This window comes from Micropterus dolomieu, linkage group LG08 (assembly GCF_021292245.1).
Source record: "Micropterus dolomieu isolate WLL.071019.BEF.003 ecotype Adirondacks linkage group LG08, ASM2129224v1, whole genome shotgun sequence".
Lineage (NCBI taxonomy): Eukaryota > Metazoa > Chordata > Actinopteri > Centrarchiformes > Centrarchidae > Micropterus > Micropterus dolomieu.
The window spans coordinates 15465019-15525966 of record NC_060157.1 but is presented as its reverse complement, the minus strand read 5'-3'; the positions used below and the strand labels follow the sequence as shown (position 1 = coordinate 15525966).

General features: G+C 39.4%; 3 protein-coding genes across 3 annotated transcripts; all 3 read left to right on the top strand.

Moving 5' to 3' along the window:
- Positions 1-6588: 6588 nt before the first annotated feature.
- Positions 6589-14373, top strand: LOC123974717 (kelch repeat and BTB domain-containing protein 12-like). Its single transcript, XM_046055562.1, has 9 exons — positions 6589-6759; positions 6894-7075; positions 7295-7427; positions 10321-10554; positions 10660-11018; positions 11108-11381; positions 12835-12982; positions 13076-13273; positions 13521-14373. The coding sequence occupies exons 1-9, from the start codon at positions 6589-6591 to the stop codon at positions 13667-13669; spliced, it is 1848 nt and encodes a 615-aa protein (XP_045911518.1). The 3' UTR covers positions 13670-14373.
- Positions 14374-15641: 1268 nt separating this feature from the next.
- Positions 15642-29552, top strand: LOC123975789 (NUAK family SNF1-like kinase 1). The gene is made up of 8 exons (XM_046057536.1): positions 15642-16162; positions 20065-20185; positions 21256-21407; positions 22988-23053; positions 25827-25946; positions 26462-26594; positions 26752-27051; positions 27082-29552. The coding sequence occupies exons 1-8, from the start codon at positions 15833-15835 to the stop codon at positions 27975-27977; spliced, it is 2118 nt and encodes a 705-aa protein (XP_045913492.1). The 5' UTR covers positions 15642-15832; the 3' UTR covers positions 27978-29552.
- Positions 29553-44192: 14640 nt separating this feature from the next.
- LOC123974716 (deoxynucleoside triphosphate triphosphohydrolase SAMHD1-like) lies at positions 44193-52191 on the top strand. The gene is made up of 13 exons (XM_046055561.1): positions 44193-44222; positions 44349-44509; positions 44613-44728; positions 45593-45663; positions 47640-47771; positions 47853-47992; positions 48538-48646; positions 48747-48838; positions 48995-49110; positions 50332-50468; positions 51576-51662; positions 51812-51907; positions 52033-52191. Exons 1-13 carry the CDS (start codon positions 44193-44195, stop codon positions 52189-52191), a joined length of 1446 nt encoding a protein of 481 aa, XP_045911517.1.
- Positions 52192-60948: the final 8757 nt, after the last annotated feature.

Genomic DNA, 60948 nt, shown 5'->3' with positions numbered 1-60948 from the left:
ACACTGAAAATGAGAACGAGTTCATGTGAGGCTGGTTAACATTTAATAAGGTCTTTGTCACCATGAATTTTATTATTGATTGAGGTTTATCTTGTTATTCAGTGTGAAAAAGAAAAGCATACACTCAGATGTGGACAGAGAGGTGATAAATGTTTGAGACAAGCAGGTCTTAAACAGGATAGACTAATGAAGAAAAAGTCCAAATCTGATGAAAGCCAGGAAGCTGTTGGTACCACAATCTATTTTTCCTATGAACAATTTAAAAATCAAATTATTTGGAGATAGAGTGGTTAACATAGCTGGGAAACTGAATTAAAAAATCTTTAAAAACAGCACACACTCAAGTTGTTTGCTTCCCTTTGGGGTTACGTTTACAGAAGTACATTTTACCACTCCAGTTGTTTTTTCAAAGCTGAAATAGTTTTGTTCTTTAAATTTCTAGTATTAGGCTACTGATTGCACCCTGCACTCAGCATGTCGGTGAGACGCAGACTGCAAATGTTGTATTTGTTAGGATAAACACCTTGAGATGCACCATCTGATGTATCACAATCCCTACATAACAACAGAGGATTGACAAAATCAGGTAGAAACATCAGGTACAGTATATACACAAGGTGACAGCTTCATTGATAACAGTAAAAATACATAAAGTTGAGCACAGCAGTTATTGAAAATGTGATGGTAAATTGTTTACATAAATAAAAATGTTGAACCCTGAAAAATTGTTGAACCCTGAGATGTAGCGGATCAGGGGGGCAGAGTGTGGGCCCATGGTTCAAAGGGACCCATTTTGGATTCAGTCTGCCTGAGTGAAAATGCATTTTTGTTGTTTAATTGAATATTTTGAATAAAATGTGTTGTGTGTGTTGATTGCGGCAAAAAAGTAAGACTCACTCGTCTGTGTACTCTGCAGAGAGGAGCACCCACCGCTGCCAGGAGGTTCTGGACTCGTGCAGTAAACAGCACCAGCATGGATACTGTGGCATTGTATTATTGTTGATTCCACCCCTTTTGTACCCCCTTAATATGGACCATGCCACTCTTGCCCAGTTAGTCTGGTTTGTTTGCACTGATGTGAAAGCTGCCAATCAAACTCTTGTACAGACCAAATCACCGCAGCGAGCGCAGTTTGCTTGTGAACATGAACTGGACCAGAACTAAAATGCAACAATATATAATTTTTGCCCTTGGTCTAGACCAGATGAACCGAAATACAGGTGTGAAAGCAACTTGCAGCTAGTCTGCTGTATTTTGTTTTCCTTCACTGTTTTTCCCAAAAATAAAAGTGTGAAAAAGTGTCCACTGTGGAAGGGCCCACTAGAAATCCTCACTCCCTTTGCAATGAGCAATGAGTTCCGCACCTGACACTGGGACACACCTCTTTGTTGAATCAGCAGATCAGATTTATTCCCATGTAGGACAACACATTGTTTCCTATTGTGAAGGTATGAATTGAACCAAAACTGCATTTTCAAAAAGGCTCATAACATGGAGTTTATAAATCAGCAGATAGTGATCAACAAAGTCAAAAGCTTTCAAATTAACAAAGATTGCACCAGTGACTTCAGAATTATCTGCAGCAACACATGAATGTTGAATTTAAGTAGGGCAGTAGCTGTGGAGTGCTTAGACCTGAAGCCAGATTGAAATAGTGAAAAGATATTGTTGGTACTGAGATGGAGTGATACGTGCACATTTTCATATAGCTGGTAACTCACATGTAGACGATGAAAGGTTGAATACATCAGTAAGTGGATACATAAGAATATGCGGTGATAGTTTAATAAACCTGTTTTCTAATCCATCAAGTACAGCAGTCCAGCATAAAGAGTCTTGGCAACCCTTATTTGATTAATAAAATGTTTATCGGTTTATTAATAATGGTTTTCATTTAGGGATCTTAAAACCACAAGTGAGACACTGTTTATAGTAGTTTGATTGTACATTACAGGTTTTTGTCTTGCTCATATTTCTCAGCTGCCTGTATACTTCCCTATAACCCATATCTGAGAGAATGTTGACAAGGCTTTGTCCCTCTGCCTGAAAGAGACTACTATGTTCTGGGCTGACCCAAGGGAGAGTTTTACTCTTCACATGAGCATGTTTGTTCACAACATCAATGAACTGTGTAGAGAAAATCCCAGGCATCTTGTACATTAGGTATTAGTGGGTATCTGGCCAAGCACACAGCTCACTCGGTTGTGGAACAGACAGCAAGTATGCTGGTTAGGTTTGTGTGTATGCGCTAGATTGACTGAATATCTTATCTTTATGGCTGACTAACATTCCTCATTCAGGAGCTAAGTAACAATATTTTCGTCATCAGCAGGAAAGTCGTGACACATTCTGCTGTGCTACTGACATTGCCCAATATGATCGAATTTTGCAGTCCAAAAAAAAAAAAGGAAATCCAGAAACAATGTGTCTTACCAAAAGTTGAAAATCAGAAACAGGAAACATTTAGGTTGAGCTGGTTAACATTTAATAGGGTCTTTGCCAGCATGACTTTCATTATTGATTGAGGTTTATCTGGTTTAAGCAGGATAGACTAATGAAGAAAAAGTCCAAATCTGATGAGGGTCACTATGCTGTAGATGCCACTATCTGTGTTTCCTATGAACAATTTAAAAATGAAATGACTAAGTATTTCCACAATACAATTTCTAGCATTAGTAGATTGTACCCTGCACTCAGCATGTCAGTGAGACCTAGATGTCAGGACATTTTGTTGTCTTCAGAGCTTTATGTTTCTATCATGTTCTTGCTGACGAGGAGAGGTTGAGGTCGAAGACAAAATGTCCATGTTGTATATAATTTAATTTTAGCCTTGGAAATAGCAGCTGGGAGTATACACTGTTTCTCTAAAGGTACCATTAGTTTTAGACACTATTACAAAAGCCAGTATCAGAAACTGAAGTGACTTGCTTCACAACATGCAGCTCCCCTGTTCAAAATGTCTTCCTTTTTGCTTTAATTATATACATGAAACGTATAGAATTAAAGTCTGAGCCTCTCCTGGCTTTTATGTTTTCTTATGACAAACTGGCAATTTTACGTAAAGGAACAACAATGCTCACAGGAGATGATTTCACTGTTGTAGCTGAGATGACTAACAGCAATAGATGAGACATTAGACACAATAGGAAACACTTGCGCAAATGTTTGTGTCCTGTAAAAACATGTTAAGGACCGTGCACTGCTGAAAGGATAACTTGTATGAACTGAGAGAACATGCTACAATCTCACTCACATCTCACCTCATTTACAAATCATACAAAATGAGATGTTTAATTTTCATAATCACTGAAACTACTGAAAAGTGTTGACAGGGGTAAGCATATGTCGCTGCAGGACTATAATGTTTAAATGGCACCAGGATATTTGGAGCTGTTTGAAATCAGAGACCAGAATAAGTATTCTTTAACATACATTTTAGACAGTAATAATGCATGTTGTTCTTTTGGATCCAAATACATTTAATGTGTATGTTTTATATGTTTACCTTTGATGTTATTTAACGCTATTTATTTATATAAAATTGGATATTGTTAGAAGACTATTTTCATATAAGACATAGTGATCCTGGAATTGTAAGTAAGCTTGGTCAAGTTTGTATTTGTGCTACTACTCCCACACAAAAGCTGTATTTACCCTTTTGCTTGCTTTTTGTGTATTCTTAATTACACCATGAGAAGTGTTTAATCTGACTGTTTAATCAGATTGTTGATTATTGTAACAATAAATATACTGAAGCCTTAAACCAACATTTTTGGTGAGCCTTTTTAAAAACATATTGTCCACTAATCAGAAGATTGGTGGTTCGATCCCCAGTTCCAGTCGGCTTGTTGAAGTGTCCTTGGGCAAGACACTAAACCCCAAATTGCTCTCCATAGCTGTGTGTGAATGATTAGTTTCTTGTTCTGATGGGCAGGTTGGCACCCTTCATGGTAGCCTCTGCCATTAGGTAGGTAGGTAGGTTTATTGTCACAACATAACATGTTATAGAGTGAAATTGAGTTTTGTAACTCCCTTCTGCTACATAGCTGACATTATTACATTAAATATCAATTATGAAAAATGGTAAACAGAAATAAACTATCATCACTGGAGCAGTGTTGAGGATGAATTAGTCTATGAATGTGTGTGAATTATAATGGGGTAAATGTGGCATGTAGTGTAAAGGGCTTCAAGTGGTCGGAAGACTAAAGGTGTCATGCAAGTACTGTCCATTTACCATATTTGTGACCAGATTTTAAAGATTTACATCTTCTGTAGGAAGAAGAGGGCTTGAGGCTGAGTGGTGGAGACTGGGAAAGTCAGAAAGAGAAAGTGAGATACGGGACAATAAAACATTGTTGGTTTTGATATTTTCATAGGATTTGGTGATTATGAATAATCCCATCTTCAACCTTTAAGTCTATCAACAGTCTCTGTTCTTGTCATGGACTTGGACTGGCCAGGGGCACTATGGAAATAAATTATAGTCATTTTTCATCCTGTGTGATGTTTCAGTTTTTTGCCTGGCAGCTTGATTTTTCTTCATGCATTTTCTGTATTATGTCTTTGAATGTCTATAACCAGACTACTATATATATGTCCTTATATATTCTGCATTTTTTCCTCTGTGTTTATTGGATTATGGAGAATAAAACCAAAACCAAACACTAGCATTGTGAAGTAAAAGACATAAAGAGGGACTAAAGGGAAAAGACAGAACATGGTGGGAAACTGTTATTTGCAAAAGCATCATCATTGTCGCTCTCAGAGGGGAGTGGAGTGTCTAAATCTCACAACAGGTTTATTATTGCTAATAACATCCGAAATCTGGTTTGCTGGCTAATGGGAATGTCATTCATGTTGCAGGTCATCAACCAAACTATTGAATAATTTCGATTCTGACCTGATAATGGCGCTAAATGAAGAGCAAAATGTACCCAAAGTATCTAAAGTAAAAGTACTTGTTCTGTAAATGGCCTCTGTGAGTGTTGCAATGCATCAATTTGTAAAGAGCATTTTACCATTGTAGCCAGTAGAGGTTGATATATTTTAACTACTTTATATATATTTAGGTAGTTTAGTCCAGCATTTCCCAAACAAAGGGTTGGACCCCTCCAAAGGGCAACAAGATAAGTCTCTGGGCGGTAAGATGATTAACAGGGTATAAAAGAAGACAAGACAAATTTCTACTAAATATTTTTTTTCTCTTTTTTTTTATTTTTTTTTTTGTAAAATGATTTATCATTTAACCTCTTTTCACTTAAAAAAAAAAAAAAACTAACTACAAAAGACTTGTAGACTGTTTGCCCAGCCACTTCTAGACCAACAGCACCACTAGCACTTGCTGGTCTATTTTAAACCTTTTTACCAGTGAGCACGCTATTGCCCCCACTCACAGGCAGCAAATAGCTCAGAACACAAGACAGACCTGAGAGCAAACAAACAGACAACAACGTGTGAGTAGTTTAGGAAGTTTGAGAAGATGTCATCTCAGTTCAGAGACTTCTGAATCCTGGCGAGTTTCAGGACACCACTGGTATGTTTTTGTTTGTTTGTTTGTTTTTTGCATGAGCTTAGCTAAAGTAATGCTAACATGCAACTTCTCATACCCTGCATTTGCTGTACTGGAGTGAGGTGACCTGTGTATGTTTAGCACACCCACCGACAGTGTCACTACGGTCTGAGTTGGTGGGCCAGCTGCTTAGAGGTGGAACCAGTTTACAGAGGAGTAAGGCAACAAAAATAGCAAGGCCATTCAGTACCTCTCCTAACCAACCAAACACCATCTGAGAGACACACTTCTACATTTTGTCTTTAGTAGTGGCGTTTCACTGTACATCATACATTAGCCTATAATTAAATAATACAAAATACTAGAGACATCTTCCCGGTGCTGCCTTTTTTGTGCACAGTCTACATAGTCTCTTTTGTGATTGGTGTAGGTCATGTAGGAAGTTAATATGTGTGAAATCAAAGAGGGATAGACCCAGTGGAATTTACCTGCATTCTCTCACTTTGGGAAACAACCAAATATTTCTAATGTTTTGTGCGTTCATGGAATTCACAATAAAGCGACCGTAGTGATTCATAACCTCTGTTGGAAAAAGAGGAAGTGGAACCAAATGTGCTCTCTATAAGGATCCAGTTCACTGAACATGATTACATAGTAAATTCAGCCTTCAAACTTCAGATTGCAAACTTTTTTGTTTTCATCCAGCATTTCAATCAGGCCAGTCAATTTACATTTATTTTCAAATAGTTTGAGCTCAAATTACATATCATACAAAGAGCACAAAACATTTTCAAATGGAAACACCCTGTTTAGCTGCATTATATCTTTGAATGTGACCAAATGATAAAACTCAGGCTTTTTAACATCTGAATTTATATGTGAAAATGTGGAACTGATATATTGTATGCTACTGATGTTGCTGTATTCAGACTGAGAACGACACTGAAACCAGTCTCCCCCCTCATTTTCTCTCTTATAATATTCTCCCCTCTCATTTTCTCTTATAATGTACTCTGCCACAAGGTCTTTCTCTCTATCCTGACTAAATTGGTACAGACATCCAAAGCAGTGGTCTTATGGATGTACCTGTGCCGGACTCTGCTGTGGCAGAGCATGGCTCACATCTGCTCAGGCAGCTGGAGAGGATGAGAGCCACCCAGGAGCTCACTGATGTGGTACTGCTGGCAGAAGGGATTCCCTTTTCTTGCCACAAGGTGGTGTTGTCTGCATTCAGCCCTTATTTCCAGGTAAAGTTACTAAAAGTTATGTTGTGCTGATATAAGAAAACAGAAGAAAAAGAACAGTTTTAGGCGAATCTGTTGATGATGTGATGAGAGTGTATCTGTTTCACGTTCAGTTATTTTGAGTCTGTTCTGTCCAGGCCATGTTTACATGTGGTCTGAAGGAGACCCGGGGAGGTGAGGTGCCTCTCAGAGACACTCCTGCTCAGAGCCTGGAGATGCTACTGAACTACATGTACAGAGCTGAACTTCCGCTTTCCAACGACAACATCCAGGGAGTGGCTGCTGCGGCCTTCCTGCTCCATGTAGACGGAGCCTTCAGGTGGGGAAACATGCTTGGAATAGATCATTGTTCCAGTAAATGAACATGTGTGAATTTATGGTATAAAGCTAGGTCATTAGAGGCGTTAGACACATCCTACATGTTATCCTACTTTTTACTGCCTCTGTGAAATGCAGTAGTAAGATGTGCTGGTATTTTGGTTAGAGGTAAATGACTTATGTTTGAAGTTCTGGCAATAACTTGTTGTTGCTGCTTCAGGTTGTGTCAGAGCCACATGGAGGCCTGTATGGACCCCTCCAACTGTGTTGGTCTGTACCACTGGGCCAGAGACCTTGGGGCCACTGGTCTGGCCGACTCTGCCTTTAGATACCTCTGCCAGCACTTTACACAGGTGGGGCGTTCATTATTAGAAGTGTGAAATATTCTCTCAGTTAGAGCCATAGTAAGTATTCTTGGCTCCAACACCAAACCTATTATATCTCATTTATAAAAATAACTTCTTTATAATGTATTTGTTTATAAATGTCTATAGGGGATAGTGGGGTGATTTGAGCCTGTGGGGAAGTTCAGCCACCCCTTGTTTCCCGGCAACAAAGTTGGTCATGTGACCACACATTTTTGAAGAGTCATCCGTTTTACTCACCCTGTGATGAAGAGAGGCCCATGGAATAAGTCATAAACACATTTAAGATCAAAAAACTGTTTTTATGTTCAAGGAGTCCTGATTCTTGTGTCTGAACAATTACAGACAGGTTTGAGAAAATCTTATGCATGTGTTAGTGATTTAGGAAGTTACAATATGAGGCTATACTGTTGCGTGACTTTACCCTTAAACAGCTGGATGACACAATTTTGTTAAAGTGGCAGGGATGGGGGAAGTTGAGTCAGATATTTGACTGTAATTTTACATTGCGTTCTTATGCATCGCCAAAATGATGTGACATTATGCATTTTAGACCAGAAACCATCGTGTCATGCTTCTATAAGACAGAGTAGTGGGAGATGTACAAAAATGGGAAGTCAATTCTTCTGGTGGCACGGGACATGACGATAAACAGCATGACTTTAAGTCGAGACATAGCTGCAGTGTTTCCCTATCTAAGTGCAATGGAATGTTGGGACCTGGCGTTTGAGTTTGCATGATGAAATAACATTGATGTCCCTGAGCCCCATGTGTCTCAACTTATCCTCTCCCTTGGCTCAACTTCTAATACTGTTGTTTTTGTGAACAGTACTATGTAGGGTATTATGTAATACCTAAATGTTTGTGTTGTTATGCTGTGTCTCAGTGTTGTACAAAATGTTGCTGTGGAGACTTGTTTTGCTGTGTTTTCTGTTGTACCTAATGATGTTGATTGGTTTCTTATTGTTGCTTGTTTATCTTTTTGATCCGGCTATCTGACCCTGTCTTGACTAGGTCTCACTTGTAAAAGAAGTTTTAACCTCAATGTGACTTTCCTAGTAAAATAAAGGTTTAATGAGCCAAACGTTTTTTGGGGGGAAGCCATATTTTGAATATTTTAAATTGATTATTCCCAGGGATGCAACAAATCCTAAAATATATGTTCATATTTTAGTTGGAGACCTTACTGTCATGTCCTCACTTTAAAGACACCTCAAGTAAAAACTGGCTCAACTCACCCTGCTCTCCCCTACACAGGCCCCTTATGAAAAACTTACTTTAAGGGCTCGTTAAATTATTTGATTATAGTCTTTGTCACGATAAGGTGCATAACATTTTTTATTTTAAAATGACAAAATAAAACAATATGAAACATAAGACGAAAAGACAATCAAAACCAAAAAAACACTTTGGCCAGCCTTTTCCCATCATCTATCAGCTATTTAATGCTGCCACTAGAGGGCAGAAGTCACTTGCATTGTTGTTGCACAGGTATTGGGATATTTTGCCATGTGAAGATTTGTTCACTTTTTCCTATTGTCATATATATATATATATTCCCCGTGAGAGGGGGATTTTTTTTAATAAAAAATCCCCCTCTCACCCGTTGCGGGGTGGTATGTGTCATCCTCAAGCTCGGGTCCTCTGGGAGTCCTCTGGGAGTTTGAGGGTTCTACACAGTGTCTTAGCTGTTCCTAGGACTGCACTCTTCTGGACAAAGACCTCTGATGTTTTACCTGGAATCTGCCGTAGCTACTCTCCCAGTTTGGGGGTCACAGCCCCCAGTGCTCCGATTACCACTGGCACCACTGTTGCTCTTACTTTCCACATCTTTTCTAGCTCCTCTTTCAGCCCTTGGTATTTCTCAAGCTTCTCGTGTTCCTTCTTCTTGATGTTGCTGTCGCTTGGGATTGCCACATCTATCACTACTGCCTTCTTCTGCTGTTTGTCGATCAACACGATGTCTGGTTGGTTAGCCATCACCAGTTTGTCAGTCTGGATCTTGAAGTCCCACAGGATCTTAGCTCGGTCAATGTCAACTGCCTTAGGAGGTGCCCATACTCATGGCAGATGTTCCCGTACACTATGCCAGCCACCTGGTTGTGTGTCCATGTACGCACTTCCTGCCTGCATCTTACACCCTGCTGTTATGTGCTGTACTGTCTCAGGGGCATCCTTACAGTCTGCACCTGGGGTCCTGCCTGGTGTGGTAGACCCCAGCTTCTATTGATCTTGTACTGAGTGCCTGTTCTAGCGCCGCCATGATAAGTGCTTCTGTGCTGTCCTTTAGTCCAGCCTTTTCCAGCCACTGGTAGGATTTCTTAATATCAGCCACTTCTGATTTGTCTGTGGTACATGCCGTGCAGCGGCTTGTCTCTCCATGAAGGTTCTTCATCTTCCTTGTCCTCACCATCGGGTTTCTGCTGCCTGAGGTATTCACTAAGCCCTTCATTTTTGGGGGACATCTTCCTGATGTACTCCTGGATCTTCGTCGTTTCATCCTGGACAGTGCAGTGGTCTTGACACTCACTAGCCCTCGGCCTCCCTCGCTATGCTTGGCGTAGTCTCAGGGTGCTGGATTTGGGGTGAAACCCTCCATGCATTGTGAGGAGCTTTCTCGTCTTGATGTGAGTATACATATATATATATATATATATATGCCCTGCGATGGACTGGTGACCTATCCAGGGTGTACCCTGCCTTTCGCCCGATGTCAGCTGGGATTGGCTCCAGCCCCCCGCGACCCTGTATGCAGGATAAGCGGTTGACAATGGATGGATGGATGGATGGATATATATATATATATATATATATATATATATATAATATAATAATTTTTCTTGTAATTATTTCCCCCCATTATTTATCTTGCTATCTCGAGGTTTGTGAAGAAGAAGAAGTGCTGGAGCTGGATGCCCAAAGTCTTGGGGCTCTGCTGGGTTCAGATGACCTCAACGTATCGCAGGAGCAGGTTGTGCTGGAGCTGGTGCTGCGCTGGGTGGAGAGGCGAAGGGGCGACTCGCAGAGTGAAGCCCAGGCTGTGGAGTTACTCAGACGTGTCCGCCTGGAACTTGTGGACCCTGGATTCCTCCGTAAAGCCAGGAGGAGAAACCCGGTGAGAGAGGAAAGGGCCATTTCATAAAAGTCTAGACTCCTTATCCACTTATATCAAGAGATTAGTAGACTGACAGATTATCACTCCTATAATATAATCTCCCAGGTATTGCTGCGGGATGCTGAGTGCTTTGGGATGATTGATGCTGCTCTCCAGACCTCGGGTCTGTGTGAGACGTCAGCTCCACCTCGGCCAACCCTTCGTTACGGCATGGAGACCACCGACCTGCTGCTCTGCTTGGGTGGGGTGAATAAAGAGGGAGTGCCTGCCCGCCGTGGAGGACTTGCAGACCTCAGTTTTTGCTTTGCCCCCAATGGTAGAAGGACTTACTACATTCCCTCCCCACTGAGGGGCAGTGGAGGCATGGGACAGGTCACAGGTGGGGCAGTGACACGAGACAACAACATCTTGGTGGCCATAGAGGCAGAAGACCAACACAGGATAAAGAGGGTGGATATCTACAGGTGTTTATGTGTGCTCATACGTAAGAAATCCATATTTTGGAATGGCACAGCATTCACCACCAGATCTAAAATTTCTTTTCATGTTCCAGGTACGATAGTTCTGAGGAGAACAGCTGGGTGGAGCTGTGCTCAGCAAAATACAGGGACATGTATGCTTTAGGGATGCTAGGTGATGCCCTCTACATGATAGGCGGTCAGATGAAAGTGCGCAATCACTACATCATTACAGACAGTGTGGAGAGATGGTCACTGAAGAGAGGAGGCAGCTGGCTCAGCTTCGCCCCTCTGCCTCTCCCCTTAGCCTGCCACTGTGTCGTCAACCTGAAGGAGCACCTCTATGTGCTGGGGGGCTGGACACCACAGGTATCCAGACTTGTCAAAAAATACTTTGCATGCCAATATTAACTGTGCAGTAGATGGGTGTACTGATGTGTCCTTAAACAAGAGGACACTGGTTCATTATCAGATTCAGGTGCTGAGAACTAAAAACAGACTATCCACAGGTGTCAATAAACACTTGAATATCTAAAGGTCCTGAAAACAAATTTTCTTAAACATGTTCTTACTATTAATTGGTGACCCTAAATTGTCTTTAGGCGTGAGTGCGGGTGTGACTGGTTGTTTGTCTATGTGTGGCCCTGCGATGGAATGGCAACCTGTCCAGTGTGTACCCCGCCTTTCGCCCAATGTCAGCTGGGATTGGCTCCAGCCCCCCGTGACCCTGTATGCAGGATATGCGGTTGACGATGGATGGATGGATGGATGTTCTTACTAATACTGATTCCAACATGAACGCACAATTGCTGACAAATTAGGTTACATATTTCTGTACACCAATCAGGATTAAAGGTACAATGTGTAAACTATGGCCAGAATTTTATTTTAAAACATTCAAAAAATTAACTCACATCATCAACAGAAAGTGAATAAGTAACAGTTCTGACCTTATGTCAGAGACATATATGCATTGTGTTGCAGAGATACTGTATCTACTGAAGTTAGCATGCTAAACAGCAAGCCCCAGCCGGTCCTGTGTTGTAATACCACTTTGCCTCGAGATTTGAGAGAGGCGATATCGATTTGGAGCAGGTAATCGCGATTCTGTACCTTTAAGCAAAATTTGGAAGTGTAATGACAATAATGAGGTTGTTGCTTATGTTGCCAGCCCTGTCAATCATTTTTGATCATTCCACACCCGTACAGTCCTGAAAAAGCAGATTCATTTTTAGGTGTTAAACTCAATAAGTAGTAAAAGTAAGTATTTTATGCTACAGAGAAATACTTTCCAAGGCTTGTAAATCCACTGGAATTTTGGCACCCTGAAGCAGGGCCGGAGTGGGATAATTATTCAGGCCAGGAATATAATATCAGTATAGGCCAATTTACACACATTCACAAAAGACCATGTATACTGTAACTCGTTTACTGTTATATTCATATAAACCTTTTTAAGGCTTGAGTTGCACCCTGGATTTCCTCAGTGACTGCCCTGCGTTGTTTTTGCATTGATTTACACATTTCATCTAGCATGTTTAAAACTTGCCTGACACAGCTGGGCAAAAAAGTCACTGTAAGACCATTGCCCAGTTCAGACCCATGAACTGAGATGAATGGGCTCTAACATCTTATCTTAAACAAAAACTTATGCCATCAGAATAATTTGAAATTTCTTTTAATCCTACATGGCGACTTTAAAGCAACTCAATGATTTAAAGGCAGATGGTGAAATATTTACTGTAATATTTGTCTTCTCATTTCTCAGTTCTCACCTCACTTTCTTGTCTTGTCTGTCCAACTCTCTCTTCTCCTCCCTCAGCACCAGCCAGATGATGAGCCTGACAAGCTGAGTAACCGTGTGTTTCAGTTTGACCCTGGCAAGGACGAATGGACAGAGTGTGCCAGCATGAAGTCCTCCAGGTACCGCTGCGGCACAGCTGTCCTTAATGGAGAAATCTACATACTAGGTCAGACTATAAGACCAAATGTAACTGCATTCCCGAGTATCATTCTGTATGAAAATCAAATTGAGCCAGATGATGTGTGTGTGTGTTTTTCAGGTGGTATAGGATGTGATGGAGAGGACCGTGGACAATCACGTCGCTGTCTGAGCTCTGTGGAGATTTATAACCCAGACACAGACACCTGGAGGGTGGGACCGCCCTTGCCCACATCCTTACTCTCCCTTCGAACCAATGCCTCCAATATAGGAGTAGTGGAGGGCAAGATCTACCTCTGTGGATACTACAAGGGCGCTGGTTAGTTAGTGAATTTTAGTGATAGCCTGTCAATAATTTTTTGTTTTGTGTGGTCTCTCAGAAAGGTTCTCCCTAACAAGTTTAACTTCATGGTGAACTGGCTTTTGCTGGCTGAAATGCCTCCTGTTGCACATAAACAAGGCACACATTGGGTCTGCATCAGAGTTAGGGAATGCAAGCTAACTGGTCTCTCTGGAAATTAGATTTTGGTCAGCCTTAACTTACATATTTTCTCTCATGACTGCAGGCCGTCATGAGATCATCACCAAGGAGATTTTGGAATTGGACCCTGCAGACAATGTGTGGATGGTGGTGGAAAGACGAGCAGCCATGCATGAAAGCTATGACGTCTGTCTGGTGGCTAACCTCAATCCTCGAGACCTCTACACACCCTAATTAATCTCCTCCTGACTCTGTGCAACAACGCAAAGAGCCAGATGTGTGGGAAATATCTTTCTGTCCTCTAGACCTCATCCAGCTTTATGCAAGCCTTAAAGGGTAACTTTGGTGTTTTTCAACCTGGATATATCCCTTTTTTTGAAATTAGTCCAGTAGTGAGCAAGCGCACTGCAGTCAGCAGCAGTGAGACAGGGCTCTAATGTAGGGACTTCTTGTTCAATGGAGTCTGGTGGCTGTGACGAGAGCGATATAGTGACCGTTTCTGATGAAATAAAAAAGATCTTACTCTTCAAAAAAGGTCTATCTCTGTAGGCATCCTTTCGTTGTTAGACCAGCCTATCGGTGGCAAAAACAAGCACTTCAGTGGATGTACTTTGACAGGGCGCAATTGCCCGCAAGGATTATGTTGCAGCCCTCTCTTGCCGACTGCAGTGCACTCGCTAAATATTGGACCAATTTCAAAAGATGTCCATGTTGAAAAATACAGAATTTACCCTTTAACTCCTGAACATCACATGTATCAACTTCAAGGTCAAAATACATGTGAAATCTAGATGTGTAGTTGGTTGATGATGAAAGGATGTCAGTCTATTAACTTCCCCCCCCAAAAAGGCAAAAGTCAATGTGTTCTTTTAAACTAATCTTTCTGAAATGTATCCATCAACATACCTAAACAATAAAATTGATTAGTTTCTTATTATCTTCATGTGAATGTTTCCTGTCTTCCACCACAACTGCAAACAGAGGCAAACAGATAGCCTGGCTCTGTTCAAGGGGAAAGATCCACCTCAGCACCTCTAAAGCTCAAAATAAATCTTGGGTTTTTGTACAACCTGTTAATTAGTGAGTTTTACAGATGCTGTTTGGCAGTTTGTTTGGTTTTTATATTGGACAGAGCCAAGCTAACTGTTTCCCCCTATTTCCAGTCTTGTTCTGTGTGTTGTTCTAAGCTAAGCTAGCATCTCCTTGCGCCAGGTTCATATTGAACAGACAAATATAAGATCGATCTTCTCATCTACCTCTCAGCAAGAAAACGAATAAGGAAAATGTCTAACAATTCTTTTAAGGATTTTGAACAAATAACAGATTAGGCTAAATCCTTTTTCTGGTAAGTCTTGTAGCCATGGGAGTGCTTTACAAGTCAGTATAATTGTAAAGATCATCAAATCATTATTAATGTCTTTATTAATGGTTAGTAAATCATGTTAATGCTTTACAGATCAGTACTAAATTGTTAAACAGTATTATTAATGGGACTTTTTGGGTCACAAGATTGTGAGCCCACATTTGAGGTGAAGAATCTCTCAAATTAGCTTGCTTTGTAATTTAAGTTATTAGTTAGGGTTGTTGTTATGAAATTTTTTTACTGTCCTGGTATCTGGGTCATTAACCATTTCAGTGACTTACTAACATTTGTCATGACAGGCTTGATATCTTGGTACAAATGTTTCATCCTTATAAAAGTGTATTACTGACACATTAATGACTCAGTAACTGTCACACTGACATTTAAGCTTTATGGTAAATCTAAGAGGCCCTGTAATCCTATTCTCACTTTCTGCATGGTGTAATATATGGATTAAGTTGCCTTTCCATAGATAAGCAACCTTATATTTTTATTTGTGATTTATGCCGTCTAACAAACGTTTAAACCATTACTCCTGAGTTCAAAGACTCTATATCTTCGAAGTCTATTCAATGATTTGTTTTCTGCGCTCACCGCAGGCAAAGCATCAACAAACACGTCTGACTGAAGTGGTGGATTTAGGGTGAGCGTCTGACCCGCATGACATTCCATACATGCCTTCATCATCACCTCCTTCCTGCTGCTGAGAAGGTCAAACACGAGCCTCTCGGAAAACCCAAAGTGATCCCAAAAGAGTGTGACGCTCCGGGATGTTGCTATGAGAGCTGGGTGGAATGAGGAGACTCCACCCATCGCTCCTGTTGCTGTGTTTGAGGAGAGGGGAGAACACAACTGCTGCTCAGATTGATCATTTTATGCCATTAGACTAGTCTGTGGCTTTGATTACGGCACTATATGGGCGACTTCTTGACTACTAACAAGCGCTTTAGATGCTTTAGTTAGCTCAAAGTTATTTGGGCAAACAGTCCCGGCGAAGGCTGCATCCTGACAGGTGCGCGCAGTGCGCAGACAGGATGGGCAGACGTGAGGCTGACAGTAGAGGCGCAATGAACACCAGCGACCACTCCGAGCTCGGTTGTCTGCAGGACGAGGCATCCAGCGGCCACCATGCCGGCGAGGAGTCCCCGAGACAGGACAGACGCCGTCCCTGCAGCGCGGACAAGCGGCAGAGAAACCCAGGCATGGAGGCGGTGGGCCGTGCACCGACTGCCACAGCGCCGATGGAAGTGAAGAAGCACCAGCACAAACACAACTTGAAACACCGCTATGAGGTGATGGAGACTCTGGGGAAAGGCACCTATGGCAAAGTGAAAAAGGCGGTGGAGAGAGCAAGCCTGAAGACGGTGAGTGTTGGTTAACGCGGTGCGTATTACTTAAAGCTTTCCACAGCTGCGTGCCTGAAGGATGCTTTGTTGTATCATCTTAAAGAATTAACACGTGGAATAAATAAATATAGTTACTGATGATGGGTAAATGTACATAATGATGCACCTCTTGAACTCCTCTGCTGACCCATAGGCCTACAAAAGCTTTATAGAGATAATGTGATATGCTGCTCATGCTTAGGTCTTCCTGGGAGATATTAAGCAGTCTCCCTTTGGCAGAGTGTGTGTCTTGTTTCTGTAGGAATGCTGCCCATTGGTTATTAAATATTAATTTGTAGGTGGAGTTAATCTCTTGGGGGGTTCTATAACGTGTGTGTGTGTGTGTGTGTGTGTGTGTGTGTGTGTGTGTGTATGAGGTTAGGGTTAGGGTAAGTGTTAATGTTAGACATGTAGTTGTGATGGTTAAGATTAGAGTAAGAAACGAGGGAATGCATAATGTCAATGATATGTCCCCACAGGGATAGAGGAACAAACTTGTGTGTGTGTGTGTGTGTGTGTGTGTGTGTGTGTGTGTGTGTGTGTGTGTGTGTGAGCTCATGGGGTGATGCTGAACTCTGTTCTTGCTTCCTGTGCTGCCAGGCTGAGATGCCTTTGGTCTGACTCACTCAGCACTTGAACAAGGGGATAAAATTACTACAATAGGTCTCTTCCAATAGGAGTCTGACCCCCTTTCTACCAGAACACAATCACTCACACACAAATTCTCTCTCACACACACATGAACATACATAGACAGACATAATAATATAATGTGTTTCATTTTAACTTTACATTCTGAATATCCAGGTTAAAAAACAGAATGTGGAGCCAGATTACTTTGAATAATCACGGGTTTATGTCTGCAGTCAGGTTTTAATCCCTCACTCTGCTGTGATCAGAACACAAAGAGACAGATACCCCATCAGCCTCGAATTCCCCTTCTGTTTTTTTAGTCAACAAACACACTGTTATAGGGATAATCTTTTTTTGCAATCGGATTGTGGAAGTGAGACTGGCATCATTCCTCTGGCTGCTTTCACTGTAACCCTGAGACCTACATCTGTGAGAGAGAAAAGGAAGAGAAGGAGTGAAAGACAGAAGACAGGTAGAAGATTGAAGAGTATACAGAATGAGGGGAGCAGAGAGAAAGAGCTATGCAGTGTGTGTGTGTGTGTGTTTGTGTGAGTGGGTTTGGTAGAACAAGGGCAGAAATGGGCTGAATTCTTTGAGCTATAGCCAGCACATACCAAGGATTCTTTGAAACAAAACGGACATTATTTTTGGAAAGAAGACCAGGGGGCTGTTGTTTGACTGCGGGAAGTAGGCAGAGGAGGAGACAGTTTTAGAACAAGAAGGAAGCAGAGGGGGAGGACGAGTGAGACTGTAGCAATGGTTTGAGATTACAGTAAAGAGCTGACTTGTCCCTGTAAAATGTCTGAGGTGCGGGAGGTGACCATGACTAACGTACAAGATGAAATGGAAGGAAAGGATGATGAATTCCGGGTCTTGCATATGCGGGGTCACTCATCTGGACTGTTAGGTCACTTACATTGGTTGAAGTAACATTAAAATATTTTTGTTTGTGCAATGTACAATTCTGATGTTTATAAAACATTACATAACTTCAGCAGAAATGAGAGTGGTACCTTCTCATCTAACTCTGGGCAAAAAAGCAAATTAATTTCCCAAAATGTCAAATTACTGCTTTAACAAGGCTTATTGTCTTTAAGAATAGTCATAAAAAAAGACCATGCTAGTTTTGATTTTCTATAACACATTCAAATAATTTCTGTTGTGCATATTATATTTGAATGTCAGTACCAAAACAGAATATTGTTTTGCCCTGTTCGTGTAGAATTGTTAAACAAGTAGGTTCCCCAAAGTGAAGAGTACCAGAGGGACATCTTTTTCACACCCCGAATAGCAATCCATGCCGACTGTTTTTGTGACTGTATTTGTCCAATTCAGGGCACGGTGCTGTAGTGTGTGCATGTCTGTAGCTGGATGGTAAGAGCTAGGGTCAATTTTAGTAAGGAGTCTACATAATGCTGTTGTTTAATCTTTCACAGATGCAGCTGGAATCTTTCATGATTCTCATGGGACGAAGTGTTTGTGTGTGTGTGTGTGTGTGTGTGTGTGTGTGTGTGTGTGTGTGTGTGTGTGCATGAGGTTGTCTGTGACTGTGAGAATAATAGGACAGGGAGTCAGTGAGTTGCCACCCCCAGCCCCCATCATGACTTCATACACACACTAACTATTTAGATGAACAATAGACATTGTTACATAGAAGGATACTTTAGAGGTCATACGTAGACTTGACGCATACGCATGCATAAGGGTGAGATCATGCACACATAAAGCCACACTTCTTTCCCATTATGCACCCCTTTTTAAAATGCTCTTAGTGCCCTGAAGGCTGAACACTGCCCAGTGTGTGTCTCTTTTCTCTGTGTTCTGCTGATCTTAATGCCAAGTCCACGGGGTACGTCAGACCTTAGATGGACTGTAAAATGTAAGTTATGTTATCCATTCCTTTCACCTGTCCTGTTAGCTGCCGCCTACATCCTCCCTCCTCATCCCTGCAGCTTATTTCATAGTCTTTCCCTTCCTATACCGCTTTCCCAGCCAGCAGGTAATTGGGTCAGAAAACATTCAAAAGCATGCAAGCGTACACATGTTAATAGTCCCCCCAAGCTTGGACATGTGCCATTCAGCTGACAACCATTGAATATGTGTGGCCTAATCTCTGACACAGTACCTCTGGATGGACTTAGATGCCACATCAGTCTGGCGAGTCTGGTGATGTGAGAAAAATCTTTCAGCTCTTATTTAAAGAAAAGACACAAAACTCCAAAATAGAAAGATTCTTCTTCGCTTAAATGAAGGTTCACATCAGTTATGGAAGGTCAAGTCAGTCCAGGGAGTTCCCTGGAGTGTGTTCATGTTGTGTTGCATAACCACTGCGGTTGATGGAGCGTGTGAATTATGTCTTTCAGTGTCTCAGTTTTTTCCGGCAGCTGAGAATGTTGGAGTTGTAACCCTGGGGAGAGGCCTGTTCACCCATAGGGATATTATAGGGGTTGACAGAAATGTACAGGGGTATGATCAGTGCTATGTTAGGATGTAAACCTCACATCGTAGTCCTGTAGCCTCACCACATCGCTCATTCTTTGTTGTCCTGTTTTTAGCTTACAGTATTTCTAAATAAGACATATTTCTGAACAGCATGTCTATTTAGTTGTCTGCTTCTGTATAGTCCTTGCATGGTACCATGTTGGTGACAGATACTCCAAAGAGTTTTAGAGGGCTCATGCAGTGGTGTCTGTTTTTGGTATGTATGTGTCCAGTGGTTGGGGTTAGGGTTGGGGTACAGTAAGCGCCTGGGATTAATGAAGCAGAGTGTGAACAGGGCAGCTGTCAACCTTCTGCCCCATAGCGTGCTCCAGCCCTTGAAACCCACATAATCACCTCTAATACCCAGAGACTATTTGCGTGAGTGTACTTGTATCAACAGTATGTATGCCTTCGTTTCCATGCATGCCTATGTAGGTTATACACGATCTGTGCATTTATCAGCGTTTGTTCACTCTTTTAAATAACTGTTTTGAGTTGCTGTGAACGAGGTGAAGAAATTAGTTAACTGGTGGGTTTGAAGAGGAGTTAATTAAAGAGGAATCTGTGTTTACTGTCACCAGATCTTCTGTGAAAGTGGGCAGCAACAACAACTGTTTCCTTGCTGTAGAAGACGATTTCTAGAATATTATCCTTTTGAAAGTTTTTAACCAGCCACACTTAATCCCCAAGGTTATCAAAATATGTGTTATTCGAACACAAAGGTTCATGTACCATGTACAGACTCAATAATGTGTCTTCCTCCTCAGGTGGCGATCAAGTCGATCCGCAAAGAGCGCATCACTGACGACCTGGACAGAATTCACATTCAGAGAGAGATTGAGATCACCTCCTCGCTCAGGCACCCCAACATCATACGCTTCCACGAGGGTAAGTCTGCAAACACATTGCACATGGACCCAAGTGCCAAAAATCATTGAATTAATGTGCAGTCTCAGACAGCTTTTTATACCCTGAATGTTACATGAGACAAAAGTCATGCACATTCATAGTCAGTCACTTACAGTACAGATAAGTGGTGCTGTGAAATCAAAGTGGGTGTCATACACCTTTACTATATTAGTCTGATAGTGAAGAGTGTTGTGCAGCAATTCCCATAAAGGATTTGTGTTTTTCTTACTATCAAAAAATTCCAATTGAAGACCAAAACCAACAAAATTAACCTGAAATAGACCTCCAGTGATGTCAAAAAGCTATTGAAACACATTAATGACACACAGTTGCACCGTGTGACATATTTCTTCCTTACCCTGAACATGGGCAATGTAGCTTAAACCGTCCTGCTGCTTTAACTTCTCACTAAGTAAACAAGTGCACTACTTACTCCCTTTTGAAAAATGCCTGATAAAAGCTACAGTACCTTCCTGAAATCAATTAGCAGTTTTTTAATGGACTATTTATTTGTGAAACATGAAACCAAGATTCTTGTACTGAGTAACTGAGAGAAGGTCTAACTCATTGTTGGTTTGGGTCTTTTCATGAGATTTGTTTACACAAACAAAAATACAGAATATGGCCAGCCTTATGCTTTAGAAATCTGTAATTTTTAGTATCCATTGATGGACTGTATGAGATACATATGAGTATGTTTCAAATTAATTGAAAGAGTCAACATCAACTTGTTGGTCACATGTACTTCACCTAATTAAGATGTTTCTAATGGTAAACCTTAATCAGGTAAGAATCTTACCGCAGAAGTGTGCACAATTTCTGGTTTGTTCTTGATTTAAATAGTTTCTGGGATAAAGTATGTAGTAATTTGGGGGAAACAAACAGTAAACAACAAGTATTTACTGTACATTGATTGAAAAATAATCAAACTTTCAGCCTTTTAATTATTTGTGTCTCCATTTCTATGTATGCAGTATAATATCTCTTTTTGCTCATGTAAACACATCTACCTAATGCTGAACTGTAAATGTGTCCTGTGTCCTATGCAGTGTTTGAGAGCCGGGATAAAATTGTGATAGTCATGGAGTATGCCAGCAGGGGAGAGCTGTACGATTACATCCACGAGAGGAGGAGACTGCCAGAAACAGAAGCCAGAGGCCTCTTCAGACAAATCACGTCCGCTGTCCACTACTGCCACAAGGTTTACATAAACACACACACGTACTGTATATACACACATACTTTCTGCAAACGCACCACTGGAATTCAGCATAAATTAGGGAACCGCATGTAGACACATGCTCACTTGCATGCTGCAGTATTCAACTGTGCACAAGCAAATACAGTACCGCTAAATCCACTAAATCCTAATCCTAATTCTGAGGGAAAACTTGACTTGAGTTTTCAGATCTCTCTGGGTTAAGAGCGCATTATCGCGTGATTGTTTTTTACAGTCACACACTGACACATTTAACAAACACGTTGTCTAAATGACCTTCCCCACCTCCCTCCACATCAGCTCCTGGTGAACGAACAATTTCTATTTTGTTTCTCAGTTTTTTGTTTAAGTGTACATAAAATCAACAGCTGTGCCAGAAACAGAACAGGAATTATCAAGGAAATACATACATCCTATAGACACAGAAGCACTGTAGAAGTGAGGACCTGTGCTGTACAGTCAGCTGAGTTGGATTTGACAGAAGTGTTTTTGTTTTCATATCATTCTTACTTTGGCAGTTTGGCTTCTTCATGAATCCCTCACATTAAACGCAGAGATTATCATTCAGCCTCTGTAGCTTTGTAGTAGGCAGAGAGGTGGAATTTGTGCTCCTCGTGCCCTCAAATGTTGTCCCAAAATAGACACGAATGTTCTGGCATGAATGAATTATTGAATGTGCCTGTGAGGTATGGCACATGGAGGGATTATCGAGACTTCAAGAGAAGAATGAAAATAATTCTGAGTCATTGCCTGCTTTTCTTTTTTTCTTTTTTCCCTCCCAAATCTGTTCATAGTCATTTAAAAATAGCAGGAATAATAATCTGGTTAACCACATAGATTTCTGATTTTTCTTTTCTCCTCGTCTCTGCCTTGCAGACACACACATACACACTGGCATGCATACTTTACATATAGTGCACTCAACATTGTGGGCCATTTTCTCCACTTAAGTGCTCTGAAGAGAATGTGATTAACAAAAGAAAGGAGGCTTTTCGGGCTCATTAGCCTGTGGCTTTAAGAGAAACTAACGTTTTAAAGTTTCCGTGCATCGCACTGCTTCCTGGGTGGCCACAGTTATCTATAGCAGCATTGTCTCTTCTTATGATTTACTACCTATTCAGTGTCAGGGAAACAGACTTTTCCTGCCATCGAACCTGCAGTGTACTCTACTCTCAGTGTTCTTCCGCAACAGGCTCCACAGCTGTCTACACTCTGTGGCCTCTCGTTGGCTCCGGGGTGCTTAATGCCATCAGGGGATCAAATCGCATCTCATCAGATGAATTAACCCAAACAAAGCACTTCCTCATGCCTGGTGACAATTAAACATTCTCGAGGCTCTCCGATATGTTAGACACATGGCTTTGCAACACGAGGCCCAAGCGGAATGTTAACAATTATAAAGTCATAAATGAGAGACAAACGCCTCGTGCAGCACAGGCTGGATTCATATTGTGAACTTCACTCCCTTCAGTCTTATTGTATTGGATACAGAGAGAAGACATCTGACTGTAAACAGGAGGGAGGAGCAGCACAGGACCTAATGTGTCTCTGCTTTCTTGCAGAATGGCGTTGTGCATCGAGACCTCAAGCTGGAGAACATCCTTTTGGATCGAGATTTGAATGTAAAGGTAAGATGGGTAAAACAGACTGAGCCTTCATATCGTGTTACAAAAAAGAAGTGTGATCATGCATGTTTAGGAATATAAATGAGATAGATAAATATCTTGTTTTTGGAAGGAAACTAAGTAGATAAGTCCTCTGACAAACGTTTGGCCTTGGGCTTTAAAGACATCATGGGTTTATAAAGTGCACGAGTGCACTTTTATTTTTGGACATAAAAGCATACATTATTGTGACACACTACCTGCCACATTTCAGGAAGCCATCTTTTTCCACTGCAGCTGTATTTAGCATGCTGGAATGAAGCGTCACGTAGCACAGCTGGTAATGGATTATTTTGCCAGCTCCAAAATAAAATACAGAGTGCACATTCAGAACCCACACTGGAGCACGCTCTGCCCACAGTCATTTTGATGTGTTGTTAAGCCATGCACACTGAACCAGCACAAATATACTGCCAGGTCTTATAAAAGAACCCGGGGGTCATTTTTTTGCCTTATTTGGGCATTCCTCCCCTTATTTGGGAGCAGTGCACAGCCAAAGGGGAATGCTGGGAATCCAGTGGCAATCGCGCCAATCGGAGGGTTTTAATATAAATATGCTCTGTCTGTCCGTCAAAAGAAAGCACCATGTGCAGACCACTCATCAGCTCTTCATTCATTGAAAACCTCAGGATCACCACGTCGGCCTCTGTGAAAGGCATGTGCGTGTTATGGCTACACAATTGCTGCTTAATGGCAGGCAAAGCCAGACATGTTAGGTAAAATGTTTGGGTCATGGTCAAGTTTGAAGCCGGAGATTGTAATTTAACAATATACTAATATTAAATTCTCTACTAATGGTTGGCTTTGACTGTTTTCAAGTTTCAAGTCTGCTCAGTGGGCAACTTGTTTTGAAGGTGTTCATGAACTATGTCAAACTTCTTATAGACACTAACACCTCACGTTAGTACAATCAGATAAACTCTTTATAGCTTATATGATTAGAAAGGTCACAACATACTCGGCAAAGTAAACAAACAAACAGCAGAGTAGAGATGAGTAAGCACTTAAATCATCCATGAAGAACATGAAAACATTGTGTTCTAAAAACTGCATAGTATGCAGCTATAAAGAAATTTGTCATCTTTTTTTTTAAAGTTCTTATTTATTTTATGCCTTTATTACATAGCGGCAGTAGAGAGAAAAAACAAGGGGGAGAGACATGCAACACGATTTCCAGTAAGACTTGAAGCAGGGATTTTGTGGTTTATGGTTCATGTCTTAGCCGCCTTAACCACAGGGACATTTTTCTCCCTTGCTTTATCTTTAAGCTTAAATCATTGTGCCATTTTAGTGAGCAGACAAATCGGCCAGATCAGCTGATTTATTCACTGGACAAGAGGGAAGTTTGAATGTTTACTTTATAAAGCTAAACACAAGCAATACTTAATAGTAGCTCAGACAAACCAGGTCATTTTGGTGGTCCCATCAAATTTATTTACTTCTCAAATCATCTTACTTAAACTGGCTGCCAGCCACTGTAGAACATTTACCAGCTGTCTGTCTCAGTCCTGCATGCGTATGAGAGGCAGGCAGCTTCTCACAAGAGTCCATGTAATGCCCAGGCATGTGGACAGGAGCCGTCTGTATGTTTAGAAGAAAGCATGCATCTTATACAACTTCAACAAATGTCTTCGCCAAAGAACTTAAATTAGTACAGATGTATCTCTGGTGGCGAAAGACAATTTACACTGCTGGATGCACACACACAAACACAGCAGCTTGTAGAAATCAAAGCTGTATAAACTGCACAACTCACTCAAGTCTACACATTATTATTGCCACTTTATGTGGACTGTATGCACAGTCTCATCTTCGGTCTGTGAGGTCTCTGTTTTCCTGAATGTCTGTTCCATGGAAATAAAGCTGTCATGTAGAATTTTTTTAACACCAGAGAGGCTGATAGTGGGCTGGTGTTCATGTTAATAATCTCTTCAGATAGAGAGAAGCCTCTGTATGTCTGCGTATGGCTCTGGCATGCTCGAGTGAGTGATTGTTCCGTTACGTGAGTGTAAGCAGCCTGATGTTTTTGGCCCTCCTCTTTTTCCCCACTCACACTTACATTGGCAGAAGCTCAGCATACCTATTTTTGGCTCCTTTAAAAGGAATTGCTTTGAGTTGTTACTGTGTTTTCGCCACATGGGTAACTCACTGAAAAAGAATCTGGATTGCGTGAGGATTTGAAGTGACCGAGTGAGTGAAATACATAAAGGGTCCAGTGTTAACAGATTAGTCCATTGTGTTGTAAAGTCAAAGCGTTTCGTGTTGGACATGGGCAGACAGAGGTCTGGACTGAGATGCAGAGTCAAGTGTGACAGCGGTTAGGTAGTTATGTCATCCATGGCTGAGACTCAGTGTCACATAAACCCTTTTTTTGTTTACTTTTTGCACAAACACAGATGCACATGCTTGACTGTCTTGTCTTTTGTGCCCACAGCTGTAAAAACCTTTGAATGCCATATAAAACATGTTTTTGGTTGTTTTTCTTATATTGTTTTTACAATTGTTAATTCTAAGGAATGTCTAGCCTAAGTTTTATATGTATTGCCGGCTTTATTGGTCCCATTTTAGCATCACTTATGGTCACTTATTTTCTTAGTTTCCACTCTAATTAGTTAGTTTAATAGTTAATTAAAGGTTGTCTAGTCTTATACCAGCTCAGAAGCAGGGGTACCCATGGACACAACATTATTATAGTGAAATTTAACATTTTATGTTCTCTCTCTCTCTGCCTCTGCAGCTGGCTGACTTTGGCCTTTCCAATCATTTCCAGAGGGGCACTCTGCTGCAGACCTACTGTGGTAGTCCACTCTATGCTGCCCCAGAGATTGTGAAGGGACTGCCCTACCAGGGGCCAGAGGTGGGTCAACACAACGTTGCTCATGAGAAACAGTTTCCAAACATCATGGTGTTCCATTATGTTACGTACACATCATAGTGTGTCATTCATAGTGAATCACTCTTGATTAATTGCATTATGGTGTATTTAGCAGCGCACCAAAACTTTAAAGCTGTGGGTTGTAAATCCAAAACAATGAGCTGAAAGAAGGTAAAGCGCTCTGCAGAGCTGAGGGGAACTTGAGAGTTGGGTTCGCTACTATGAGCGACACGTTTCGCATTACACATTCATTTCACTAGTGCAGCTTTAAAGCACTGATTGTGTCCTGCATTTGCTGTAGAAAAAAACACAATCAATGGTAAATTTAATTTTCAGAAGCTCCAATATTAGACTTCATAAAGCTGAATGATATAGAAAATCAGAATATAGGGCCACATCCTGTACTTTTTGTCATGCTTAAAATGAAATCAAATTATGCACCACCTCACTCTGTTCAATTGTGCTTGTTCTTCGTTATGTGCGTATTTGCATGCTAGGTGGACTGCTGGGCACTGGGGGTGTTGCTGTATGCCCTGGTGTACAGCAGCATGCCATTTGACGGGTCCAGTCATGCCATGCTCACACAGCAGATCAGCCAAGGTCGCTACCGCAGACCAAACCCCCCCTCAGGTAAACCTTTACAAAGTCCATGTCTCCATCAACATTATATTATTTCTATTCAGTCGGACGTGATTGCTTTGCGTGTTCTTCTTATGAGTATGTTAATAATAACATTGTTTTAGCCACTTTGGCTGCTATAAATAATTGTTGACTCTGTTCCCTCCAGACGCCTGCGCCCTTATCGACTGGCTGTTGACAGTGCGTGTGGACGAGAGGGCTACGATAGAGGACGTGGCCAACCACTGGTGGGTGAACTGGGGTTTTGAAGAGAGTGTGTGTGACTGCCCATTGTCTCCACACCAAGAGTGCCCCTCCCCCCTTCTGGCTCGCTACATCGACTGGCAGAATCGGGTCGCAGCTACCAGCAACATGACTGTTAACCGAGGATGCATATCCTCAGACTCCTCCTGTCCATCTCAGCTCTCTCCCAATGTCTTTTACTTCACCTTACCTCTGAAGAGTGACCGTGGAGGAGGAGGAGGAGGAGGAGGAGGAGGAGGAGGAGGAGGAAGGGTACGCGGAGGAATGTCTAGCCTAAGGAAGTCACGCAAAGAGAATGCAATTCCCCAGAATACACTGGGAGCATGTGGTGTTGTTTGTGCAACAGCTGCCTCCTCTGCTGTGATTTCCTCCACTTCCACTATTGAAAGAAAGAAGCCCAAAGGTATTCTGAAACCCCAGAGAAGTTTTGACTCAGTCTTTCACATCCCTCCTAAAGAAAACTCTCCCTCCCAACCATGTAATGCTGCTTCCCAGCCTTATCGAACACATACACTTGCCCGCACACATGCTGACGTCCTGTCCACCAGTCTGTCTCCTCCCTCTACTTTCAGTCAGCCCTCATCCAAAATGCCCAAGAAAGGGATACTAAAGAACTTGTATGGTGGGGAGTCAGGTTGTGGCTCATCCTCAGAAAAAGGGATCTCTGGAACATTAGTTAGAGAGAGCGATGCAGGCGATCTGTGCTCCCACAAACAGCACTCCTCTCTGCCAGCGGCAGAAGACAGCCCCACCATGCGCACAGAGGCAGTAAGAAGAAGGAAGGGTATTCTGAAACGCAATGGCAAGTTCTCTCGCAGTCTGGATCTTCCTGATGACCACCACTTAACTCCCTCTTCAGCCACCACGATATTCCCTGAGGCTCTGCAGCAGCTCCTCCAGGCCACAGGGGCCGGCGAGGGTCGCCGCAGCCGGCCATCCAGTGTGGTGAGCGAGGATAGCCTCTTCTCTTCCGATTCCTTTGACCTACTAGACCTCAGCACCCAATCACGTCGCAGGATTTTCTCCCGGGGGAGGCAGCACAGCGCCTGCAGCTCTGAAGAGGACCTGGAGCATCTGAGGGTTGAGGCAGCCAGGGCCGGTGGAGACGAACAGAAGGAAATGCTAACATAAACCTGATCCTGATGGATCAGTGTGGTGAAAAATTGGGTTGAAGGCCTGTTCTTCAGTTCACTTTTTTGTGATAATCAGTGCCTGCCATCTTGAAAAGACTTTAATGAACTCTGGAAAGGTTACAGCTTCAGTATGTGGACTCTACTGTGTATTGTACTGTCAATGTAAAGCACCATTTCTTGGCATATTTGTTTGCATTGAGTGATCAGTTAAACTGTATTCATTGACATTTAAATTGCATTCTGAATGTGAGGCAGTACAAAGAGTGACTAGACACCAAGTGACACCTAAAGGGTATCCAGGATCTGCACAATTGCAGAGATGGGAACCTCAATGTGGCAGAATGGACAGTCCGTTTAATGAACTCACTCTGACCTCACCTGCACAGTAGATCTTTTATTTAAATTTTACAGCAGATTTCTGTTCAGATGAGCCTCAAAAAATTCTGTCTGGATGCTGTAATCTGTTAAAGTTAGCACTAAAGGTTTTTGGAACTGATGAGACATATAGCCGAGTGCTTCTTGGATATGTGATCCATGTATCGGTATATCAATAATGACAATAAATCGACACATATTACATATCAAGTGCGTTTCCATCCACCTCCTTTCATGACCATTTTGCACATAAATAACCCGAGGGACAGCACCAAAGACTTGAAATAGAAGCTCTTAGCTGAGGTGGTAAAGCTGGTATATCGATAAAAGCAAAGGTACATGAAGCAAATGAGACAAAAATATCCAATCTGCCACATAACATAAATGACACATTTCCATTATTGTTTTCTACATTGTTTTCCACTGTTGGAGGTTTGACTGGCATTTTAATATTCGCATGACGGTAGTGGATGGAAATGCACTTTAATTTGCGTTTTCTTTTACCAATTTTCCTGGAAATTTGGTACAGCTCTATTGTAAGGATAAATCCCGCTAAAACTTAACTGTTTTGATACTTAAACACTTTTCTTTACCTTATTTCATAAGCTCTATATAAGCATTTAATAAATTGGTTATAACTCACTAAAATGTAGTCATAAGCAGATATAAGGACATCTTTAATTTATTGATGTACAGTATTTGTCAACAATTATAATTTCTACTAAACTAACTAAACTAATTGTGTTTTGTAAAAATGTCATTCATTATCTGTTTATAAACCAGCCTCTGCTTATGGATGTTAGAGTTGTTGACAAATACCTTAGTAAACACTTCTGCTTTCAAATGCAATAAATGTCTGTTATAAACCATTCAATAAATGATTATATACTGCCTATACATGCCATATAGGGGGAGTTAAAAGTAAAGTGATACATATTTCACCATGTTGAGTTTGTTTTACACAGTAATGTACTGTGCACAATTTGCTCCTTTGCACCAACAGTGTGAATAGCAGATGGATCACCATCACCTTGCTTTTTACCGTGACACCACCAATGCTGCTGTGGACATTTAGTGATACAAGTGATGTATGCAGTAGATGTATGCAATTTTAAATTTGTAACTTTCATACTGTGAGAAAATAAGTTAATTTTGTTCAAGCTTTTCATACTAATTAAATAAATTATGTCAACCTGAATATTTTCCTGTTTATTTATTTCTGGTAAGTGAACAAGAAAAGCAGCAGGAGGCCATACTGCAGATTCAATTCAATTCAGTTTTATTTATATTGCGCCAAAACAACAGTTATCTCAGAGCGCTTTTCCTAAAAGAGCAGGTCTAGACCGTATTCTGTGATGTTATTTACAGAAACCCAACAATTCCCACCAAGAGCAAGCACTAGGCGACAGAGGCAAGAAAAACTTCCTTTTAAGAGGCAGAAACCTTGAGCAGAACCATGGGTCAGGGTGGATGGCCATCTGCCTCGACCGGTTGGGGGTGAGAGAGAGAGGGAGGGAGGGAGAGAGTGGGGGAGGGCAGATTAAAATAAATATTATAAAACACAGATGTTCTTCCATGAGAAGGATATTTTAAGACAAATCACCCTTTTGTTCCAAAAATTACTTCTTCTCTATAGTTAAGGCCCCTTTCTCCTTTTGGCCATGAGCACGACACAATACAGAGAATTCAAGGAACGTTGTTTATGAAAGACCCAAAGCTATCCATTTCATTAACTTCCAGAGTCCTGTGTCTTCATAAACACAGAGCTCTATTTACACCTCAGACCGTTTTCATTATATGGTTCATGTACTTAAATAAAAGTGCATTTGAAAGAAGAAAACACTCACCAGAAGAGGCTAGCTAGAGCTTTATCTAAAACATTTAAATACTGTTTAAGGTATGTGGTGATAAATGTGTTTGTGAAATCTAGCAATGTTGCTTCACTTCAGTTTACATTTTATGTGATCATTTTGTATAAAGAGAAGGATTAATATGTGCAAAACTAAAAAAAGCAAGCAATGAGGCACTGAGTGTGACGCATGCATGCTTTCCCTTTGTTTCCTTTATTGGCTTTCATTAAATACTTTTCTAAACGCAGAACACGCGTTTTGCAGGCCTCTTCTCTGTCTAATAGAGAGAGCCCATCATTGCTGTCAGCTAAAAACCTCATATCTCTAGGTTTTGATGCTTTAAGACATATTTAATGATTAAACTTTCTTCTAATGATTTACAAAGTTGTGCAACCTCTTAGCCTCAGACCCATCAGAAGTTATAAGACATTATCAAAAACCTCAAGTGTTCCTTATTTTCTGAAAAACTGCCCTTTTGGACATACAGGTTTTTACAATGTTAAGAAGAAACAAAGCAAAGCTTGTTTAGAAGTGGAGGAGTCTGGTATGGCTGACATAAACATGGGACTTACTTTATGCCACCCACTTGCATGGTTTTAACAAATTTAAGTGTCGCTGTTGCAATACATAGTCTAATGACTTTAATGTTAATAGTTGACTGACGGCAGAAAAGCGAATCATTTTGGCCAGTGGTAGATGAAGTCCAGAGCAGAGGTCTGATGGTGACAGGTCAAAACAGTCGTTATCTCCCGTCTGTCATACAGGGACCATTCTGTTACATATCAGCTGCTATTTAATCATGTTTAGCTAATATTTACACAGCAGGATCATGGCGGACAGCTGATGTAATAAAAAAATAGTACATGTGATCCAGGTTATGTAGTGGTAGTTCTAAAAACAAGCCAAAACACTTTCCGTGATAGACAAAACAGGACTACTAGATCAAAGTCACTGTCATCAGTTTTTACACAAAATTCCCTTTAGAGAATTTGTGTCATATTTATTCTTGGCAATAGAAAAATATTAAATTTAATATTAGAAGAAGTTAGTGACATAACCTGGTAGTGGGAGAGGAATACATTGACTGCAAGACAATCCAACATCCAAATCACTAATTAATTCAATACAAATTTTGCCACAGGATCTATTGGTCCTCTATTTTGACATACTACATAAAATTGTGATTTGTTCCCAAAGTGGCTCTTGGCACTAACAGGCATATGATGTTTGACTGTCCTTCAATATGGAAAATGTTACAGGTACTGTATAGGTTAATGGGGAAAGAAGCTTGTTTTCAACCAGTTTTTATTATTACTTAATGATAATAATAATGATAATTATAATGATATTAATAATAATGATAATTTAGCTTAAATTTTAATGCAAAGCAATATCAAAGTATTGTTTAATAATAACTTGTTTTTGCAAAACATTGTGCTGATGGGTCTGTCTACTGCTAGAAATTACAAGGCCAAGGCTAGACAGTAGAAAGTAACTAAATACAATTCAGTTGTTTTGACGTACTTGTACTCTACTTGAGTTTTTCTAGTTTATGTTACTTTATCATTATACTCACAATCCAGAGGGAAATGTTGTACTTTTTACTCCACAACATATGAGTTTAGAAATTGCATTGTTAAAGATAAAATCAGTGGTTTCTAATCTTTTTAGTTTGTGACTCCTTACAAAACAGTGCCTTTGGGCACATTTACACATTTCAGATGTCTTTAAGTTGCTAGAAGTCTCACCAAAGACACATTTCCCCTCTAAAGTTGTCAGATGCTTTCATTTATTTACCTATTCCAGGGTAAACTATGGTAAGTTAAAATGATCTAATATTTCACAAAGATTTAAGAAAATAAAAAAAGAGGTCATCACCTCAATCATATCATATCACGATTTATATTTTAACTTAAGAAATAGATCTAAATACTTCTTGTAACCCTTGTAGCATGTCTAAACTAGCTATGAATTTTAATAAATTTATGAGAATTAATACCCAATTATGAATTTTAATATTCAAAAATATATTAATCCATAAAAAGCTCTCGTTTCGAAAAAGAAGGGGCACCACCGGAGTTATTATCCTAGAGTCTCCAGACCTCTAGGTAACTTTTAATAATTATACAATTATTCACCATTGATCAGTTAGTTAATAATCGCTCAATTATCAATATTGTCAGTCTCATATCTAAAGGGTCAATTCTCTTGGCAGGGATGTAGAAATAGGCAACACACACAATTCCTTGGTTACAGTGAATTTATTAACTAACTAAGGTGATATAAAAAGGTGGTTAAATACATCAGGGAAAATAAGCAATGGCTAAACAATGAGAATGGAGGTTCGATTGTGGGAAGCATTTGACTCATATGGCAGAGGAGAACTAATGAAAGTAAGCTATGAGTTTAGGAGTTAAAAAGACAATATTAACACTATGGGACCTCCCTAACCACAGAATGTTTGTTGGGTCTTACTGCTTGTCGACGGCCTGCTTTGGCCTGTTGCACGGGTCCCACGCTAGCTGCCCGATCCTGGCTTTTGCTAGGGATTCTCCGGGGTTCTCCGTGTCTGAAGAAAAACCTCAAGGGTTGGCCATCCTCCGTCTGGCAATTCGGCTGTTTTCGGGTTTCCTTCGTTGCCGCTGGTGAGACCACGTGGCTTGGTCTGACCTCGGTGAAGTTGGCTCGACAAAAAAGCTTAAAAAGAACTGGGTCATTCTTGAATTAACTAGTGTAACTTAGCGGACTGATAACTTTAACAAAACAAAAGAAAGAAAGAAAATAAAACAAGTACAGTTGCTGGAACTGGGGGACAAATCGATGTCGCGGCACTTCGCGTGTGTAGCTTCAAGCGAAACAAAGACTTTGTTGCGCTGGTCGAATTCTTAGGGCGTTGCCGGGAGAGGCACGCCGGGCGCGTGCCGAAGCGTCCAGAGAGCAGAGCGGAAGAGAAGAGCAGAGCAGAGCAAGAGAGAGTGAACGAAGTCGCGTGTTGCTGTTTTTGTGGTCTGGGGCGTGGTTCCCCCAGGTTTCCCGAAGGACTGCCTTTCTAAACTTTTAATGTCTATAAAAGAAAAGAAAATCTATTTGCGCGTATTATAATCAAATATTTTCCACAATCAAAGTTAAGCATTTGATAACAGGAAAACACTTGTCAAATTATTGGTCATGATAAATGAGTGACATTTATACATTAACGGCATTTCCGACGATGGTATGTAATACTTATTTCGCCCACTTGGGGGAGCTCAGGTTACATGAGGAAAGCTTAGATTAATCTAATCAATTTAGTTATTTAGCCTTAAATTCAAGCCGGCAATTAACAGAGTATAGTATGACATTTCTTTATCATCATTTCTAAAGGAATTGTGTGAGAAAGTATTGTGAACAAGCATTGGTTGCACATAAGATGAAGGAGTGTCCTTAATCTCGCTGAAAATAAAAACACTGCAAAAAGTAACTTATTTAGATTCTTTTCAGCAATAATATCAACAACAGATAGCAACAACATGGTAACATAATTACTCAAATAGAGGCAAACGTAATCAAGTAACTAAAAGATTTAATTAAACAGTTAATGCTTTGAGTCTTTGGAGACTGCAGTCTTTGTTTACACAAAGTTCAGGGCTGTGCTGGGGGGGCAGTTTAGTTTAGTTTTCTGCCCCCCTCCAAGGAGAGTTATGATAGGCTGTTTGTAATCTCTGGTTAGTTTCTTTGTCATTTTAACAATTCAGGCACCGAGAGGCTTATCTCGGCTGTTGCCAAAGGTGGCCAGTTTTACGATCAGGCTGCTCAGGAATAGCACTTAGAGAAAGCGACCTTTCCACCCCCATTCTGTTGGGGTCTCTTCAGCCGTCTGTTGAAAGTTGATCTCCACCTCCCTGCTTCTCTCTCTCAGGAAGAGAAGAATAGTTTTGAGTAGTTCAAATTTATTTAATATAAAATGCACAAATCCACACTGTTGTCCACTACACAATGTTGGAAAGACACTGCTTCAGCGGCATTTCTCACCACATGAATCCAGTGAAGTGTATCTGGACAGAACGATGCAGCAGCTTTTTATACTTTTCCCTCTTACACCTTTTCGTGCCATGTTATAAGGTAATGGTTCATTTGAATTTTTAAACGTAAGCAGTCTTGAGCAGTAAGCTGTATGAACCCAGTAACGGTCTCCTTCACTGAGGTGCTCAAGAAACTAAAACGAAGTCTTGGCTTTAATAGTCAGAGGGGGATTAACTGTGGGTAACAGCAGCTTAAAGCATTTAAGTTGTGTGTGGGCCTCCTGTCAATCACATCCACCATTTCCCTAAACAGCATAGACTCAATGGCCAAGGACTTTAAAGATGTTGAAGTATTCCAAATATCTGCAATGATTACTAATGTAAACCGGCGGAAGGGGTTCACTGCTGGTTCACTGCTAAGTCTAGCAGGCCAAGAGGCTTTTCTTTCTGTTCCCTCACGTGTGTATAAAAGTACCGTTGAGTGAACAAAAGCAGCCAGACTACTGTTTTTTAGGCTGATTACTGGGGCTCAAGCAGTAAGGGAATAGTAGCATTAAATCCTTCATGAGTCCTTGAATTAGTTTTTTCTTTTAGAGGTCACAGCCCTCAGAGTTAGAAGAAGTAGTCAAATCCAACAACAACAGTACTCCATTAAATGTCCTCTATTTAAATTCCACTAATATAGAAGTTTGCAGGGAAATGAACTCAACTAAAAGTACTGATAGGGACATACGTTAGATTCATCTCCTGCTTTCACCCCTAAGAAGTACTAGAAATGTTGTAGCTGGTATAACAAATCCGTATACCACTGTCTACTTTAAACTCATAAATCATCATCAAACTTCATGAGCTAAGAGTAAAGGTGCAGTCAAAATAACGCTTAAATTATGTTTCATTTGACAGAAAATCACATTCAGAATGAGAGAAAGAGTAGGGTTGATTAGTAGGTAGAGGGTTTGAAGTATAATAATGTAATTAATTGATGGACTGGAAAGCAGGACTCTAAAGACACTGAAGGTAAATCAAATGAGATTCACTATATAATATTGAAAGACAGGTTTATGGAAAGTGGCATATATTTGTATGCATTTGTATGTTTGTGCGTACTGTATGTGTGTGGGGAAAGATATGTATGCTTTTTTATTTCCTTGTCTTTATTTTATTTATTTTTAATTTTTTCAGATTTTCTTACTAATTTGTATGTTTGGCAAACTCAATAAAAGTCGATGTAAATCACAAAAAAGCACCAGTTCAAAATTACACTTACAGTAAATACTCTTAGTTACTTTAAACCACCTAATGTATGACCCCATCCCTGACTTCTTGTTCGCTAGTGCTCTAAATTCAGGGTAATTCCATGATTTTTTAATTATTTAAACAAAACATTAACCACATCAGTAGTTAAAATATATCAAGATAAATATCGCAGTTAATCATCACTTCTGGTTCTTTTTTTTTAGATGTGTTAGTTGCTGCGTTTTAATTCAAGTTACTTTTCAATTGAGGACCTTGGCCCAGATATAAGTTTATATTGACTTGATACTATATGAAATGAAGAAAACCACCACTCAGCCTAGTCAGATAACAATTCTGATGTCATTTGTTGAGGCCTCTGTGGTTATCTCACTTTACAACAACTACAGTGTAGCAAAGAATTGCTACCAAAAAATATTTTCTCACAAGACAAAGTTAGAGCTTTTTCTTTGCAGCTTGAGCTTTTTTCTTTTTACATTGTCAGTACTTGGTTGAGCATATGGTGCAGCAGAGCACGTTTTATTGGATCGCTTACTGTGAAGCAAACTTAAGAAGTGAACAACAGTGTTATCTTGTGGCCATTTGGTGTAGTTGGCCAAAAGTGCAATGGTACATCAATTGAAATTGAAGTGTGAAAACATACATAAATCAATGCACATTGAATTAACATTGTGAGAAAACTATTATCAGAACTTTAATGGACATAGGTTTGCCTGCAGTTTGTTGACATTAGTGTTTCAGAAGTATAAGTAGTATTAATAAGTGCTTGCAATTGACTGATGAAACATTATGTCAAACATTTGCATTAGGTAAAATGTCTCTGTTTCCCTGAGCCAATTTGTCTCAAACACAGGGACAGTCTTACTATATGACTAATAGGTACAAAATGTTTTGAAATCCGTGCAGTAGATGGCTTCCCATGAACTAGCTTCAGTGGCTGCAATGTACTCCTTTCGAGTTTTCAGAGCAAGAATTGTCCTTTAGCAAGACTTCTGTTTCTGGTTAAAAACAAGGTTACTCATAGGGATCCCTTCTATGATTGTGTCAGACACCTGGTATAACAATCTGAGCCTGTCAGTGGCAGAAAGAAGCTCTTTTGCATACATAATTATGACGAGCGCTTTAAAGGAATATGTTGAAGCTACCTACTGCACAGATTCCATAACGTTTTGTACTAGTCATTTCAACCACAAAACATGTGAAAATATGGCCCATGTTTTAAAATACTGAAATTACCCTTTAAACTGTGCTGTAAAAAAATTACAAGAGAACTTCAAAATAAGACAAAGTGATGAACAGAACTAAAATACAAATCAACAGCACATTCTGTGACTGAAGATACCTTTTCTTGCTTTAGCAGCAAGTAGCGTGGCGGTCTGACCACGCTACTCTACAACACTCAAAATAACCAATATATACATTCTGAAGAAAAGAACACAGGAAGGCATTTACATATACATTGTATTTTGATCAGATCTGTTTGGATTTTGGGCTGTTGGTCGAACAAACCTTATCATTATCAACATTATCAATGCTTTACTTTTCACAGAGTATAAGAAAGTCTGTTTTGGATATTGCTTGTGAACTCAATTCATTAATTTCCTTCTAAACAAATTAGGCAATGCAAATTTGACTTTCACTACGATGGCAGATAGGTAGGAAGATAGGTGCGGTGGAGACATAAAAGTCAGGTATTGTACAAACCAAAACTGTGCCTTATCTGCCTTGATCAGCTGTATAAACAACTATTCTGAAATATCTACCACTTGTCAGATTAACATCGAAAACATCAACCAATTTTACAATGATCGTTATGCAACTCAAAGTACTAAGTGGTTTTAGTAAAATGATTGATGCCTGTCACTTTTACTGATCTAGCCTGGCTACACGTTTCACCTCTTGAATGCAGGTCTCAATTAGACACCTTTTCTGTTCACCGATCAAAAGAATCAAAACAATCAAAATGTTTTTTCATAAAAATTCATCCAAGTTGAAATAACTACAGTAACCTTCAGCTTTTATCTGTTCTACGTTAGTCTCTGTCTCTCTTTTGTGCAAAAGGAATTAAAGGCCGGTCCCATATAGACGCCTGTCCAAAATATAGACAGAGTGAGTTCAGTGCAAATAAAAGCCTGGGCTATTAATGATCATATTTGAACAGCATGGGTCTATGTGATTACATAGCAGATGGCCAGTGGTGGGTAGAGTACAAAAGAATAAAACTACAATTACTCTTAAAAAATAGTAAAAATAAAAATTACCATTTGATAGACCTACGTACATTTAAATGATTTATTGATGAACAAAACAGAAAGATGTACAAGGATTGTCGTTCCTGTATAGCCCTATTTGAAAGCGTTGTTTTGAAGCTACGATAGGGAAATCTGCCATAGCAGCATAGGCGGGCTACGGCAGCTTAAATAGGCGCCTTGTATGGAATTTGACAATGAATGCTAAGAGATTAATCAGCTGAGCTGTCAGCTGATGTGCTGACTTAAGATGGCTGCTATAAGCCGATGTGCTGGGATTGTGAGCTGAGCTTGACTTTGTTGCCTGCCTGAACTAACACTATGCTTGATTAGTGGTAGTATGCTTGGGAGGAACAGCGGAGCCTAATCTGTATCAGGTGCTTAGGAATTATGTTGCGGGAGGCTGAAGTTGCAGCTTCAATCCTAAAGGAGTGACTGGAGTAACAGATGGCCTGGCGAGAGAGTACTTGGCGGAAATGCTGGTGGAACCAGAATTGAGTGGCCACTAGACCAGGCTCAGAGAGGATCTTACATGGTTGTGCTCTGTGATTTCCGAAGTGCGCAAACTTTGCTAGAAAGGGTTCAGAGGTGATTGGTTTTTGAAGTACAAGATGGGTGTAAGCTGGCCTGATTGATTGGTCTGGTTCACTTTAAGTAAAACACATGGTGTTGTTTGAGAAATGAATCTGGATTGCAGGTATAGTGGCCAAGGTCAAGGCATAGGGTAGATGCAGTGAATTCTAGACATCTGAAGAAACCAAAGAGAACAATGTGAAAATACCCTCTAAGGTTTGAGACAAGTGAGGGATGCTGTAACAGGCATGAATGGTGCTGGTGGTGGACAGCGAATGTACTGTGAGAGGAAGGTGGCAGGGTCTTGAGCCGGCTCTTGATGTTAAAGACCTCTAAGAAGTAAGGTTAGAGAGAGAGTGATTACAGGCCCGGACATGATAGTTAGAAGTTTGGAGAAGAAGCTAATGATAGACTTTGATGGAGTGTGTTTCATTGCCATCATGGAACAGGCATAGCTGATAATACAAAACATGGTGACAAGCTCGAATGACAGGAAGGTTATATTGTACTAGTTGTGACAATGGCCATCTTAGAACCCGGCAGTGGATGATGGATGTCGTGTGGGTGTCAGTTCTCCATTGTAGAAGAAGTTGATTCCGATCTGTTTGGCAAGGAGATTAAGCCAAAGATGGAGTTCGGCATGGCTTGACTGTCCAGGAAGCCAAAAAGAGAAGAACAGACTGACAGCAAGTGAGAGATAAAACCTCACCCTTGGGGAAGAATTCATATGGTGAAACTGAGGTGGCCTAGGAGGAAAAGAAGTTGGCTGACCCCGAATAGTCGACGATTCAATGCTTCGATGGGCTGAGCCTGATTCGATTGTCAATCTCACAGTCAAAGCTTCACAGCGAAACAAGGATCATGCCATTTTGGCTATATGGGGGGTGCTGAACGTCTGATTTTACACAGAACTACGAGTTTTCTACCAATAACTTAAAATACAGCCTATTACAATATACATTTCAACGTTTAATGTTGTAATAAACATGTAAAAAGAATAAAACTTTCAATATATGTTTTTAAAGTGCGTAAATAAATCCAAATTTGTAACCCTGGAATGTACACAAATATCTACACAAGACCAGTGAATGGCAGGCGAGAAAGCGAGAGCTAAAGCGGAAGATAGAGCGAAAGAGAGAATGAGAGAGAGAGCAAGGGAGAGAGCGAGAGTGAGAGAGGGGTCTACAAAAAGCCTCAGTTTAGCTGGAAATCGTATGTTTGGGGTCATTGTCATCGTGCAGAATGAATTTGGGGCCAATCAGATGCCTCCCTCATGGTATTGCATGATAAATAAGTATCTGCCTGGCGATTAATTTGACCAAATCCGGATCTCCGTTTGCAGAAATGCAGCCCCAAACTTGCAAGGAACATTCATCATGCTTCACTGTTGCTTGCAGACACTCTTCAGCAAACATGGTTCTGCTACAGCAACATATTTCAATTTGCTAACTGTTAATTTTCTGTCTGTATCTGTAGCTAGTTTGCTTGGTTAGGCATTCAGCTAGCGATCCTATTAGCTGACTCAGCCCAAGAGCCAAACCTGGCAACAAAACCAACACGATAATGTATTACCTATAGTCAAACTGGCCTCCGTCTGTCTCGTAAGCTATGTTTTTGGGCAAACTAAAATATGTACATACATTTTAGGATGTTGTGTATCCATGGGAATAATCACTTTGAATCTGAATTAAACTTTTATCAAAATATGACTTTCCAAAAAAAAATTGGTCTCTTGGGGGCATTTCATTGCATTTAGAACATGAAACATTGCAGCTAGATTTTTGATATGTATCCTAGTTGTTTCATATCAATGTATCGCTTTAATGTCATCCAGTTGATCTCCATGTCCTTTGCAACCAGGTGTATGGGCTTCCCATTCTGTACCTCTCCCACTGATCTGTAGAAATCAACAAGAGGAGTTGAAGCCCTGTCTGTCTTCCATTTATAGAAGCATAAGATGGATTACAGTAAAATAGCTGCCTCAGGTCTTTAGGCTTAAAAGGAGCCCCTTAGCATCATACTTCAACACACTGGGGGAAGCCCTGTAGCGTCAGTTTTTAACGCTAAAGATAGGTGTAGGTTATTTAACAGAAAAGTCTGAGTAAGGAGGTGGTTGGGGTAGACAGGCGGGCCAGAAACCAGATTAAGTCAGGAGACCGTTGTTCGATCCACGTGTGAAAGAAAAAGTAAAAATATAAAGTTTTTATTTAAGATATGTAAGTTACGCAAGTAACATTACTTGACTTATGTAAGTTAAGTCACATAAGTAACGTTGTGATTTTAAGCCAAACCTTTTCTTAAACCTTACCAAGTAGCTTTGGTGTCTATACCTAACCAAATTGTTGTGTTTCACACAGTAAACTACTAGTTTCATCTTGAAAGTTTAACCAGACGTTGCATATTTATTCGTCATCATTAACATGACTCCAGAGACCTACACGACAAAAAACACAGTTTAAGTGGTACCCAGGGCGTTAAAAAGCGACGCCAACATTTTTAGAATTAATAATAGGTATTGCACGCTTCATGCTATACTTACATTTAAGCATTAGTAACCAGTAAGGATTTTATAGAAATTGATTCATATGACAAAATTACACCATACATTGTGAGAAGTTACACAGTAAGTTGCAGGAAGTTACGCAGTAGGTATATATTATATATATTATAAACAGTTACACAGAAGTCCTAAATGACAAGGGTGTAGAATTTGTTACAGACAGTAGGGACATGTCCCTACCAATATCCAGTGACTACTGAACTGTCCCTTGCAATTATTTTGATTTTGGTCATTGACAGTTGCTGTTGAGGGGGTTGTTGGGGGTGTTGCCGCTGATACTTCTGGAGGTGATCTGAGACCAGAGACATGCTGCAGGTAGAGAAAATAAAATACCAGATTCTAAAAAGTGTGGGAAATAATTTGAGAAGGAAAGATTAATAGGAAAAAGGATGAGGGTGGCCATGGCAGGGGTAAGAGTGAGACAAAGAAATCTGTATAGACAGAGGTGTGTGTGTGTTTGTTTGTTGTGTATGCCACATTGTGATCATAATTTCATATATTCCATTGTGAGTCTGAGATATATTTGGATTCTGATTCATTATATGTCTAATCAAAAATCTAAATAAAGAAACTAAACACATGTTCATTCTGTTGGGACCTAAACATCATAGAGTAGCATTCATTTTTCTGAAATCTATTAGGGCGATATCTCCTTCACTCTGCACTTTGATGTCAGGAAAATTATTAATTTTACATAGACACTGACATTTTTAGATTTATTTCCAGAGAGATTGAGTTTGGTTTTGCTGTTGTAAACACTACTGTTACTGTTGTAGACAAAATATTTAAAATGTAAATCTATTCCAATCCTGTTCTGAATTGAATGAGAATTTTTAAAAAGGGTTGAAGGGTTGAAGTATAATTTGGAGGATGAGAAAATCAGTATAAGCCTGTTTTACCAATGTTTTGATAATTACTTTTAAGGCACACAGTGTTTTTTTAAATGAATACAGTAATAACATTCAAATTCTGAATCGTTTTTAGTCGAAACATTTCCCCCTCAAACAGCAAGAACAAAGTGAACAGAGCATACACCTTTGTTTATATTGTTGTGTGTAGAATTAGTAGCATTAGCTGCCAGCTAACCACTGGAATGTCTGACAGCATTTTCAACTTTTCTCTTGTAATTGCAGAAACAAAAGACCTAAAAAAGTCATTATTAATAAGGTACTATTACAACCATGCAATTCATGAAAGCTTTTTAGATTTCCAGAGAGTCAGTCACTCAGATACAGCAGAACACACACATAATACAGTGCCTGGAGGTGCAGCCTTATAAATCTAATCTTATACGTCAAAATAATGATTGGGCATTATTGATGTCAGGGAAATGCAGTGGGATTGTAGTCAGGATCAAAGCAGAGGCTAAACATGCTTTTTATGTGGACTGCAATGCACAATGTCTCAACTTTATTATTGTTGATGCGGTAAAAGCAGTAGCTAAGGCTGATTGTTGTTTTTTTATTGCTGCAGACATTTGTATATGTCAGGTTCTAATGTTCACCAGAAATGCCTGTCAGTTCAAGAACACATGTATAAAGATGCACCCAGAGGAATACATAGGTAACCCGTGTTATGATGAGCTAGCAAAACAGTGTGGACACAGTAAAGCAGGCTAATATTGCAGTTGAGAAAAGGTTACGTCAGAGAACTTCAGACTAAGTTGGTACGTTGTACAGTCTACTACAGAACAAAGAAGGGAACGTATATGTTCAGGAAGGATGTATTTTACCCCATTTGAATGCAGAGATGGAGGTGTTTCAGAAAATCAAACTGCAGTAACATAAAGGGTATACAAGTACTGAACCCCAAGAGTGAAATCTTTTTGGTAAGTCTTACAGACAGTCTGATAATGAACTGTCTAGTGTTGGGGAGTTTACCACTTTTATTGAACCAAAGAAGTGTTTACCAGCTTTTCAGCTTGTTTCTCATAGCTATAGCTTTGCCTGTTAGCAGCATTAGTTGTGAGAATTATTTACTTTTAGCGATGAGAGGCTTAGTTATATTGCTGTACTGAGTACTGAGGGGAGGAGGAGAGAAAGATTACTGAAACTGGATGATTTTGTTGGAAGCTGTCCACTGTCACAGGCAGATCCAGCTATTAAAAGCCCTTCATGTTAGTATGTTGGTGTAAATCTTATTGACCGACAACTTAAAAAAATGTTCTAGGCATTGATTCCCAGCTTAAAGGGTCTTTTTTTTTTTACACCTTCTAAACACGCTGTATGCCATACTGATCATCTTTAAATGTAATATAGATATGAGACACAATTTTAAAGGCTATGCAATTTAATGAAAATATTCATTTGTAAGTCTCTCAAAATTTACTTTGTAAACGTGAAGTGTATGGACAATATAGTGTTTTATTGATCATCAGTGTTAATAAGAATAGATAAATTTTTAAACCCTGTCTCCTTCTTAATGGACTAATTCTTGAGGTTTACAAAAACCTGTAATGATAATACTTTGTAATAATATTTTGTAGGGTATATGGAAAAAGATCAACTATCTAAAAATCGTCAGCTTAATGCAATGAATAATGAATGGTAATAAATGTTTAAAACTGTTAATAGGTGCACTATGTTATGCTGGGAAAACAATTTCTATAGCTCAACTATATAGCTATAGTTGCGCTATAGCTAAATTATAAATTAAACACTCACTTTCACTAGGCTCAAGAGCCAATTTCTACTGTTGTCAAGTTGCTCTATCCAATGCTCAACTACAGTGGAAAGCTTTTTTGCTTTTTGCATTGCATCTACCACAGGCTAAGGGCTTTTGTTCATTATTGCTACACTTCATATCACATTTCAAGTTGCTTATTTTTCATTATTTTTACCCAAAATAAACAAATTTCTTAATAATGTACCATTTATTAGCATCTAGGGCTGTAATTTTTACAGTTTTACTTTTTACACGTCATTTTATTTGCCACCCTTCTCTCTCTTTACGTTCGCAATACCTTATTTACTTTTCATAGGGTATAACAAGGTCACACATTCTGTATTGGAACACAACATTGCATGTGAACTTAATTCAGGTCCCATTACAAATCATATTTCCTTAAACAAATTAGGTAATGCAAATTTTAATTTCACTATGACGGCAGATGGGTGCGGTCAGGGGTGTAGGACTGGGGGGGCACAAAGATACTGGAATGAATAGCAATGGATGCAAGGAGAATGTCTATGTACAGTGTCCAGATTTTTGTGCTACGCCCCCTGGGTGTGGTGGAGATATAAAAGGGTGTTGGTCAAACCCTATGTGTCTTTTGTGCAGATCTGCCCTGATCAGCTGTATAAACAACGCGCTATAACATTATTTGTGTGACTAATCTCATATATCTGCGGCATGGAAGCTCAAAATGAGGCTCGAAGCAAGGTAATATATGATGTACCTAATTGTACATTGCATTACATTTTCAGGGCTAAAGAGATAAGAGAGATTACAGTAAACAAAGAAAAGATGGAGAGTAATAATTGGACTTTTTTCTGTGTGTCCTGCCAGGTGTTTAATGATCCCATCCACGGGCATGTGGAGTTGGACCCACTTCTCATCAAAATCATTGACACCCCTCAGTTCCAGAGACTTCGAAATATCAAGCAGCTTGGAGGGGGCTACTTTGTTTACCCAGGAGCATCCCACAACCGCTTTGAACACTCCATTGGGTATGTCCACATGTTTTCAGATAGACACAGATATTTGTCCTGCGTTAATCACAATCCAAACGCAGTGTGCAGCAATATGTAATGAGGTTTTGTTGTGGTAAAGAGTGGGGTACTTAGCAGGACAGCTTGTAGAAGCTCTGCAGACAAGGCAGCCGGAACTTAATATCGATGAAAGAGACATCCTTTGCGTGAAGATAGCTGGTCTTTGCCATGACCTGGGTGAGTGATACACACCTTTTCAGTTTACCTGGAACCTGTTTTCTTGGTAAAAAATTACACCCAGCGATAAAGAATGAAAATTAACCTATCCGCAAATTCTCAAATAAAAGCTGATTTAATCTAATTATGCCCTTTAAGCTACTGGGAGGAATGTGAAATATTTGCAAATGTTGAATTTCATTAAGGGCTGCTTAACATTGAAAGAAAGAATGTTAAAGTGGGAAGCTTGGTACGATCCAAAAGAACTACTTCAAATATGACTTGTTGTCTGACCACTTCATAAGACTAGTGTTAACAGCTGTTACAAATGACCACACTTGAAGGCAGGTTGAAAAGGGAGGGATGAGATGCCATAGTGGCTTAAATATACAATGATAGCACACATTTTCAGACAGTCTGGTTTGTACACACTAAAAGAGACTACCTCGTTCACTCATTCACCACCAACAAAATAGACATTCACTATTTTTTTATTGAGCAGAAAAAATCTGAGATTTTGTACCCTTGTTAATCATAGTCACTTTGAGTCATCACTATTAGGTGTAGGATAAAGATTTTTCTTGAGATGGTTTACAGATTTGAACTGCATTTTAATGGAAACTTAGCTAGTTTCTTGTTTTGTTTGTCATTTTTAAGAAACACATAGTAGAGCTGTGTTGCTGCATTATTGAAAATAATGTAGTGAAAATGTACTCTGTCCTGAAAATTTAATTACAAAACGGCCTTTGTATAAAAACATAATCATACGTACTTATTAAACAGGGTGATTTAGAAGTAAAAACCTGTCTCCAAAAGCAGCCTGTTATTTTATAGTTCACACATGATCATCATTAGGTAAACTTATATTTATTTCTCCACTTCTAGGACATGGGCCCTTTTCCCATCTGTTTGATCAAGCATTCATCCCCAAAGCACGTCCAGGAGTGGAGTGGAAGGTAAGACACGATTATTTCTGTTGTCGGTGATACATGACGTAATAACCAACCAAAAACATTTAGCACATATTAAAAAAAAAATCAGAAGCTGCATTAAGGATGTGAATCATTGGATACAAATGGTAACTAATTAGCAAATACGGAATTTAATACGTGTTTATGTAATATAATGGTGGATTGTTTGTGAGCCGAAATCACAATTTACAAAGGAAAAATACTTGAATGGATTAATCTTTCATATGAACAGATCATCTATACTATACTTCACATTTATTTGGGAGATACACTTATTTGCTTTGCTAAACATGAATCTACAGCCAGCAGCCAGATAGCAAAGATATGCATGTCTAAATCACGCTGATTAATGTGGGATGTCTTTGTACAAAAAACAGTTCAAAAAGTCCAAAGTCCGGGTAACAATAATGCACAAAGAAAGGCACCAGTGTGCCAACATATGGAGGGAAGAAGATCTGAAGGAAGTGTATTTGACACATTTGTTAGACCACAATGAGACACACGATGAGTTTTGGTGAGTGAATGTAAACATGCATTTTGTTTGTTTACAACAAAACTTCACAGGGCCCCTTTAACTATGTAGTCAGCAAAAGCGATTCACCAGCCACATTTTAATATGAAAACCTATTTCTTATCTGTTCCACATATTGTTCTAGAAACACAGTTTAGGACCCGGAACAAATGGATATCTAATTTATTTGGTCTGGCAAGGCGTTTGTTATCCAAGGGGACCAAGCTTTTTGGTTAACATTGTGTCTCCTGTTTTTGTTGCAGTCCAAGAGCTGGGCTGTGACAATATATACACATGTTCAATACTGTAAAATAGTATATTTATGTAAAAGTATAAAAGTTGAGGTTTAGGCCTTTTTAATTATAAAAATCAAAAAGTAAACTACAGCCCATCTGTAATTTGATCGTAGTGTTCCAGTACAGTCCTTCTCTTTACCACCCCCAGTGAACATTTGTTTCTCAAAACTGTGGCTAAATGTACCTGGGGGTACGTAATTGTGGTGCTGCAAAAATGTAGTCAGCGGTATGTATATCCCACAAGACCAGGTTGATAGAGACAGTGGTATTGTAGGGTAGGGTATTAACAGCAATATGCACACTAACTCAGGAGGTAAAAAACTTGAAAGTTTTTAAGGGAATTTCAATTCTTCAGATACTTACAAATCAGGGATTACTATGAAAAAAGATTTTAAAAAACTAAACTAAAAAAATAAAATATCTGAGGAAGACAATGCAGTGAGAGATATTCTGACTAAAGTGTATAAACAGCAAAAATGGGGAAAAAAAACTATTTCTAAATTATACTAGCGAAAAAAGAGAGGATGGGATTATATAATAATATGGCTTTGTAAAATATTGTTTATGTTGCTACCTTCCTTTATCACCTACATGATATATCATGATTATTTGAGCTGAGCCCTCACACAGAGTTTTTTCCATTCTTCCTGTTTTCCTTTCTTGGAAAAAATGCTAAAATGTATTCAATAAGAAGTAAAAAAAATGTATTACATGGTCAGAGAACAAGAAAGGATCATCATCTTAAGCTTCAACTATTGTGCTTTACAGCATGACAATTGAGAGCTAAGATTGTAGCGTTCAGACTGATAGAAAATATTTCGCTTTTAGAGGGTAACAGGCTCAGAGTCTCTGTTGCTTGGTCTAATGGCAAAGGCCTGGAATCAAGGAATGCTTTTTAAATCCTAAAAGAGGTTTGAGTGTGGTATCACAAGTTGTCTCTCTTTCACACATACAAACATCCTGTGGGTCACTTTCAATGTATTCGGAGACTGGTGGTAAAGATGTTAGAAATCCAGGGGAGCAGGGAGAAGTAGGTCATATGCAAAACAAAGCACATATATGTTATGAAAGTTATGGCCATACACCTGTCATCTGGCAAACGTGAGAGAAAAGACAAGCATTCATATTCTCCCTATCCTATGTGTATCTTGCAGCATGAGATGGCGTCCGTACACATGTTTGATCACGTTGTGGAAAGTATTGATCTGAAGCTGGAGGAGTACGGCCTGGTGCTGCCTGGGGATGTGACCTTCATCAAGGAGATGATTTCACCTGAGTACACTGAGGTCAGTGAAGGCCGGAATCTACCGGTCAGTCCTGCTCATGTGAATTGTGTGAAATCAGTCAGATCATCAATGCTACAGCAGCCACTGTCTAAAGCCACTTATGTCTTGTCATCTTCACAGGGGCCATATAAAGGTCGCAGCAAGGACAAGTCCTTCCTTTATGAAATTGTGGCCAACAAAAGAAATGGTGTTGATGTGGACAAGTTTGACTACTTTGCCAGGTGGGCCTTGTTCAACAGTTGCTGTAGAGCAATTCACTTTTTGATGTAGAGTGTAAACTACTGTTTACTATTTGCACTGAACAATAACAATATTCTCATGATTATTTTAACAACATAAAGCATCCTTCATGGTGTTTTGGTTAGTTTACATAATAAGAATTTTCTTCACATATTTCCTCAGGCCCTAATCAGGCAGGCTGCGTTTTGTGCAGTGAGAGGCATCTTTTTTCCAAATGTATTTTTGCGCTGCTAATCTGCACTGGGCACATGAGTTTTTGCTGGAGCGCCTCAAGTTGAAAAAAGCTTCAACTCAGAGCAAAAAAGCTCCCATTGTCATTTGCGTGTTTTTTCCAATTTAATCGGATCAGATTTGTGAGCTCATTTCACGGCAAAATAATGGTTAGGCCAGATGATTTGGTGATTGCCAAGCAACATTTCAAAGAAATGCAGCAAACTGCTCTTTTTTAAATTGTAGGCTTTATAGAAAAGGCAGTGTGGTAAACGTCACATTTTCTGTCTGATTGGAGCCTTGCTCTGCTTCTCAGGGACTGCCACCACCTGGGAATCCAGAACAACTTTGACCATCGCCGCTTTCTACAGTTTGTTAGAGTGTGTGAGGTGGACGGGCAGAAGCACATCTGTACTAGAGACAAGGTGCTGACCTGTTTATGTTTATGAATATTTTTATTCATCTATAAAACAGCAACCCATTTATCTGATTAGTTGTGAGTAAACTGGACAATACTCTCGACAGGAGGAGGACAATATGTATGAAATGTTCCACACAAGGATGAGTCTCCACAAAAGCGCGTACCAGCACAAAGTGAACAAGATCATAGAGACAATGTGAGTACCTAGCCTTCCCATGTTTGTACTCTAACAACATTTAGCTTGGTCTCCTGTCCGATGTAGCTTATTTAATTTGCTTCATGATTCACTCTCTTGTAGGATTTGCAGCAAAAATTTCTTAAGTGATAATATGTGATATATATGGTTATCCAGGATCACAGAGGCCTTTTTAAAGGCAGACGAGCACATCCAGATTGCAGGCTCAGGAGGGAAGATGTTAACTCTCTCTACAGCCATAGATGACATGGAGGCCTACACCAAGCTGACAGGTCTGTAGATACCACTGTGTGCTGTTAGCTCATGTTTGAAGAACATTAAGAGACAGCGAGGAGTGAGCAGGATACACCAAGCAACATATATAACATGTTGAACTGTCCAAACATGGTTCATCACACTGTTGTCAGTATTATCATCCTTTGTTTTTTACTAATTTTATTTTAAGGATGTTGATTGCTGGAAGGCTAATAGTTGTCTGCACACAAGGAGATAAACTACTGAAGTCCAACAGTTGATGTACCAGTGTCTAACAGTTAACTGCAGCAGAAAGCACTCGGCCATGCTATCATATGAATGCATTACTGAGGAGTTGAACTATAAATTAAAACCTACAACAGTATTATTTACTACAGAAATCAGGTTTACCACTTGTGTCAACTATAAATCCAACTTTATTTTTTAGCGGTTTATTTACAACAATAACAGCTTAAATAGCAACAGGGTTCCTTCACATTTTCCTTTTCAAAATTATGTACTTTTCTAGACTCAAATTTCCAGGTAGATTTTTAAGACCATTTTTGACATCTGAGTACAAATAGCTAGATGTTTATTATATAAATAAATGGTTTTTAAAAACAACTTTTAACATGTATGTTGCATTATGACAATGTATGCTATTGTGTTGCCAAATAATTGCCAGAAGATTGTAGCTAGGTACAGTAGCTGATACACATTACAGATTCTCATCCACGCTGTTCTACAAAGTCAGAATCCTCACTATGAATCCCGTGGAAGATATGGAAACAAAGAAATTACATTGTTCTTGTGTTGCAGTGTAGAGCTAGTTAGTACTTAAGTGATATCATTCTAACATGACCCTGTTTGGTTGATCTATGGTTATGGGGTGTGTAAAGGCTAAATAAACACACAGCCCTCCAAACTGTAGATGCAATGTATCACTCTTATTAAAGTCCCCATTCACATCGTTTCAGCACATGGAGAAATTTGAAACTTGCCATGCCTCAGTACATTTGCAAAGCTGTGAACATTTGCTGTTTGGTGAATGGGTTTAGCAAATGGTCATCTGAGAGTACAAACAACTTGCTGAAGTTTTGAAGACATTCAGCTTTTCATCATGCACCTACAACCGAATGTGTAAATTTCAAAGTTGCAATAAGGGGTTATTCTACATGCCAGATCAAGCCAGCGGTTATCAAGCTTGTTTGAATAAAATAGTTGTAACTCACCTATCTTCCATTCTGTTTGTCCTGTAGATCATGTGTTTGAACAAATACTCAACTCTTCCTCCCCCCAGCTGGATGAGGCGAGGCAGATTCTACGCAAGATTGTCACTCGAGACCTCTACAAGTTTCTGGGAGAAATTGAGAATCCCACCCAGGTGTGCACGTGTGTGTTTGTGTGTCTATACAAAGTTAGATGTTCCCATTGCTATTGATAAAACAAGTGCACATACCTTATTCTGTTGCCTCTATTATTTTATATTGCATGGATATTGTGCCTGGATTTAACTTGGATACTACAACTTCCTATCTATCACTATTCCTAGAAATTGAATTTAGAGGATGTGATTGCAGGGTGAAGACCTCTGCCCACAGTGAATTAACAATATGGCTAAATCTTGTTAGTTGGCGAACAGCAAAACTGCAGCTAACATCTAGTAATAACTTTGCTGCCATTAATGTGTGAGTGTGTGAACAGGAGAAAAGTAAAGCGATTGTCCATTAAGGTAGAAAAGCACAATTTAAGTTCCTCTTACATGTTAACATTTAATGTAGAAAATATGTTAAATATGTCCTCCTTTTATGGATATATGCCTTGTTTTTTTTCGTTAAGGAAAATATAAAAGGCTCTGAAGTCCCCCTCACAGCTTTACCTTTGCTGTCAGCCCTTTTCCGACAGGGAAACTTTATCTTTAAAGCCACCAGACTCCTTCGACAAAAATAATAATTTAACCTAGCTGAACATGGGAGTTGTCTACTGCTTGTCTACTGCTGCCTCGATCTGTTAATTAACACGTTACTAAACTAATAGGCCTACAGCAGTAAATAAAACTACTAGTAATAAAAAAAGCATAAATTAAAATGATCATCAAGGTCAGTCTGTCATTGTTCTCTGTCACTATCACAGATTATTAATTTAATGAATAATATTATTTAATTAATTTTAAAAAAAGTATTTTAAATATAAAAAATACAAATACAAAAAGATTTATGCACTTTTGCACACTTTCTCCACTACACATTTTGGAAAGGCTGTTTTATGGTGAGAAAAATGTTGCTTGATTGTTTTAATGTTGTCACATACACAAAAAAAGATTTAAACATGCAAAGAAGATGTTTTGGAAAAGCTTTTTATGATGAGAAAAATGTTGCTTTAGTGTGGACAAGGGGCCAAAAACTGCTTAATGTTGACATTTTCTTATTGTATGTTGTCAAGATGGAATAAATCTCAAATCTCCTTGCCTCCCACTTCTCACCCTGTGTTCTCCCTCACTAAGGAGATGATTCCCCTTTGGAAGGAGGAATTGGCTCAAGAGCTCCTTCAGAGTAGAGAAGGTCTGACACCAGAGGACTTTGAAGTCCAGGTGAGTTTTCAGTCTGATTACTTTAACTTTTCTTAAAATGTAGGGTTTTGTTGACAATCGTTTGATTTGTAAGATGTTGCCTTCCTCCGTTGTGGCATAATTTATTTGTTAATATAAAAACAAGCTTCTCTCTCACCCTTCACTTTTAGAAAATTACTATAGACTATGGAAAGAGTGATAGGAACCCCGTGGAGTACATATATTTCTACAGCAAGTATGACCCTACCGAGGCATTCAAGATGAAGGTCAGAACTAAAGCAAAACAACAAAATGAATCTTAGTCTTTCTTTGCATGAGGTGTTTGTTCATTGTGTGTTTTCTTAAGAAGACAGCCTCTGTTATGTCATGATACTCATGATGCTGCTGTCCTTCTTATCAGGTGTCTGAGTTTCGCCGAAAGTACTTTTCTGAGCAAACATTCAGGTTTTACTGTAAGAAGACCGACGACAACACTCTGAAGGCTGACAGGGAGCATTTTGACCAGTGGTGCCGAAGAAAAGGGTTTTCCAAAGCATCAGGTAATATTTAGATCCAGGCTGCTGAATATACAGTAGGCTGCTGTGTGTTAGTGCTGTCTAGAGCTAATAATAATTTTCATTATCGATTAATCTACCGGTTATTTGATTAATCAACCACCATAGTTTGGTCTATGGATATAAGACAATGGGGAAAATACCTGTAAAAATTCCTAAAGCCCAAGGTGGCCCTGGTCCAGTAATGATGAGCTGCATCTCTCACTCGGTACACTCTGCACTGCTCTGGTTAATACTGATGCACTTGTCTGTGCTGTCTTTATTTACAGGCAGGATGGAACCACAGTAATAATTCATCTAAAGTTTTGGAAGCTGGAGATCAAAACTGAAAAAAAGAGAGCAAACACTTCTTGCTTCATTATGATTGAAAATTATTGAAATGTTCTATAAAAGGTCTGTTCTACTCTAAAGTACTTGACACAATTTTACTCCAAAACACATATAAATTATAAATTACTTATACTTTATTAAATAAGGATGCATTGTTACATATTCAGGCCTTGTACTCAGTTTTTAGAGCCCTTTTCAATATCTTTTTTTTTGTTTGATCATTTTAAATCAGCTTTATTTTAGACTCCTTTGTGTTGTGTAAGTTACATTACAGTTGTATACCATGTTTGTACCAAAAGCATACCATTATTTACTTCTGTTGTGAAAAATCAATCATGGTTACTTAAAATATCAATATCTGAAACTGAATATGTATACAGCATGTTTCAGAGTCAAATTTATGCTTTTTGTTGTGGTCTATTCCTTATGACCAGGGCAAGATGTAAAGCACTACCAGCATGTGTAATGAAGTCTGATCTCATTTGAAGTGAACTTTTAATATGTGGTTTAGGGATTTTAAATATTTAGTGGTGGCAAGTGTTTATGTTAATCAAGTGAATTCATGTGGACAGATATTATTTTGACTTTGAGTGATGTTTGATTAGAGGTTGTTTTGGTGCTGGTTGTCCTTCCAACTTGGTTGTTTTCTTGAATCTTTTCTCACATGAAGGATTTATTCATTATTCACTGTTTTTAAATATAATTTTTAAATGTCCATTTTATTGGTGGCAGCTTTTGTTTTATTTGGTTTGTTCATCTTATTTTGAACAATTCTACCTTTTGAAAACTGGCTCTCAGGAAAAACTTTGAATTTATCTGTATGAAATAATAATTTACTAATATAATAACTTTCATTATTTCTCACTGTACTTATACTATATAGCTCAACTTGCCTGTTGCTTGATGTAGCCATCTCCATGTGGTTAAGACACCTTTTGTGTATTGTTGTGTTTTGCTGCCTGTGTGAAAATTAATTGTGTTCTTATATGTAATGGGGCTATAAAGGGAAACCTAGCAAAGGTTATTAGAACCTCTCAACTTTATTCCTATTAAGACAAGTTGATAAAAGATTGTGCCTCCTGTATTTGAAATAAAGCTCTTTTTCTCTTTGTTGTTGTTCTCGTGGAGTTAAACTCCTCTAACACCAATAAATAATCCACTCAATCACACGTTTTTCAGTTGTGGCCTAGTAATAGAGACCCCTGTGTCACAAGATCTCGCAAGATTAAACATGACGATATTTCTGATCAAGTTAAAACCTGTCTCGCACACAGTTCACATTTTTCACGCACTCTCACGCCACACATCAATTTTCTCATTCAGTGAAAGACAAATGTATAAGTAATAAGGTTGATTCGCAGAGTGAAACAACTCTGCCATGCGAAAATTCTGTCTGCGAAACCAGCGTACTCCCAGGCCGTTCTCATCTCAGGGCGTCATATACCGACGATTTGAGAAAGAGTGACAAAGCGTAGGTATTTGATGCAAAAGGCACCCTTTAGCGTCTCATGGAGACGCACCTGGTGATAAAGGTGTTGACAGCCCCGCGAAGCCCCTACTCTTACCACAACCATCAGGAACGTTAGTACCTAAACCTAAGTCACTGAATGTATGCATGTCGACCTCCTTGTGTTGCTGCAACGTAGGAAACGGGGGCGTTTCATACGGACGCTGAAGGGTACCTTTAGCGTAAAATTCTTACGCTTTGTCACGCTGACTGAAAGCGTCCTGTGTGTGTGCGCGTGTGTGTGTGGGTGTGTGTGTGACATGAGGTTACTGTCTGTGCGGCCTATTACAGTCCCCAGCTAATGAATCTGCGCATCTCTAGCTGTAGAAGATGAGTTCCAGTCCAATAAGCTGTTAAACAAGCTACCAAACAAGCTAGGTAATGTCATAATAACAGCTCATAGAAAATATATCGGTTATCATGACTTTGTCATGATTAATTTATTAATGACTCAGCATCATCTATATTAAAGACAAAAGAATCAGTTCATCCCATGTTTAAAGTGCATAAAACAGCCCTGCCAACCTGCTTAACATTACTGGAGTTCCACAACTGGCTACTGACGGATTTGAACTAGGGATGAAACGATCACTGGTTTAACGGTTAACCATGGTAAAATTCCCGACGGTTATTATTGCCGTACACATTTCAATTACCATGATAACCGGGTACGGTTAACCTCGCTGTTATAATCTCATGGCAAACACTGTAGCGTCTCCCAGAAGCAGGCGCGCATGCGCAGAATGCAACGGTTTGTTTGGGTCAATGACAACACGGCAGAAGACAACGCTGCGGAGATTTTCACTCTGAAGTCCGGTCGTATTTTAGTTTTTATGAGCCCAGCAAGCAATAGCCGTCATTTCACCGTCTAGGTTTACTATAGACCTGATTTAGTCCGGCTATGAGTAACCCACTTTTAGCCACAATAACTTTACATGTGGGTACATGACGTTTTTGCCAAAATAAATTCAATGTGTATGATATTCCGTAATTTAAGCAAGGTCTACAGTAATTACAAGGTTTTTTGTTTCATTTCTTATACATGATTTACACGCAGCCTCTGCGTAGACACAATTTAACTCGTAGACAGACCGGCTATTTGTAGCCCGCTTTTAGTCAAATAAGTCAAAAATGATTAAAAGTGGATTTTGCCCTGGTAGCACTTAAGCACTTGAGATGGTTGATATCCCAATATTTTTGCAATGTCAATAATATCTACAAGATATTAAGTGTCATTAAATTGACATGATCTATCTGTAGCCACGATTTAGCTCTTATTTGGACAGGCTACGTGTTGTCTGTTTTTAGCCTACCCGGCGAAATAGAGGCAATCAGTGGTTTAATATCAACGGCTTGACTGTAGCCCTTTTTCAGACCAAATTGGTTACATGTAGTTTTCACCCGATGCAGCTGTTGAGGTGCGTGACATCATATCATCAAATGTAAGTAAACGTTTGAAACATTTAAATTATCTTTATTTTCGCTGTAACGTTCCCATTAACTTTCATTTTAAATAAAAACAAGATGCAATTACTATTTTCAACCGCTAGATGGCAGCTGTAGCCCTACTGAGACATGACTACTGGCAACGCGAGACTTGAAAGTTATCATACATCACAGTTGCCAGATCTCACAATAAGCACATCCGCCATTTTTAAACTAGGGATACGTTACTATTTCGGCCTTTCAGTGAGCAATGGATGAGAGTTTACTGCAAACACTGGAAGCGAAAAGATATTTAGTTTGGTCTTGTAAGTATCTGTGTCTTTGTTTGACATGTCTTCATTATTTATCTAAATTATTTGTTAACGTGTAGGAACCGTGACATTTCGGAGGGTAACAGTGTAGAGTAAGGCACGTTGTGGTTAGTGTAACATGCTGCATGCAATTGTAACTTGACGTTACTGTAACGTTAACTCCATGATACCCACAGGTTTCCTCGTGCCCTTATGCTGCATTCCATTTACCTCGGAGGTCGGAGCTGGGAATGACGTCACACCAAGCGGGAAGCTTCCGGTCTACAATATGAAGCGAATGCGGAAGTCCCTGAAACCTGCATTCTATTGAAAATCCAGCAGAGGGCAACTCTTCTGGTTGCAAAAAGAAGTCCGGCTCCATTAGAAATAATGGGAAAACGACCTTACTTCTCAGCTGAATAATTACCCCAGTAAACACTTTCCTGATGAGTTTATGGTCTCAGTCGCTAGTTTCATGTCTTCTTCAATACAAAATGTTGTTCATTTAGTGAATTATGGTTCCATTAATTTTAAAATAGACCACAAAGCAGAGTATGTTTCAGGGTGGGATTATCTATGATTGACAAGTCGTTACCATGGCGACGTGTCAATCAGGCTAGAGCCGACTCGTGGAGTTGGCTGTTCGCTTTCTCTGGTGAGTACATTTAGTTTTAAGACTGCTGTTCGCTTGACAAAGTTATCAGCCCTATTAAAATGACAGTTAACGAGAGTTACAGTTGCACCTAGCTAAGCAAGCTAGCTAGCTCCGCACACGGCCGTTTGGTCCGCCGTATCGTCACTTCCAGGAACTTTCTGGTTGCAAAAACTCGACATGGCGGCGACCTATCGGCCAAACTCGAGGCTTCAAAACGGCAGTCCACAAACCAACGGGGTGACGTCACGATGACTACGTCCATTTCTTATATACAGTCTATGCGTCACACCCGAGTTGACGGCGTTCCAGTTAACAAGTCAGAAAACCTCGCTAGGCCAGCTGTTTGTAACTAGCCAGGTTAGCTATTGATACGCCAGTTGATTTAAAAAAACGCATTCTGCGGTATTTATTCACACTAAACACTGTAGCAACACATCCACAGACAGCTGTTGGACAGCACTTTGTGTACAAACATTTATATGAGTCACAAGTACACAGAAGTGCTAATAAACAGTATAAACTACAGCTTTCACTAACTGTTGATACCCCGACAGCCATCTTGGATCACGAAGTCGGGGTAGTGCGGTTCTCCCGACTTCCCAAGTCGGAATCCCGACTTAAGGGGGCGTTCCCTTTGAACCTTTGAACTCGGAAATCCCAACTTCCCATGTCAACTGGAACGCACCATTAAAAACTCTTGAATTCAAAGGGGGTGAACATGAAACATGCACAACCATGCCTATTATAATTTTGTAATGAAAGCCACATATATATTTTACTCACTAACGTTCGATCATTATGATGTGAAAATATGAGTTTTTGACTTTTGACACTAAATATTTATTGCAAATTATCCAGCATACAGTCAACAAAGTAATGTTACAACAATAAATATTCAGAACAGAACACATTACATTCAAAGCACATAGCTCTCTCAAAAGAATTAAAGCAGCTTTCCCAATTGTCTATTTGGTTGTTCTAATGCAACATGATGGCTAAAACATGTGTCCTGTTCAAGTATCTTTATATTTTCCATAGCGGTAAATGGGTCAGAAAGTTAATAAATAAGGGCTTTTAATTTAAATGAAAAAAACGTTATAAATGAAATTTTCTTTTCTTTTTTTTACCTTCATTAGAATAATTAGAAATATAGTGTATGTTTTCATTTAAATTCATTTGTTGATAGTAGTCATGTCTTATGGGAAAATGGTAGTCAATTATGTGTTTACTTATATTCTTATTCTTACATATTCAACAGTTACGGATCCCATTTAACCGAGAGACTGGCGCCAACCGAGAGACCCATCTGATGCTCTTGCTGCATCAAGTAGCAGCTTAGATGAAGATCTAGATTTGGATGTAGCAACCCATTTATTTTCTCATTATTTATGTTTTTATTACCGCATGTTGTTAAAATAGTTTGTATTTGTATTTATAATAATATTTTATCAATAATTCCTTTATAGTTCATCATGTTGTATTATCTTAAGTTGTCTACCTTGTAATCCTTTTTCTTAATAAAATCTTTATATTTAATTTGTTTGGACAGATTACCATTTATGAGAACCATGTTTAAGTAAAAACAATCACTATTCTGAACCACTGTTCTGTTGTCTATAGAGGTAGATATGTAGTCTGTGTATTTGGTCTATTCTTGAGCTATGGTTAGACGTCTATTAACAGCCCAAATTCAACCTTGTTTTAGCCTCGACCCATTTTCATCATCTAATACACGTCTATATGTAGCCGTTCAATGGAAGTCTAATGGATGACTAGACTATTTATGGGCTATGGTTAGACGTCTACCAAACTTTCACTGACAGCCCAAATTCAGCCCTGTTTTAGCCTAGACGTCTGAGTTCTGTTTAGACGTCTATTAGACATCTTTTAACCGTGAAATTGCTTGCTGGGAGATCGCCGAGGGAAACTTGATTGAAGAAAATTACCTTATAGTGAACGCAGGGTGAGTTAACTTTTAGGTTTGGTTTGTCTCTCTGACTTGCTAACAAGCATGTAAACTGAAGCTCTCAGTGTTAGCCGCTCTAGTGCCAAAAAACATGTAGCATGTTTTGCTAACAAAACGCGAAAACTAATGGCTAAACTAATGGCAAGCCACTAATGGCTTGCCATAAATGTCGGCAGAGTCTATTCGTCCACTGCAGGGCCGTTACTGCACATGATAACACATTACGCAGTTTAGACAACCAACCAGCATATCTACAAACGCTACAGACGCCTCTGTATTTATGTCAGTTTTTGGGCTCATTGCAGTTACTATCACTGTCTTCTAAAGACTTATTTGTTTTCATGTAATTGTCCACGGGATCATTGTATTATCTAGGCTATATAATATAAAATATAAAATCTTGATAATGCACACTTTGATGATTTTCATATGTTTACAAAAGGTGTTTTCTGTTATTTATTTTTTTTATGCAAACAAAACAGCAATTGTATTTGTAGTTTTCAATACAAAACTTGTTGAAATGGTTTCAGTGTGTGCATCAGTAGCCTACATTTGAATATTTGTTGGCACATTTTTACAATACCGTGATAATACTGATAACCGTCATAATTTTAGTCACTATAATCCTGATATGAAATTTTCATACCGTTTCATCTCTAATTTCAACTGGTTTTCTGCCACAGGACTCCTGTGAGAGGGCAGTGGACCAAACCACTGTGAGGCAAGAGAAAGGGGGACTCAAAATGTTTCTAAACTTAAAAAGCACTTTATTGTTTGCATTATTTGCGTTTGTATTGTTTTACTTTTTACACATTTGTTTTAAGTATATATCATTATATTATTTGATGGTTTTTAAGGGGGGGCTCAGATAGGGGGATGACATGTCCCCCCCGTGATTTCCGCCTATGATATGAGTTTCCTTCAATATGTGGACGCCTGGGCGATTAAAGTGCTGCTGGCCCAGAGTTACCGCTTTCCGTTCATCTATGGCTACACAAAGTAGGCCGGTGTCATATAAGCTATTGTAGTGGATGCTACCAAGAAGAGTACACTTAATGTGCTCCTAACCACGTGGTTCTAAATTATCTAAGTTTATCATACTTTAATTGCAAAACGCAGATAGGAACTATCAGCACTGCATGTCCTGCACTTCACTGTCGTCGCTGAGTGTTATCAGGACTGCTGGCGTCAACACTCTGGCCTCATTGGCTCAACTATGTTTGGCTCCACCCTTCGCTTGCCGGGCAAAGAGGATCTGCATGTAGTCAAGTTATCTGCATGTAGCAAGTTATGTACCAGAAGCATGGTGTTTCCTTTTTATATACAGTCTATGGATGTTTCACTTCTAATATAAAATCATAACGTGTTCACAAAATAGATTTTGTGTATTTGTTTGTTTCTAACTTTCTGTACAGTGGCAAAGCAAGTATAACACTGTCATAAATATCCACCAATGAAAAAAAAAGTGTTACTGTTGTCCATTGGCATCTGATCCTAACCACAACATTTCTTCTCTTGGTTTTTAGATTGAAATATGCTATCTTAAAGACAAGGGTTTTAGTATCCTATTGGAAACTCCATTCATTGTATTCAGGGTCACCTTTGACCTCATGTCTTTCATATTTTTCTTTCAATATTTTCAATGCTAAAGCATTAATTAGTTTCTGACTGTGATAAAGTGGGAAAAACAGTTCCCTAAAACTATCTCTGAACTCTCTTTAACCAAATCACACACGTAGGCTATGCTGCGTGATCATATTTTGATAATGCAATATTGTTTTACTTCCGTTCACTGAGCTTCCCCTGAAACAGTTTTTGAGCCCCTATGGAGAGGCCTCCCAGCTACCCAACCGTTTCAACAAATAGCTGAAAGGTTTAGATAACAAAATTTGTGTGCAGAAAACGTAAAGAAAATGTCATGCTTCCAGCATCATATGTCAAAATTTGCTGCTTTTCCTTTAATTATTTAAATGTAAGTTTAATCTATTGTCAACATTTTTAGGTTTGGACTGTTTATTGGACAAAACAAGCATTGTGAAGGTGTCTCTTTGTGCTCTGGGTAATTGTGATGACATTTCTCAATCTTTTCAGATTTTTTTTCAAACAATCAATTGATTAATGAAAATAAACAGCAGATTAATCCGTCATAAAAATAATCATTGTCCGATACAAAATAGTTCAAAATGAGATCCATCTCAACAACAATAAAATCCTGCCTTACATTAATGCATTAATAATAACAATCTAATGATATAAAATAGTATAAAGGTCACAAGGGGCATTTTTTCTGCATTGAGTACTTTTATTTGTAAGACTTCAAGTACATTTTCATGATTATACTTACAAACTTAAGTAGGCTAACATTTTCAATGCAGGACTTTTACGTGTAGTAAAGTATTTTCACAGTGTTGTATTATTATTTTTACTGAAGTAAAGGATCTGAAGACTTCGTCCACCACTGGTGTAGCCGGCTTTATTCAGCCAGCTAAGTCAAGAAGTTTCAAAGACGGTTTCCATACACTTATATTTTGAAGGCAAAAACCGGAAACGTGTTTGTAT

Excerpts from the sequence above, each read along its gene's own strand:
- LOC123974717 (XM_046055562.1), top strand. The coding sequence starts at position 6,589 with ATGGATGTACCTGTGCCGGACTCTGCTGTGGCAGAGCATGGCTCACAT. Across the intron at positions 6,760-6,893 it reads CATTCAGCCCTTATTTCCAG|GCCATGTTTACATGTGGTCT; the intron begins GTAAAGTTACTA and ends TGTTCTGTCCAG. Across the intron at positions 11,382-12,834 it reads TGGGGGGCTGGACACCACAG|CACCAGCCAGATGATGAGCC; the intron begins GTATCCAGACTT and ends CTCCTCCCTCAG.
- LOC123975789 (XM_046057536.1), top strand. The coding sequence starts at position 15,833 with ATGGGCAGACGTGAGGCTGACAGTAGAGGCGCAATGAACACCAGCGAC. Across the intron at positions 20,186-21,255 it reads CATCATACGCTTCCACGAGG|TGTTTGAGAGCCGGGATAAA; the intron begins GTAAGTCTGCAA and ends TGTCCTATGCAG. Across the intron at positions 26,595-26,751 it reads CAGACCAAACCCCCCCTCAG|ACGCCTGCGCCCTTATCGAC; the intron begins GTAAACCTTTAC and ends TGTTCCCTCCAG.
- LOC123974716 (XM_046055561.1), top strand. The coding sequence starts at position 44,193 with ATGGAAGCTCAAAATGAGGCTCGAAGCAAG. Across the intron at positions 44,510-44,612 it reads CGCTTTGAACACTCCATTGG|AGTGGGGTACTTAGCAGGAC; the intron begins GTATGTCCACAT and ends GTTGTGGTAAAG. Across the intron at positions 45,664-47,639 it reads GTCCAGGAGTGGAGTGGAAG|CATGAGATGGCGTCCGTACA; the intron begins GTAAGACACGAT and ends TGTATCTTGCAG.